The 72,089-nt window shown below is 46.3% G+C and overlaps 1 protein-coding gene across 1 annotated transcript; it reads left to right on the top strand.

Moving 5' to 3' along the window:
• Positions 1–37,408: 37,408 nt before the first annotated feature.
• Positions 37,409–54,234, top strand: LOC148480514 (forkhead box protein I1c-like). Its single transcript, XM_088454301.1, has 5 exons — positions 37,409–38,000; positions 38,522–39,044; positions 41,299–41,442; positions 44,851–44,934; positions 53,952–54,234. Exons 1-5 carry the CDS (start codon positions 37,409–37,411, stop codon positions 54,232–54,234), a joined length of 1,626 nt encoding a protein of 541 aa, XP_088310427.1.
• Positions 54,235–72,089: the final 17,855 nt, after the last annotated feature.

Genomic DNA, 72,089 nt, shown 5'->3' with positions numbered 1-72,089 from the left:
TGAGGCACTGTGGCTGATGTGGCAGGACCAGCAGATCAAAAAACATTGGAGATTTACGTAACTATATAGAATTTATGTAAATCTCTGGACTAGGCCCTTAGTCGCAAAGGTACATTCATAATTATATTATTATTGCACAAGAAATTATTGTCATATGATAAGTAGAGATGTGCGGTTTGGTTCTCCAGAAATCTGAATCCTGAATCCGGACAGATCTGAGTCGCGGTTCTAATCTCCTGAGGAGATCCCGACAGATCCGAGTCGCGGTTCTGATCTTCTCATAGTTAAGAATTTTGAATTTCAAATCCAAGTTTCGGGTTTTGGTTTGCAAAAATTACATGATTTTAGCTGTTTTTAAAAACTGAATAAAAAAAACAAACAAACAATCCAAAACTAAAACACAAAAATGAATCCAGATCCAAAACCAAAACACGGGGGTGAGCGCACATCTCTAATGATAGGCAGCCTAACAGGGGCGTAACTAGAACTGTTTGGGCCCCATAGCAATATTTTGAAGGGGCCCCCCTAACTTAGGTCTTAAACAATGCCCATAGCAGTTCCCCAAAACATTAAATGCCCCTTATGCAATGCCCACTGTAATGGTGCCCCTTACGCAGTGCCCCCAGTAGTAATAATACCCCCTATAGTAATGCCCCTGGTAACAATGCCCCCTGGTAATAATGCCCCTAAAAGTAATGCCCCCTGTAGTAGTGCCCCCAGTAGTAATGCTCCCTGTAATGCCCCTTGAAGTGCCCCCAGTTGTAATGCTCCCAATAGTGCCCCAAGTAGTAAGGCCCCTGTAGTGCCCCATATGACACCCCAGTAGTAAGGCCCCTGTAGTGCCCCCATATGATGCCCCCAGTAGTAAGGCCCCTGTAATGCCCCCATATGATGCCCCCAGTAGTAAGCCCCCTGTAATGCCCCCTGTAGTGCCCCCAGTAGTAAGGCCCCTGTTATGCCCCCATATTATGCCCCAAGTAGTAAGGCAGGCCCGTGTAATGCCCCATGTAGTGCCCTCATATTATGCCCCCAGTAGTAAGGCATGCCCTTGTAATGCCCCCTGTAGTGCACCCATATTATGCCCCGAGTAGTAAGGCAGGCCCCTGTAATGCCCCCTGTAGTGCCCTCATATTATGCCCCCAGTAGTAAGGCAGGCCCCTGTAATGCCCCCAGTAGTAAGGCAGGCCCCTGTAATGCCCCCTGTAGTGCCCCCATATAATGCCCCAAGTAGTAAGACAGGCCCCTGAAATGCCCCCTGTAGTGCCCTCATATTATGCCCCCAGTAGTAAGGCAGGCCCCTGTAATGCCCCCAATAGTAAGGCAGGCCCCTGTAGTGCCCCCTGTAGTGCCCCCATATTATGCCCCAAGTAGTAAGGCAGGCCCCTGTAATGCCCCCTGTAGTGCCCCCATATTATGCCCCCAGTAGTAAGGCAGGCCCCTGTAATGCCCCCTATAGTGCCCTAATATTATGCCCCAGTAGTAAGGCAGGCCCCTGTAATGCCCCCTGTAGTAAGGCAGACCCCTGTAATGCCCCCTATAGTGCCCCCATATTCTGCCCCCAGTAGTAAAGCAGGCCACTGTAATGCCCCCTGTAGTGCCCTCATATTATGCCCCCAGTAGTAAGGCAGGCCCCTGTAATGCCATCATATTATGCCCCCTGTAGTAAGGCAGGCCCCTATAATGCCCCCTGTAGTGCCCCCATATTATGCCCCCAGTAGTAAGGCAGGACCCTGTAATGCCCTCATATTATGCCCCCAGTAGTAAGGCAGGCCCCTGTAGTACCCCCATATTATGCCCCCAGTAGTAAGGCAGGCCCCTGTAATGCCCCCTGTAGTAAGGCAGGCCCCTGTAATGCCCCCTGTAGTGCCCCCATATTATGCCCCCAGTAGTAAGGCAGGCCCCTGTAATACCCTCATATTTTTACCCCAGTAGTAAGGCAGGTCCCTGTAGTATCCCCATATTATGCCCCCAGTAGTATGGCAGGCCCCTGTAGTACCCCCATATTATGCCCCCAGTAGTAAGGCAGGCCCCTGTAGTACCCCCATATTATGCCCCCAGTAGTAAGGCAGGCCCCTGTAGTATCCCCATATTATGCCCCCAGTAGTAAGGCAGGCCCCTGTAATACCCTCATATTATGCCCCCAGTAGGAAGGCAGGCCCCTGTAGTACCCCCATATTATGCCCCCAGTAGTAAGGCAGGTCCATGTAGTATCCCCATATTATGCCCCAGTAGTAAGGCAGGCCCCTGTAATACCCTCATATTATGCCCCCAGTAGTAAGGCAGGCCCATGCAGTACCCCCATATTATGCCCCCAGTAGTAAGGCAGGTCCATGTAGTACCACCATATTATGCCGCACTCCGACATACACACACACGAAAAAAAAAATACATTCCTTAAACCCCGCTCCAGTGCCTGCTGCTGTCCGTCCCCGGCGCCCACTCCTTGGAACTATGGGAGTGACGTCATGACGTCACTCCCATAGTGCATTGCTGGACCCGGAAGCCGGAGCTCTCAGGAGTGAGCTCCGTCCTCCGGCTGCCGCTGGTGCCGGGGGGGGGGGAGAGAAGAAGCCGGGCGCCCGCTGGTAACACAATCTCAGCGGGCGCCCGGCAAAAATGGAGGGTGCAGGGGGTGCGTTCGCTGGACCAGCGGGCCCCTTAAGCCGCTGGGTCCCATAGCAACCGCACCCCCTGCACCCTCCATAGTTATGCCACTGCAGCCTAAATAAAAAAACTCTAAAACATATACAGTACGTATAAAAAGACTATATAAGTGGAAAAATCGAGCAATCATCGGACTTCCTCTAAGTATAACAGGCCTGTAATAAGGAACTACAGTTTTATTTTAGAGATGTAGTGCGTAAATAGTGCGTAAGCAGATCAGTTCCTGCGCCATCGACGCAGTGCGGCTTCAGACATTAGGTGAGTGACAATCTGCAGCTGTTTGAGGAGCGTTGAAGGAGCGGCTACGAAGAATGTTCTACAAAACCGTGGTGTGGCCCATTTTGTAGGTGTCCCGAGGCCAGGCTCTGCGTCTTCTAAATACGGCATATGTACCCCTTGTGGTTAGGAACAATGCAAGAAGAGAAATGTTTAGAAATCATAGGACAAGCTACATTCAGGGTGGTCAATTATATCTCATTTTAATCAGGGAATGGGGGTCTGAAGCAGCGGTGGACGCAGTGTCCATGCTATCATATGCTATGGTCGACAGGGTCAAAAGGTCAACATGAAAATGGTCAACACAAAAATGGTAGACACATGATTTTTTTTTTGTTTGTTAAGGTTAGGCACTTACTGGAGGGTTAGGCACTTACACCAACGGTTAGGGTTAGGCACCAGGAGGGAGGGTTAGGCACTTACCTGAGGGTTAGGTACTAGAAGGGTCGGTTAGGGTTAGGCACCAGGAGGGAGGGTTAGGGTTAGGCACCAAGGGGAGGGTAAGGGGGAAGATTGGGGCTAAAAAAATAAATAAAAAAAATCACGTGTCGACCATCAATGAGTCAACCATTTTCATGTTGACCTTTTGACCATGTCGACCATTTGTACTTGTCGGCCTTCTTATGTGTCGACCATTTGTTCTAGTCGACTTATTGACTGTCTAACATCTGGTGTCTATCTAGACACTGTTGACCTTTTTACTGTCTATCTGTTAATCCACACCTGTACAGGACTGGTCTGAGAACCAATCACCGGACTATTTCCTGAATGGAATCAAGAGGTTGAAGCATTGATGGGAGAAGTGTATTGAAGTAAATGGAGACTATGGCCCTCATTCAGAGCCGTACGCTCTGAGCAGAGCGCACGCTCTGAATGAGGGCCGGGCTCCATTTTCTTGGAGCGTCCTCCTGGACGCTCGTATAGCTGTGGGTCACCACCCACAGGCTATACGAGCGTGCATTTTGATGGCCGCGATGGTCGTGACCATCGCGACCATCGAAATTGCGAGCCGGAGCCTGCGGTTGAGGTTTTCAACCGCAAGCTCCGGAGTGATTTTGGCTCTATCAGAGCCAAAATCACTCCCACTGACATCACGAGTGATGTCAGTGGGCCGGCTTCTGACGGGAGGCGTTCCCGTGGGAACGCCCCCGTCAGGGAGGCACGCCCCCGGCACACCCACCAAAGGGGGCGTGCTGTCAATCAACATTGACAGCACGCCCCCTTTGATCGGACACAACGAGCGAAGGAAAGTCCTTCGCTCGTCGTGTCTGGCGCATGCGCACGACGGAGCTCCCTCCGTCGTGCGCATGCTCAGTGCAGACCATCGACCCACTTGCGAGCGGACAGCCGCTCGCGAGTGGGTCTGAATCAGGCCCTATGTTGAAAAATAAATGCCATTTTAACTTAAATAGCTGTTATTCATGGTCAAGACACCGACTTTTGGAGCCACCCTCGTACATATCTGCATTAATCAAGTGTTGCCCTGCATCCTGTTATCTGCTGATAATAAACCAATATGCCTGGTCAAGTATTCTGGCACTGACACTTATTAACGGGATGTAGTTATGAGACCGGCGGCTGCGACAAGGGACTTAAGATAGGCATAGAAATACCAACGTCTATCTTAATCCCGACGTCGGAATACCAGCCTGAACGAGGTAAGTCCAGGACCCCCTTAGCGTCTGCCGCAGGGGGGGAGGGGTTAGGTTTAGGGAGCGTAGCGGGGTTAGGGTTTGGAGGGGTTAGGGTTAGACTCCCTTAGGGGGAAGGGTTAGCGTTAGGCCCCCCCAGGGAGGGTTAGGTTTAGGGTGCTGTAAGGGGGGGTTGGGTTAGGCATCCCCGTGGGGGAGGTCAAGATTAGGCACTAGGGGGGAGGTTAGGGTTAGGCATCACTAAGGGAGGGTTAGGGGGGAGAGGGGTAGGAATAGGGTACTTACCTGTCCTGTCAGGATCTTCTCCCTTCGGGCTGCCGGCGTCGTGATATGAATTAGCGGCTATTCAGCCACTTGGACTTCACACCCCTTCCCTTATTAACACCATAGGTTCTGCTAATAAGCCCAATGTCCTTACGTGAAGAAAGCCCCACCTAGACGTGTAACTCTTCCTAGTGCTAGGTGTGCAGTGTCCATCATGATGGTACTTATCGATGCTGTGCTAAGGAGCTGTCATGCCTTCAGCATAGGGTTTGTTATGTTACACTATTTCATATTAGCAGCCCCACCTAGTGGTCAGGACAGTAGCATCTTAAATCTGATCTATTTTGTCCTTCTTAACATTCCATAGCAGTCTAGCAATGCATTCTGGGCTAAAGGAGCTGTAAGCAGCCATTTCTTTTCTCACATGGTCACAGACAGTCATCATTACATATGCTCAACCTGGTACAGCATCCGATGGTGAGTTCTAAGCTTCAACCTTGCCATCATATTGTAGATCTGCTTAGCCAGTTATGTACTGCATGTTAGCTGTGCTATGTGACACTGTAGTCTATACTTTGCATACTGTATGTTTCATGTTGTTTGCATATTCCATGTTATGTATATGTTTGCCTTGCATTCCCATGTACATATAGTAATCGCTTTTTATTGTTTGTTTTCAGTTTTACCATCACATCTCATCACATCACACACGTGCACACTTGTTTATACGCATCGATCTGTGTACATCCACGCACGTTCCTCTATCGAATAATAAACTCAGTTCTTCAGATCACATCTGACTGGATAATTGGAAGATAGAGTATTGGTTATGCTGGCTGCTCCAAATTTGTCAGACACTTAGGGGCATATTCAATTAGCCGCAGGGTTTACCCGGCGGCTAATTGTCGCGCATGACGGGATTCAATTAGTGGGGATTCCACCCGCGGGTGTCCCTGAGATTCCGTGCGCGAGTCCCCGCTGTTTGACTTTACCTCGCACCTCATGTAGGTGCGAGGTAAAATCAGCGTGAGGCCGCCCTATACGGCCTTGCGCGAGAGGTTATTACACACTTATTCCGCAGGGCCTGATTCAGAGCCGCTCGTTCGCTCCGAGCGATGTTCGCACAACTGCGCATGCGTATGGGTCGTAATGCGCATGCGCCAACCAGTCAGTGCGGTCGGAAATCGTGTGTTCGCAAAATAGCGATTGCCTGCTAATTTGAGTGACAGGATGAGGCGTTTGTGGGTGGTAACAGGGGAAGGTGCTTGAAAACGGGGAGTGGAGATCCGAACGCAGGCGTGCCAAACGGTCAAAACGGGCGTTTTAAGGGAGTGCATAATTAACAAAGCAGCATCATCGACCACGTCACTTGGTTATCTCTTAGCCTGAACTGCTCGCATGATTGCGGTAGGAAAATCCAACCACAAGCACTGCGAGCAGTTCATATGCCTTTCGATGTACTCAATTAATCTAATAAATAGTGGAGATGACGTAGGATGCGAGCGGCCAGGGGGCGTCTTTACAAAATAGCGAGCGCATGTTTCGTTCGCTCGCTCAGACATAGAGGAGTCAACAGACCACAAAGAGCGAGCGCTCAATTTAAATAGCCAGCCCCTTTTTCTGAACGAGCGAGCGCAAATAGCGTCCGGCTCTGAATCAGGCCCTCAGTGTGTTCTCGCGCGAGAGTCCCGCAGGAAATTAGCCTGTCAATTAGCCGCGGGTGAAATCCTGCAGCTAATTGAATATGCCCTATAGTGCAGGGCAGTACAGTAAAACATCGGATGCTCCCAGTGTGTGATGCATATATCTGACTTCGTCAGCAACATTGTCTGTCAGCAAGTGGGACACATACAGACTCACAGATCTGTTACATTGCCAGCCAGAGCTATCTGCATATGACAGCTCAAGAGTTTCTATACAGTCTAGCCGTGGCAGCTCAGCAATAGGAGTACCGCCATTGACTACACAGGAATTTTATACTATTTCAAAATGCCGCAATTTCCGGGCAATCGAGAGGTGGCGGAGCCAAATGTCAACATTATAATGGCATTGAGTCAATTGGCTCTGCCTCCACCTGATTGACCCACGGACTGCGGCATTTTGCTGCAAGGTGGACGGGGCTTAAGACCATGGTGCCTGCCCTCCAATCTATCGGGGGGGGGGGGGTTCTGGGTACTCAGAAACCCCCCCTGCGTGCGCTACAGCAGATGTCCCTGCGGGTTTCCAATGAAAGATTCTGGCATAGCTAAAAGTAGGTGAGTAGGTGATGATGTACTATGATTGCATAATTCAATCCTTAGTACATCTTGCCAGGAGTGCGATGCTTTACCTGGAGACTACATTTCAAGGTGACATAATGATCCCACACTGAGGACAGCAGGGCAACATTTAATGAATTTCCACCCTACGCCATCCAATCCATTCTGGTAAAAGTAGATTTATATTATATGAAAAATACCATATTGGAGTCAAGACATAGGGGTCTGATTCAGAGACGATGATCTTTTCGCAAATTGGCGATGTTTTTTTCCCTGCTGCGTATGCGCCAGAGTCACACTGCGCATCTGCCACTACGGTCTTGCGATGGCAGAAACATTTATTTGCAAAGTGATTGACAGTCAAGGACCATTTGTGGGCAGTAACAGGGGGGGGTGGCAACTCAAACAAAGACGTGTCGTGACCCTTTTCGGGGGTATGTGGTCACAGCCTGCGTCTGCGATCTCGTATGCAGTTGTTAAGGCTCCGGGCGTCTTACTTCTGTCGGCCATTCTGCATGACCATAGAGTAACTCAGAAGTCCGATGATCGGACGATGTGTGTCCAATGGCTGCATTCTTGTAAAATGACAAAAAAAAAATCTGACATTTACTGGAGTAATTAAGCAAGAAATAGTATCCCCATGGGCTCTATGAATGCGGATTGTAGTGTGATATTACTGAGTGAATTCGCATTGCGAATTCAGGCAATATCACAGGGATTTACTATAAATCCCTTGCAGGGACAGAGCTTGGGACGGAAAAAATTCCGCGACTAAGAGCCCGCGCATGCGCCGACCCACCATCGCTGCTACCCCCCCACCGATGCTAAGCCCCGCCCCCCGAGATCGCGGACCCCCGGGACCCCCCTTCCCCCCCGTGACCCCCCCTCCCTTCATTACACTTACCTGCATCCTCCTGGCCTCCGGTGATCTTCTCCAGGCTTCCCGATCAGGTGATCTCCCATACTGCACTGGGACCCGATCACCTGATGACCGGGCCGTAGTGCACTATGGGAGACCAGCTGACCGCAGAGGAGCCATCACCGGAGGCCCGATCACCGGTCCCTGGATTCAGGTAAGTAAAAAAAAAATGTTTCAATTTTTTTTTTTTTTGCAGCAATCAGCTTGCGGTCTGTTTAGATCACATAGCTGATTACTGGTACCGACTCCCGGATCTGCTCTACCCGTTAGAGCAGAGTAGGAGGACAGTAACTGGGGGAGACCCTGGATAACGCCACCTCCAGGTAGAGTTATTATCACAGGGCTTCCCCCGGTAGTTTTTTACAATTTATTTTTAGTAACTTTGGTTGGATCATAGGGCCTGATTCAGACCCACTCACGAGCGGCTGTCCGCTCGCAAGTGGGTCGATGGTCTGCACTGAGCATGCGCACGACGGAGGGAGCTCCGTCGTGCGCATGCGCCAGACGCAACGAGCGAAGGACTTTCCTTCGCTCGTTGTGTCTGATCAAAGGGGGCGTGCTGTCGATGTTGATTGACAGCACGCCCCCTTTGGTGGGCGTGCCGGGGGCGTGCCTCCCTGACGGGGGTGTTCCCAAGGGAACGCCTACCGTCAGAAGCCGGCCCACTGACATCACTAGTGATGTCAGTGGGAGTGATTTTGGCTCTGATAGAGCCAAAATCACTCCTGGCCTTGCGGTTGAAAACCTCAACCGCAGGCTCCGGCTCGCAGTTTCGATGGTCGCGATGGTCAAGACCATCGCGGCCATCAAACTGCATGCTCGTATAGGCTGTGGGTGGTGACCCACAGCTATACGAGCGTCCAGGAGGATGCTCCATTTTTATGGAGGGCGGCCCTCATTCAGAGCGTACGCTCTGCTCAGAGCGTACGGCTCTGAATGAGGGCCATAATTCCCATTACAATTATAGGAAATGCGATCTGCTTACTAAAAATAAGTGATAATTAGGGGTTGGAGTTAGGGGTGAGCGGGTTCGGATTTCTGAAATCCGAACCCCCCCGAGCCCCCCCGATCCGAGTCCGATCCGAGTCAGGCTCGACTTTTCCCGCCTGACTCGGATCTGACATCGAGGCAAAACGTCATCATCCCGCCTTCCGAGTCTCGCGGGTTTTGGATCCTATATAAGGTACCCGCGTCGGCGCCATTTTCTCACTCGGCTGTGGACAGTGAAGAGGGAGGGTGGGAGTTAGTGCTGTGTAGTGTAGTGTAGTGTAGTGCTGCTGTTGTCCACTACTTCAAAGTCCATAGGGGCTGGCTGTGTTGTGCTGTGCTGCTGTTGTTAATAGGGGCTGTGTCCACTACTTCAAAGTCCATAGGGGCTGGCTGGACTGTGTTGTGCAGTCAGTTCCAAAGTCCTGTGCAGTGTCCCAGTCCTAAAGGGGTGCTGTAGTGTTGTCCAGGGGGTGCTCTGTCCATCAGGGGTGCTCCCCCCAAGTGCTAAAAAAATAATATATTTTCTGTGTTTGTGAATTGTGTGCGCAGTAGCCGCACGTGCATCAACAAAGTAGTGCCAAGCGTGCGCCTGTGTCATAAGTAAAGGGCCGGCTGGCTTGACCGTTAAGGGTGCTGTAACCCCCGAAAGTACACTCCAGTCCAAACCAAAAAAAAAATTATTTTCTGTGTTTGTGAATTGTGTGCGCAGTAGCCGCACGTGCATCAACAAAGTAGTGCCAAGCGTGCGCCTGTGTCATAAGTAAAGGGCCGGCTGGCTTGACCGTTAAGGGTGCTGTAACCCCCGAAAGTACACTCCAGTCCAAACCTAAAAAAAAAATATTTTCTGTGTTTGTGAATTGTGTGCGCAGTAGCCGCACGTGCATCAACAAAGTAGTGCCAAGCGTGCGCCTGTGTCATAAGTAAAGGGCCGGCTGGCTTGACCGTTAAAGGGTGCTGTAACCCCCGAAAGTACACTCCAGTCCAAACCAAAAAAAAATTATTTTCTGTGTTTGTGAATTGTGTGCGCAGTAGCCGCACGTGCATCAACAAAGTAGTGCCAAGCGTGCGCCTGTGTCATAAGTAAAGGGCCGGCTGGCTTGACCGTTAAAGGGTGCTGTAACCCCCGAAAGTACACTCCAGTCCAAACCAAAAAAAAATTATTTTCTGTGTTTGTGAATTGTGTGCGCAGTAGCCGCACGTGCATCAACAAAGTAGTGCCAAGCGTGCGCCTGTGTCATAAGTAAAGGGCCGGCTGGCTTGACCGTTAAGGGTGCTGTAACCCCCGAAAGTACACTCCAGTCCAAACCTAAAAAAAAATTATTTTCTGTGTTTGTGAATTGTGTGCGCAGTAGCCGCACGTGCATCAACAAAGTAGTGCCAAGAGTGCGCCTGTGTCATAAGTAAAGGGCCGGCTGGCTTGACCGTTAAAGGGTGCTGTAACCCCCGAAAGTACACTCCAGTCCAAACCAAAAAAAAATTATTTTCTGTGTTTGTGAATTGTGTGCGCAGTAGCCGCACGTGCATCAACAAAGTAGTGCCAAGCGTGCGCCTGTGTCATAAGTAAAGGGCCGGCTGGCTTGACCGTTAAAGGGTGCTGTAACCCCTGAAAGTACACTCCAGTCCAAACCAAAAAAAAATTATTTTCTGTGTTTGTGAATTGTGTGCGCAGTAGCCGCACGTGCATCAACAAAGTAGTGCCAAGCGTGCGCCTGTGTCATAAGTAAAGGGCCGGCTGGCTTGACCGTTAAGGGTGCTGTAACTCCCGAAAGTACACTCCAGTCCAAACCAAAAAAAAAATTATTTTCTGTGTTTGTGAATTGTGTGCGCAGTAGCCGCACGTGCATCAACAAAGTAGTGCCAAGCGTGCGCCTGTGTCATAAGTAAAGGGCCGGCTGGCTTGACCGTTAAGGGTGCTGTAACCCCCGAAAGTACACTCCAGTCCAAACCAAAAAAAAAATTATTTTCTGTGTTTGTGAATTGTGTGCGCAGTAGCCGCACGTGCATCAACAAAGTAGTGCCAAGCGTGCGCCTGTGTCATAAGTAAAGGGCCGGCTGGCTTGACCGTTAAGGGTGCTGTAACCCCCGAAAGTACACTCCAGTCCAAACCTAAAAAAAAATTATTTTCTGTGTTTGTGAATTGTGTGCGCAGTAGCCGCACGTGCATCAACAAAGTAGTGCCAAGCGTGCGCCTGTGTCATAAGTAAAGGGCCGGCTGGCTTGACCGTTAAAGGGTGCTGTAACCCCCGAAAGTACACTCCAGTCCAAACCAAAAAAAAATTATTTTCTGTGTTTGTGAATTGTGTGCGCAGTAGCCGCACGTGCATCAACAAAGTAGTGCCAAGCGTGCGCCTGTGTCATAAGTAAAGGGCCGGCTGGCTTGACCGTTAAAGGGTGCTGTAACCCCCAAAGTACACTCCAGTCCAAACCAAAAAAAAATTATTTTCTGTGTTTGTGAATTGTGTGCGCAGTAGCCGCACGTGCATCAACAAAGTAGTGCCAAGCGTGCGCCTGTGTCATAAGTAAAGGGCCGGCTGGCTTGACCGTTAAGGGTGCTGTAACCCCCGAAAGTACACTCCAGTCCAAACCTAAAAAAAAATTATTTTCTGTGTTTGTGAATTGTGTGCGCAGTAGCCGCACGTGCATCAACAAAGTAGTGCCAAGAGTGCGCCTGTGTCATAAGTAAAGGGCCGGCTGGCTTGACCGTTAAAGGGTGCTGTAACCCCCGAAAGTACACTCCAGTCCAAACCAAAAAAAAATTATTTTCTGTGTTTGTGAATTGTGTGCGCAGTAGCCGCACGTGCATCAACAAAGTAGTGCCAAGCGTGCGCCTGTGTCATAAGTAAAGGGCCGGCTGGCTTGACCGTTAAAGGGTGCTGTAACCCCTGAAAGTACACTCCAGTCCAAACCAAAAAAAAATTATTTTCTGTGTTTGTGAATTGTGTGCGCAGTAGCCGCACGTGCATCAACAAAGTAGTGCCAAGCGTGCGCCTGTGTCATAAGTAAAGGGCCAGCTGGCTTGACCGTTAAGGGTGCTGTAACTCCCGAAAGTACACTCCAGTCCAAACCAAAAAAAAAATTATTTTCTGTGTTTGTGAATTGTGTGCGCAGTAGCCGCACGTGCATCAACAAAGTAGTGCCAAGCGTGCGCCTGTGTCATAAGTAAAGGGCCGGCTGGCTTGACCGTTAAGGGTGCTGTAACCCCCGAAAGTACACTCCAGTCCAAACCAAAAAAAAAATTATTTTCTGTGTTTGTGAATTGTGTGCGCAGTAGCCGCACGTGCATCAACAAAGTAGTGCCAAGCGTGCGCCTGTGTCATAAGTAAAGGGCCGGCTGGCTTGACCGTTAAGGGTGCTGTAACCCCCGAAAGTACACTCCAGTCCAAACCTAAAAAAAAATTATTTTCTGTGTTTGTGAATTGTGTGCGCAGTAGCCGCACGTGCATCAACAAAGTAGTGCCAAGCGTGCGCCTGTGTCATAAGTAAAGGGCCGGCTGGCTTGACCGTTAAAGGGTGCTGTAACCCCCGAAAGTACACTCCAGTCCAAACCAAAAAAAAATTATTTTCTGTGTTTGTGAATTGTGTGCGCAGTAGCCGCACGTGCATCAACAAAGTAGTGCCAAGCGTGCGCCTGTGTCATAAGTAAAGGGCCGGCTGGCTTGACCGTTAAAGGGTGCTGTAACCCCCAAAGTACACTCCAGTCCAAACCAAAAAAAAATTATTTTCTGTGTTTGTGAATTGTGTGCGCAGTAGCCGCACGTGCATCAACAAAGTAGTGCCAAGAGTGCGCCTGTGTCATAAGTAAAGGGCCGGCTGGCTTGACCGTTAAAGGGTGCTGTAACCCACAAAGTACACTCCAGTCCGAACCAAAAAAAAATTTATTTTCTGTGTTTAGCCGCACGTATATATCAAATCGATATAACATAAATGGAGGACCAAACTTTCTCCGATAAAAATAAAATAGAGAAAGATCAAGAACCACTTCCTCCTAGTGCTGAAGCTGCTGCCACTAGTCATGACATAGACGATAACATGCCATCAACGTCGTCTGCCAAGGCCGATGCCCAATGTCATAGTAGAGGGCACATACAATCCCAAATGGCAAAGTTCAGGAAAATGACCTTGAAAAAGACATTTAAATCAGCTGAAGAGAAACGTAAACTTGCCAATATGCCATTTACGACACGGAGTGGCAAGGAACGGCTAAGGTCGATCCCTAGTATGTTCATGACTAGTGGTTCAGCTTCACATGACGATGGAAGCACTCCTCCCACTAAAAAAATCAAAAGAGTTAAGCTGGCAAAAGCACAGCGAAGAACTGTGCTTTCTAAGAAGATATCACAAATCCCCAAAGAGAGTCCAAGTGTGGTGGTGGTTGCGATGCCTGACCTTCCCAGCACTGGACGGGAAGAGGTGGCTCTTTCCACCATTTGCACGCACCCTGCAAGTGCTGAAAGGAGCAGCCACAGTCCACTTGCTGATATGCAAATTGAAGATGTCACTGTTGAAGTACAACAGGATGAGGATACTGGTGTAGCTGGCGCTGAGGAGGAAGTTGGCGAGGAGGATTCTGATGGTGATGTGGTTTGTTTAAATCAGGCTCCGGGGGAGACAGTTGTTGTCCGTGGGATGAAAAAGCCCATCACGGTCATGCCTGGGCAGAAGACCAAACATTCCACCTCTTTGGTCTGGCAATATTTCTATCCAAATCCGGACAACAACTGTCTTGCCATATGTACCATATGTAAAGGTGAAATAAGTAGGGGTAGGGACGTCAACCACCTAGGAACATCCTCCCTTATACGGCACCTGCAGCGCGTTCATAAAAAGTTACTGTCAAGTTCAGAAACTTTGGCTAAGACCGTAAGCAGTCCAGGGACACCTAAATCCCGTTGTCCTGTTGTATCCAAGCGCCTGCAAACCACACCGTCAACTCCCTCCTCGTCAATTTCCTCCTTAGTTAGGATCGGAAGTAGTCCTGCAGGCCATGTCACTGGCATGACTGACTCTCCTATCCGGGATTCCTCCGGAGGATCCTGCATTGCTACGCCTACTGCTGCCGCTGCTGCTGTTGCTGCTGCTGGGAGTCGTTCATCATCCCAGAGAGGAAGTAGGAACACCACTACTTTTACTAAACAATTGACCCTCCAACAGTCCTTAGCGAGGAGGATGAAGTACGACAGCAGTCATCCTGAAGCAAAACGTATAACTGAGGCCTTGACTGCTATGTTGGTGTTAGACGTGCGTCCGGTATCCGCCATTAGTGCAGTGGGATTTAGACAATTGATGGAGGTAGTGTGTCCCCGGTTCCAAATCCCGTCTAGATTCCACTTCACTAGGCAGGCGATACCGAGACTGTACAGAAACGTCAGAAAAAGTGTCCTCAGTGTCCTGAAAAATGCCGTTGTACACAATGTCCACTTAACCACGGACATGTGGACAAGTGGAACAGGGCAGACTAAGGACTATATGACTGTGACAGCCCACTGGGTAGATGTATCACCTTACGCAGCAACAGCAGCAGCGTCACCAGTAGCAGCATCTCAGAAATGCCAGCTCGTTACAAGGCAGGCTACGCTGTGTATCACCGGTTTCAGTAAGAGGCACACCGCCGACAACCTCTTAGAGAAACTGAGGGAAATCATCGCCCAGTGGCTTACCCCACTTAGACTCTCCTGGGGATTTGTGATATCTGACAACGCCACCAATATTGTGCGGGCATTACATCTGGGCAAATTCCAGCACGTCCCATGTTTTGCTCACACAATAAACTTGGTGGTGCAGAATTTTCTGAAAAGCGACAGGGGCGTGCAGGAGACGCTTTGGGTGGCCCGAAAAATTTCTGGCCACTTTCGCCATTCAGCGACTGCGTGCCGAAGACTGGAGCGCCAGCAAACACTCTTGAACCTGCCCCGCCATCACCTGAAGCAAGAGGTTGTGACGCGGTGGAACTCAACCCTCTATATGCTTCAGAGGATGGAGGAGCAGCAAAAGGCCATACAAGCCTATACATCCACCTATGACATAGGCAAAGGAGGGGGTATGCACCTGACTCAAGCGCAGTGGAGAATGATTTCCGTGTTGTGCAAGGTTCTCCAGCCCTTCGAACTTGCCACACGTGAAGTCAGTTCAGACACTGCCAGCTTGAGTCAGGTCATTCCCCTCATCAGGCTTTTGCAGAAGCAGCTGGAGAAAGTGAAGGAGGAGCTAAGACGGAGCGATTCCGCTCGGCATGTGGGACTTGTGGATGAAGCCCTTCATTCGCTTTGCCAGGATTCCAGGGTGGTCAATCTGTTGAAATCAGACCACTACGTTTTGGCCACCGTGCTCGATCCTAGGTTTAAAGCCTATGTGGTGTCTCTCTTTCCGGCCGACACAAGCCTGCAGAGGTGCAAAGACCTGCTGGTGAACACACTGTCAGCTGAAGCGGAACGTGACACGTCAACGGCTCCTTCTTCATTTTCTCCTGCAACTGGGGCTGCCAGGAAAAAACTTAGGTATCCTAAGCAACCCGCTGGCGGTGATGCAGGGCAGGCAGGACCAAGTTTGGACATCTGGTCCGGACTGAAGGACCTGGCAACAATTTCTGACATGTCTACTGTCACTGCATATGATACTGTCACCATTGACAGAATGGTGGAGGATTACATCGGTGACAGCATCCAAGTAGGCATGGCAGACAGTCCATACCTGTACTGGCAGGAAAAAGAGGCAATTTGGAGGCCCCTGTACAAACTGGCTCTATTTTACCTGAGTTGCCCCCCCTCCAGTGTGTACTCCGAAAGAGTGTTTAGTGCAGCCGGGAACCTTGTCAGCGAAAGGCGTAGGAGGTTGCTTCCACAGAATGTGGAGAAGATGATGTTCATCAAAATGAATTATCAGCTCTTCCAGGGAGACCAGCCTCCAGAAGGTACAGAGGGACCTGTGGTGGTGGATTCAAGTGGGGACGAGTTAATACTTTGTGAGGATGAGGATGTACACACTGAAGAGGGTGAGGAATCGGTGGATGAGGAGGATGAGGATGACATCTTGCCTCCATAGAGCCAGTTTGTGCAGGGACACATTAATTGCCAGCTTGTTTTGTGGGGGCCCAAACGAACCAATCATTTCAGCCACAGTTGTGTGGCAGACCCTGGCGCTAAAATGATTGGTTTGTTAAAGTGTGCATGTCCTGTTTATACAACATAAGGGTGGGTGGGAGGGCCCAAGGACAATTCCATCTTGCACCTCTTTTTTTTCTTTGCATTATGTACAGTTTGGGGCCTAGTTTTTCAAACTGCCATCCTGTCTGCCACTGCAGTTTCACGCCTAGATGGGTCACGTGTTTGTGCCGCCCACTCGTGTCGCTTAGCATAGTCATCCAGCTACCTCGGTGCAATGTTTTGGACATAAAAACACTATTGTGAGGTGTGAGGTGTTCAGAATAGACTGGAAATGAGTGGAAATTAAGGTTATTGAGGTTAATAATAGCATAGGAGCAGAAAAACCTACAAATTCTGTGATTTTAGCTGTTTTTATGCTTTTTTAAAAAAAAATACAGATCCAAAACACAAAACCCAGAACCCAAAACACGGAAGGGTGGTTTTGGCAAAACCAATCCAGATCCAAAACACGAAGAAAGATCCAGATCCAAAACCAAAACACAAAACACGAAAAGTGGCCGGTGCACACCCCTAGTTGGAGTAGAATTTTACTAATTCTACTCCAATTGCCCTGTAATAACTATAGGTGATACTAAAATAATGTGAAAAGGGTGTGAAAACACCCTTTTTCACTTTATTTTAGTAAAAATAATGTTAATAAATAGAGCCCCAGGTCCCTTAAAGCTAAACATCCCTACTGGCACTTACCTGCCCCAGGGCGTGAGTCCAAGATGTTCACTAACAGGTGTGATAGGGATCCAAAGAAAAGAAGGACAATGGTAACAAGACAACACACAAGATGACAACAAGGTACTGAATCACAATTCCGTAGAGAGGTCAAGTCAAAGCCAGAAGCAGGTCAACGTTATATACAATCCACAGTGTAATGATTCAAGGCCAAAGAACATGGCTGGTGGAATATAAGCAGTCAAGATCCAGCAAGGCCAATGTACTGTGGGCCTGATTCAGACCCGGACGCTAAGCCACGATCACTCGCAATGGGCGATTTTTGCCCATCTGTGCATGCATCGCAGTGCACGAGCCACTCATTGCGATGGTGAATTTTGCGCTTGTAGCACACAGACTGAGCACTACTTTGAGTGACAGATAGCGCCGTTTGTGGGTGGTGACAGGGGAAGGTGCTTGTGAACGGGGGAGTGGTGGTGCGAATGCAGGCGTGTCTGGGCGTCAAAACAGCGTTTAAAGGGCGGGCATAATTAACATGGAAGCGTCATTGTACACGCCACTTGGTTGTATTGCAGCCTGCAGTGATCGCAGTGCTTGCGGTAGGGTAGGGTCTACCTTAAGGGCAGCTCCGATGGCTCTCGATGTTACCGATTAATGATGCACTTCATGGGGATGACGTGTGTTAAGAAAGCAAAGTGGGCGTCTTTATACACCAGCGTACGCTCACTGCCGTCGCTCTCTAAGACATAGAGGGCGTCCTTACGCCACACAGTGCGATCGCGGAATTTGCATACCCGGCCCCTTTTGGCAGCAAGCGATTGCGGCTTAGCGTCTAGGTCTGAATCAGGCCCAGTGTCAGAAGTCACAGTATATTGATAGTATACCACAGAAGTGGGCTCCACACATAGGGTGCACATATAAATGCATTGCAGTGTATCTAGATGTTCTGACAGTCACCACGTAATCATCGGCAGATGCAGTTGTGTTGTGAGTCTTATGTGGGCTATACATCTACAGCACCGATTCCCCGTTCTGCCGCCGCCTATCCGATCCATTGATCGGCGATCAAATACGGCAATCCGTGGATAACGATGACCGGTGATCCATCAGGGAATCAGGGAAATTCAACATGTTAGAAATCCCAGACTCGCACATTCCGACCATACTTGGGTCAGAATTAGAGAATCGAGATTACCCAACATGTTGGATTTCTCTGAATCCCCAAACTCGGCATCGGCAGAATGGGGAATTATACCAGCTAGATCCCCATGAGGGTCCCCCAGGTTTGATAGCATTTACTGGTCGGCTCTGCATAGGAGCAGGGAACTGAATTAAGGGCTGGTTCAGAGTAGCACACAAGACAGTCACAAAGGCACCAACACTGAACTAATGGGGAAATGTATCAAATCTTGTAGAGAGATAAAGTGGAGAGAGATAAAGGGGTCTATGGCCCTCATTCAGAAGCGGTCACAAGAAGCGATCGCTCTCTCTGAATGAGGGTGGCCGCTTCCTTTTTTTTTACTGCGGCCTCCTGGTCGCTTGCTAAGCTGTGGGTTACCACCCACAGCTTAGCGACCGACCAGGCTGATGGTCACGATGGTGAACACCATTGCGACCATCGGGGCTTGCGACGAGACCCTAAGGTTGGGTCTCAGCAACCGCAAGCCCCAGGGAGCTTCCTGCTCTGATCGAGCAGGAAGCTCCCCACTGACATCACTGATGATGTCAGTGCGGCCACCCACAAAACGGCAGGCGTTCCTTAAGGAACGCCTCAGTTTGTGAAACCATCCCCCTGCCCCACCTACAAAACGGGGCGAGCTGTCGATCAACATCGACAGCCGCCCCTTTTGTAGAGAGCTCCGGAGCGAGAGAGTTTCTCTCTCCATCCGGGGCTTGCGCACGCGCAGTGCGGCCGCTGTGCATGCGCAGGGCAAACCATCGAGCCGGTTGTGAGCGCATCGGCGCTTGAGACCGGGTCTGAATGACACCCTATGTGCTAAGCTTTGGAGAGAGAGAAAGCGAATGGAGATAAAGGACCAACAAATCAGCTCCTAACTGTTATTTTTCAAATGTAGCCTGTAAAGTGACAGGAACTGATTGGTTGGTACTTTATCTTCATCCACTTTATCTCTCTCCAAGGCTTAGTACATAGAACCTGATTCAGGTTGGTTCGCAAGGCTGCGTTCGCACGCAGCCAGCTGATGTTTGCATTCTGCACATACATATAAGACGCAGTGCGCGAACCGGCCACAGCGATTGGGAAGCGATTGCAGTGAGCACGCAGAGTCTACACACAGTGATTGACAGGAAGTGTCCGTTTGAGGGTGGTGACGGGGGGTGGTCAGAGAAACACAGGCGTGTTTAAGTAAGCCCCTGCGATAGCATAAGCTGGCAGAAGTTTAGATGGCGACAGGAAGTTTAGCAGTTTCTGCGGTAGAGTCAGGTCACCCACAACGGTACGGATGGTTCCGATGTTACTCGATGTTACCGATGTTTTTGCTGACTTGCGGATGCATGTCATGGGAAGTGGGCGGATTTATACAGCGATGGGCATCTTGGTATAGTGCTGCGGTTTCCGTGCGATTGCATTCATTAGCATATTTTTGCAGCGAGGGGGTGCGTGAGAACGCAGTCTTGCGAACCAACCTGAATCAGGCCCATAGACCCCAAAGTACCAACCAATTGGCTCCTAAGTGTCATGTTACCGGCTGCATTTGAAAAATGTCTCCTTGATACATTTCCCCCTAAAGCTGCATATCGTCCTGGGTGCAGGGTTGCAACCACATTTATATGACTGCACTGCCCCCAAGAATCGGCTTGTTCAAATAGCCGCCATCATTATCAGCACACACGGGCACCAGCCCCTAAGAGTGGTGCACGAGATCCGTCTGAAAGCAGAAGGATCTCTGAGTACCCCCAATTCTGTATAGTCACATTTCTGCCTACACACCCATGATATGCCATCCCTCAACTTAGCCTATGCTATGAATGCCCCATTAAAAACCAGTTACGCCGCAAGTGGATTTGCTGCTGGGATGCGCACTGTGACCCTGACTGGCCCACACTTGCGTGTCCTCGGCTAGGGAGAATGCGCAGTGCTTAAAGAATTAAGATCTGTCAGCAAAACAGATTTCAGCGCTATTCTGTTTTGGCCCCTTAAGGCCCCCATGCATGGTGCGATATGCACCTTGCGATGGTCGATCCGATGGCCGACATATCGGATAGTCCCCACTCCCCACACACGAAGCAATCGGGTGGCCGACTGCCCGATATGCCGGCACCCCCCTCCCCCACCCGCATAGCGCTGCATGGGATTGCTCATCGCATCCCCAAATCAAATGAACATGCAGAAAGATCTGGAGGTGTGATGTACGATCCCATGGGAGCACGCACTAGCCGATATCATACCCACACATGGAACGATATAGCAGCGATGTCATTCCAATCCGTCGGATCAGCTGCTATATCGCACCGTGTATGGGGGCCTTAAGTGTGTGACTTAAGTCAATCAACTTACATGGCCTCATGGAACCATTGGCCCTGAAAGCCACACCATACTCTGTATGCTATATACAGTCAGGTCCATAAATATTGGGACATTGACAGAATTATCATATTTTGGCCTCTATTCACCACCACAATGGTTTTGAAATGAAACAAACAAGATGTGCTTTAACTGCAGACTTTCAGATTTAGAAAAAATTACATCCAAATCAGGTGAACGGTGTAGGAATTACAACAGTTTCAATATGTGCCTCCCACTTTTTAAGGGGCCAAAAGTAATGGGACTATCAACTCAAAAGCTATTTCATGGACAGGTGTGGGCTATTCCCTCATTATTTCATTATCAATTATGCAGGTCTGGAGTTGATTCTAGGTGTGACATTTGCATTTGGAATCAGTTGCTGTCAACTCTCAATATGAGATCCAAAGAGCTGTCACTATCAGTGAAGCAAGCCATCATTAGGCTGAAGAATCAAACAAACCCATCAGAGAGATAGCAAAAACATTAGGTGTGGCCAAATCAACTGTTCAGCAACACCAAAAGACCCAGAAGACCACGGAAAACAACTGTGGTGGATGACAAAAGAAATATTTCCCTGGTGAAGAAAAACCCCTTCACAACAGTTGGCCAAATCAAGAGCACTCTCCAGGAGGTAGATGTATATGTGTCAAAGTCAACAACCAAGAGAAGACTTCACAAGAGTGAATATAGAGGGTTCACCACAAGATGCAAAACATTGGTGAGCCACAAAAACAGGAAGACCAGATTAGAGTTTGCCAAACAACATCTAAAAAAGCCATTACAGTTCTGGAACAACATCCTATTGACAGATGAGACAAAGATCAACTTGTACCAGAGTGATGCGAAGAGAAGAGAAGGAAAGGAACTGCTCATGATCCAAAACATACCACCTCATCAGTGAAGCATGGTGGTGGTAGTGTCATAGCGTGGGCATGTATGGCTGCCAATGGAACTGGTTCCCTTGTATTTATTGATGATGTGACTGCTGACAAAAGCAGCAGAATGAATTCTGAAGTGTTTCAGGCAATATTATATGCTCATATTCAGTCAAATGCTTCAGAACTCATTGGACAGTGCTTCATAGTGCAGATGGACAATGACCCGAAGCATACTGCAAAAGCAACCAAAGAGTTTTTTAAGGAATGTTATGCAATGGCCAAGTCAATCCCCTGACCTGAATCCGATTGAGCATGCATTTCACTTGATGAAGACAAAACTGAAGGGAAAATGCCCCAAGAACAAGCAGGAACTGAAGACATTTGCAGTAGAGGCCTGGCAGAGCATCACCAGGGATGAAACCCAGCGTCTGGTGATGTCTATGCGTTCCAGACTTCAGGCTGTAATTGCCTGCAAAGGATTTGCAACAAAGTATTAAAAAGTGAAAGTTAGATTTAGGATTGTTTAGTTTGTCCCATTACTTTTGGTCCCTTAAAAAGTGGGAGGCACATATAGAAACCGTTGTAATTCCTACACCATTCACCTGATTTGGATGTAATTACCCTCAAATTAAATCTGAAAGTCTGCAGTTAATCACATCTTGTTTGTTTCATTTCAAAGCCATTGTGGTGATGAATAGAGGACAAAATATGAAAATTCTGTCAATGTCCCAATATTTATGGACCTGACTGTATTTCAACTGTAAAAACAATATGGCCCAGAGGAGGTCGTTTCTGATTGGCTAAGCAATGAGGAAAGGTCCTTGAGTTTTCTGAATGATTCCGGTTGTGAACACGCATTCAGTGTTGCATATCCAAATGGACCGAAGTTTATATTTATTTTTTTATCCCTTTTGGATAATTCAAGAAGATATAATTTTTAGTTACATTCTATTAAGATGGAGAGTTATGGATTTTTTTTAACTCCTGCATATTTTGGAGTCGCAGCTGACAGCCTGAGCACAACAAGCAGGACCAGTAAATATATTAGTGTCACGGCCACACTGCAGCCAGTGGCCGTATTACCCAGGGGTCTCCCCAGAGATTTCCATGGCCTGGCCTATTTGGGAGTCTCCTATGGACAGAGGGCCCGATTCAGACCCGCTCACTAGGCTGCGTTCGCACTCAGCCTGTCTATATTTGCAATCTGCGCATGCATATAAGATGCAATGCGCGTGCGCGAGCAAGTCACTGCGACTTGCACAGACTCCTCGTTAGAATGAGTGACAGAACGAGCCGTTTATGGGAGGTGACGGGGTGGTTGATGGAAATGGGGGTGTTTTGGTGCGAACCAGGCGTGTCTGTGCATCTGAACGCCATTTCAGGGGTGTACATAATTAAGACGCACATCACATAGCAGAATTAAACACAGCAGCACTCGCAGTGCTTGCGGTAGGGTATGGTCAGCCACAAGTGCTGAGTATGGGTCCGATGTTACCGATTCTTTCATACACTTCCTGGAGATGATGTGTGTTACTAAGGGAAAGTGGGCATCTTGTGACAGGCTGGTGGGTGTCTAAATACATACCGTGATCGCACGCCAAGACATAGTGGGCGTGCTAATGTCTTGCTGTGCGATCACGTTGGCTGCGTGCAAACACATCTAGCAAGCGGGTCTGAATCGTGCACTGAGCTCCCATCAGTCAAATTGCGAGCACATAGAATACTACCTATATTTAGCTTCTTACTCCCGTATCAAGTCAGACACATATTAGGTACAGATTGCTAACAAAACTACGAGAGAAGTGAGTGTGGAACCTAATATGTATCTGACACGATTCGGGAGATAGCAACTAAATATAAACAGTATGTGCTCGCTATTTGACTAATGTATGTATTCACAATTTTGACAGGGAATTCTTTCCCTAGATTTGAAACTGGCTGGCTACAGGTTACTCTGGGATTGTAACAGACCTTTGATTTCAATTAGTATACTTGTAACAGTATTGACTAGTTATTCCCACACTCTGGGCCTGATTCAGACCCGCTCGCGAGCGCTCGCAAGCAGGTTGATGTTGGCCCAGTGCTCATGCGCAGGACGGAGCCGGCTCCATCGTGCGCATGCGCGAGACCCGGATAGCGACAGGCAAGCCGTCGCTCCGGGTCTCGCACCAAAGGGGGCGTGCTGCCAATGGTGAGTGACAGCACGCCCCCTTTGGTGGGCATGCCAGGGGCGTGGCTGCCCAGATGGAGGCATTCCCATGTGAACGCCTGCCATCTGGGGCTGGCCCCACTGACATCACAAGTGATGTCAGCGGGAGTGCTCTCGGCTCTGATAGAGCCGAAAGCACTCCAGGGCTTGCGGCAACGAGACCCTACCACAAGGGTCTCGTCACAAGCCCGATGGTTGCGATGGTCAGGAACTGTATGAAAACATTGGTACATCAAGGACCATTGGATGTGAATGCAGTGCTTGAGGTTGCCTTATCCTACTGCAAGCTCTGCGAGCATTTCAGTGTAAAAAAAAGCATAGTGACGTGTACTATGATGCTGCCTGTTAATTATGCACGCCTCTGAAACGGCATAGAAACACTCAGGCACGCCTGCGTTCTGGACTGCCCCTGTTACCACCCACAAACGGCCTCTCCTGTCACTCATTACACTGGGCTGTCTTTGCAGGGCAAGCGAGCGGTATGCGATCGCAGTGAGTAGTTCGCGCATGCGCAGAACAAAGCATGCGTATGCACGTACGCAGAACATCGGGCCGCTTGCGAGCGCACGCATCTAGCAAACGGGTCTGAATCAGGCCCTTATTCTGTATATACACTGATCAGCTATAACATTAAAACCTCTGACAGGTGAAGTGAGTAACATTGATTATCCCATTACCGTGACACCTGACAAGGGGTGGGATACATTAGGCAGCAAGTGAACACCCAGTTCTTGAAGTTGATGTGTTGGAAGCCAGAAATATAGGCAAGGGTAAGGATCTGAGTGACTTTGACTAGAGCCATATTGTGATGGTGAGACGACTGGGTCAGAGTATCTTTAAAATGGCAGGGTGTTCCCTGTATGCAGTGAATAGTACCTATAAAAATGGTCCAAGGAAGGGCATACGATGAACTGGCAACAGGGTTATGGGCGACCAAGGCTCATGAGCGTGGAGAGAGAATGCTAGGTCACCTGGTCCAATCCCAAAGAAGAGCTACTGTCACATAAACTGCTGAAAAAGCTAATGCTGGCTATGATAGAAAGGTAAAAATACTTGAACCCTACATAATAATAGAAATTCAGAGGTATTAGTTGCATACATTTGCAAATATATGATTAAGCACCGGGCCAGTGTCAAGGCTCCTCTATACCGGCATCCCTAACATTCAGGGGTTCACGTCTGAGACGCAGGGCACCCCAAAGGAATCCAGCCAAGGACCATCCCCAGGGCATCACAAGAAAAAGGGTAAAAAGGTGATAGTGAAGTGTAAAGTATAAATGTGTAAAGATAATCAATAAGTGTTAATATAGTAAGAAAGAATTAAAGTTACATGATTAATAAACAAACAAATAAAAAGGTAATTTGAAAGTGTATCTATGTTAGTTAAGTGGTGATGCCTTTAAAAAGCCCAGCCAGATCAACCCCGGGGGCCCCACGCCCAAACGCTCACCCCGAAATAATTAATGCTACCTAATAGTAGCACCCACTCTGGGTCATATAATTACATATTAATGTACTGCATAATAACAGCACATATATAAATATATATAAGCCGAGAGCTGACTCACCTGGGAGGCACCCCAGAAACCTCCAAATGGCACTATACGGACCAGCACATCCTCCCAATGCTGGCTCCCTTCGTGCCACTTAGAACTGCAATAAAAAATATAGTGGTCGCTCACATCAGCTTAATGGTATTGCACAGGTGCTTGTAAAGGGCGGGATTTACTCTGAACCACAGAAAAAAAGGTATTCCCTCCAGCACACTGCAACAATATCAGCAAAAATACTTGAACCCTACATAATAATAGAAATTCAGAGGTATTAGTTGCATACATTTGCAAATATATAATTAAGCACCGGGCCAGTGTCAAGGCTCCTCTAAAACCGCCGTCCTTAACATTTAGGGGTTCACGTCTGAGGTGCAGGGCACCCCAAAAGAATCCAGCCAAGGACCATCCCCAGGGCATCACACGAAAAAGGGAAAGAAGGTGATAGTGAAGTGTAAAGTATAGAAGTGTAAAGATGATCAATAAGTGTTAATATAATAAAAAAGAATTAAAATACATAAATAATAAACAAACAAATAGAAAGGTGATGAAAATGTGAATTAAGTGGTGATGCCCATTGCTGTCGCTTAGCTTAGTCAGCCAGCTAGCTGGATGCAACCTTTTGGCCCTAAACTAGATGAAAAAAATCAATATTGTGAGGTGGTCAAAACTGACTGGAAATGACTGGCAATAAATATTATTGAGGTTAATAATACTGTAGGAACAAAAACAGGACCAAATTATGTGATTTTAGCTGTTTATATGATTTTTTAGAAAAAAATCCAGATCCAAAACCAAAACACGCAAGGGCGGTTTTGCCAAAACCAAATCCAGATCCAAAACACGAAGGAGATACAGATCCAAAACCACTGGCACTGTCACACTGACTCACCCCTGCACAGGAGGACAATAAGCGGAGACTGGTCCAGGCGGAGGACAGGGGGAAATGACCGAAACTACACCCCCAGGGATTCGGTAGCAGTGTGCTGTACCGATGAGACACAGCAGCAAGGGATAGCAGAAGCGGGCAATAAGGCATCGGCAAGAAGAGGCTGCACATCTTACAGCTTCTTTCCTTTACACCGAATTTCCTGCTGCCTCTATGTGTGATGCTGATTTCCTGCAGTATTGACACTGCGCTGAGCCGCCTGTGTCTAACCACGGGGAGCATTTTCCTGGCCGGCTGTGTGCAGCGAGCGCTCCCTCCCTGGTGCACATTTCTGTTGCCATCTACCAGATATTTCACACAGCTGGACCCCCTTGTGTACCGTACACCAGCCTGGACCCCCTTGTGTACCGTACACCAGCCAGGGGTCCCTACTGTACTTCCTGGAGACCATGCAGCCCAGTACAGAGCAGCCTGTGGAACCGGGAGGGGAAACATGGCATTCTATGTAGATAATAGTTTCCGACAGGCTGTGAGATGAAGCCCCCTGCTGACTGAACCCTCAGGTATGAAACACAGTTTGGCTGTGTGTGCTGTGTGCCAGCTGTGACTGACAGCTCTCTTTGGGAAGTAAATGTAAACTACGGTCATGGCAACAGGAAGATGGCAGCGTCTGAGGACACACCGGGTCAGAAAGATGAGGGGACCGGTCCGGATCGCGTCTCCGGGTAGAGGTCAGGGGGCAATGCCCGGATATCCTGGCAGCAGCGAGATCGCCCAAGTCCAGGCAGAAACTGATCTCTGTTAGACAGACCAAAACCGAAACTACGGTCAAGGCGGGTCCGAGAAGATGGCGGCATCCGACAGCCTCATGTGTCTCCCTCACCTTCCACTATGTCATATATGTATAATATACCATGTACATGTCCTAACACTTCACATATGTATGTCATATATACACCTACTAATATATACATGTCCTGTCATCCACACATTCTAATATATCCAATACATGTCCTGTCACCTCATATATGTCATATACTGTACACCTGCTAATATATCCTATACATGTCCTGTCACCTCATATATATGTCATATACACCTGCTAATATATCCTATACATGTCCTGTCACCTCATATATATGTCATATACACCTCCTAATATATCCTATATATGCCCTGTCACCTCATATATATGTCACACACACCTCCTAATATATCCTATACATGTCCTGTCACCTCATATATATGTCATATACACCTAATATACCCTATACATGTCCTGTCACCTCATATATATGTCATATACACCTCCTAATATATCCTATACATGTCCTGTCACCTCATATATATGTCATATATACACCTACTAAAAGTACTAATATATCCTATACATGTCCTGTCTCCTCATATATATGTCATCTACACCTGCTAATATATCCTATACATGTCCTGTCACCTCATATATATGTCATATACACCTCCTAATATATCCTATACATGTCCTGTCACCTCATATATATGTCATATACACCTCCTAATATATCCTATACATGTCCTGTCACCTCATATATATGTCATATACACCTAATATATCCTATACATGTCCTGTCACCTCATATATATGTCATATACACCTCCTAATATATCCTATACATGTCCTGTCACCTCATATATATGTCATCTACACCTGCTAATATATCCTATATATGCCCTGTCACCTCATATATATGTCATATACACCTCCTAATATATCCTATACATGTCCTGTCACCTCATATATATGTCATATACACCTCCTAATATATCCTATACATGTCCTGTCACCTCATATATATGTCACACACACCTCCTAATATATCCTATACATGTCCTGTCACCTCATATATATGTCATATACACCTAATATACCCTATACATGTCCTGTCCCCTCATATATATGTCATATACACCTCCTAGTATATCCTATACATGTGCTGTCACCTCATATATATGTCATATACACCTAATATATCCTATACATGTCCTGTCCCCTCATATATATGTCATATACACCTCCTAATATATCCTATACATGTCCTGTCACCTCATATATATGTCATATACACCTCCTAATATATCCTATACATGTCCTGTCACCTCATATATATGTCATATACACCTAATATATCCTATACATGTCCTGTCACCTCATATATATGTCATATACACCTCCTAATATATCCTATACATGTCCTGTCACCTCATATATATGTCATCTACACCTGCTAATATATCCTATATATGCCCTGTCACCTCATATATATGTCACACACACCTCCTAATATATCCTATACATGTCCTGTCACCTCATATATATGTCATCTAAACCTCCTAATATATCCTATACATGTCCTGTCACCTCATATATGTCTTATACACCTGCTAATATATCCTATACATGTCCTGTCACCTCATATATATGTCATATACACCTCCTAATATATCCTATACATGTCCTGTCACCTCATATATATGTCATCTACACCTCCTAATATATCCTATACATGTCCTGTCACCTCATATATGTCTTATACACCTGCTAATATATCCTATACATGTCCTGTCACCTCATATATATGTCATCTACACCTCCTAATATATCCTATACATGTCCTGTCACCTCATATATATATGTCATATACACCTCCTAATATATCCTATACATGTCCTGTCTCCTCATATATATGTCATCTCATATGGTACATAAGAGACACCAGCACTGGGCACTGCCATGTGTGCCCCCCCTGCTCTATGCCAGCTCTGCCCCCTCCGTTATGTGTAATGTAACTACACAGCAACGCCATCCTCATTTTACACACAGCGCTGCGTATGGAAGCAGCAGCAGGTCACCCGCGTTACTGGCGGCGCCTCAGTCACTGTCACCCTGTAGCTGGTGGTGGTGTCCGGGGACATTCTCCTCCAGCAGCGCAGTGACCGAGGACGGGATGGAGGCGCTGAGCTGGTTGTCACTGTCAGTGTCTCGGGTACGATGGGTTCCGTGAAGGACGTGTTACTCAGTTGAAGCCATTTCTAAGCAGTATACAAGGAACTACAACTCCCAGAGGACCTAGCGTGCAGCGCACTCAACTGTCTTGAATTTGTGCAGCTTTATTTATTTATTGTGTCGGTGTCATGCTCGGGCACTCAGGTGACAAGAGAAGGATGGAGAAACGCATGTATATATTATATTCTCAGTGTGTATTGTGCGGCTGTATACATTGCTGGTGTGTTGCTGGTTGTGTAGACGTTGCTGCTAATATACGGCCCACGGCCTCTTTGTGAGACATTAATGTGCATGCCTTCCTACCCACATTCACCGCCCGGCATAGTGGGTGCACGCCTAGCAATCCCATCCTACCCACATTTATCGCCCGGCATAGTGTGTGCACGCCTAGCAATCCCATCCTACCCACATTCACCGCTCGGCATAGTGTGTGCACGCCTAGCAATCCCATCCTACCCACATTCACCGCCCGGCATAGTGGGTGCACGCCTAGCAATCCCATCCTACCCACATTTATCGCCCGGCATAGTGTGTACACGCCTAGCAATCCCATCCTACCCACATTCACCGCCCGGCATAGTGTGTGCACGCCTAGCAATCCCATCCTACCCACATTCACCGCCCGGCATAGTGTGTACACGCCTAGCAATCCCATCCTACCCACATTCACTGCCCGGCATAGTGTGTGCACGCCTAGCAATCCCATCCTACCCACATTCACCGCCCGGCATAGTGTGTGCACGCCTAGCAATCCCATCCTACCCACATTCACCGCCCGGCATAGTGTGTACATGCCTAGCAATCCCATCCTACCCACATTCACCGCCCGGCATAGTGTGTGCACGCCTAGCAATCCCATCCTACCCACATTTATCGCCCGGCATAGTCTGTGCACGCCTAGCAATCCCATCCTAGCCACATTCACCGCCCGGCATAGTGTGTACACGCCTAGCAATCCCATCCTACCCACATTCACCGCCCGGCATAGTGTGTACACGCCTAGCAATCCCATCCTACTCATATTCACCGCCCGGCATAGTGTGTACATGCCTAGCAATCCCATCCTACCCACATTCACCGCCCGGCATAGTGTGTACATGCCTAGCAATCCCATCCTACCCACATTCACCGCCCGGCATAGTGTGTACACGCCTAGCAATCCCATCCTACCCACATTCACCGCCCGGCATAGTGTGTACACGCCTAGCAATCCCATCCTACCCACATTCACCGCCCGGCATAGTGTGTGCACACATTGTATCAAATATACATCATGACTGCTTATACAGGAATTATAATGGGGGTACATGAGTGAGCTGGTGGTTTATACTAGAGTAAATTAGGATTATAATAGAGGCACACATGATTGATATAGTTAATAAATTCTGCAAAAGCAATGAAATTCCATAGACAAAAAACCTTACAGTTTCACATGTCCCATTGAGGCTTCATTAGACATGATCTGAAATTTCACAAAACCTACTGAATTTCTGCCACTCAAAAAAGCAATGAAATTCCGATCATTAAGGCTGATGCCTTAATGGACGTGTTCCTTGCACAATACAGATATGGTATGCCGTCACACCCTGTGGCTAACTGCAGATTTAGCACTCTCATAGGTGCAAGTGTACTAGAAGAATTAAAGAATTGATGCTGTTGTGAAGGCAAAGGGTGGTCACACCAAATATTGATTTGATTTTGTTTTCTCCTTTGTTCATTCACTTTGCTTTTTGTTATTTGCTAAAAATAAACTATTAACACTTCTATTTTTTTTAAAGCATTCTTACATTCTAGCATTTTATCCACACCTGCCTAAAACTTTGTATATCTTACAACCTGCTATAATAAATTGACCAAATGCAGTTAAACAAATGAAAGAAAATAAATATATTTAGAAATTTTCACTGTTAATGTTCGTCACTAAGTTCAAAGGATTTTCATTTGCATTTTATTTGAGATGATCAGTGCCTTTATTTTTTTCAATTGTTAAAAAGTGTCTAAATGATCTGCAGTGAATCAATCAAGCTGGGTGGAGCCAAAATTGCAATTAGTCTCCTATTTGATATGGTCAGCACCTATTTTGTCTTCCTTTGTGAATGTCTTTTAGAAATAACTTTGAAAGAATAGAAAAGTAGGACAAACTCCTCCCCCCCCAATCCAGCTGAAAAATGTCCAAAACTTTGCAAAAAAATCCTATTTTTAAAAACTGAGCTAGAAATGTGTCTGCATTTTAACTTTTTAATCTTACAACATTTTTATTAGGATTTATCTGTCTTTGTATTCAAGTATATTGTTGTAGCAAGATTTACAAGATATTATATATTTTTTTTCTATTATTAGCATTCTTCTTTTAGTTTGTTTAAACAACAATCATATGCTATTACATAATGTATAATTACTGTAGAGAATGAAAAGTGTAAAAACATATTTAAAAATATTATTTTAATATTTATTTTTTATTTGTTATCTAAAATGTAAACAAAAATTAACTGAAATTAAAAATATATACTTCATAGAGATATTTGGGTATATTTAGTAAATGTTTATATAAATCGATTTAAATCAATCAAAATCGTTTCAAATTGACCTGTAGTAAATATACCCCCTGTCTTACATACCCTTATTTTTTTAAAATTAATATTTCAAATGTATATGAGAATTGATATTGCTATTGCATATTAATGTTGTAATGTGTGTTTTGAATATAGTTGATGTAGTTTTTCTTTTCTTTTGCTGCTGCATCAACGATAATCATTACACACCCCTCCCTTCTCAATTATTACAGGTGGGAGTTGACAGTAAAAAAAAAAGGGTGGGTCCTAAAGTTAGTGTTCTTTTATTGTTTAATGTATTGTTTATACAGAAATAAGTAATTTAATTGGGGCTCTCTGCTACTTTGCACTTCAATGAAGTGAGTGTGAATAAGTGCTGCCACTGGAAAAGCCTGAATCCCTTTCTATGTCTGCACCAATGATACATTCAGCAAAACTCAAGGGTCAAACAGCTGGTAGTAGGATTGTCACCCTCTCACATAACTGCCTGGTCCAGATAATGATCAATTTCTTATCAGAATTAGTCCATAAAGTTGTCTTTTTTAAGACAAAGCAACATTTTTCTAGTCCAGACTCCAATTTTAATAGCTAAATCATATATTTTTGCTATATATTATTGTTATTAATATTATTACTTTATATATAATATAGATTTACTAAATTATGCAGCATTGTATAGAGAGCATTTAGTCATTTATATTTTATAGCAGATCAAATGTGTTAAAAAAATATTTAAGCACTCATGGGTGCATTTATTGTTTAAAAAGAAAAAATCTGTCATCCACAAAATACCAAAAGATGATAATAATAATAATAATAATAATAATAATAATAATAATAATAATAATCTCAGCTGTTTGGTTATTTTCATCATACACAGAGACAGGATGACCAAGTATTTTCTAGGACCATTATAAGGAGCACTGCTAACAGTTTAACCCCTTAAGACTTCAAACTTGTAAAGAAAATGCATTATCATGTTCAAATAGTAGAATCTTGTTTGTTATAGTTTTTGAGAGGTGGATTAATGCTGAAGTAAGAGTAATTAAGTATCTTTTGGTGGTGGCTAGAAAAACTGTGCACTTTTTTATTTAGCTTTTTTGCTATTTCAATATAAAGGCCATGTTGAGTACATTGCTTTTGCCGTGTAAGGTCATATAAGAAAACTAATGTTATTTTCTGGAAATTCAATCTTCTGAGAAAAACAAGCTATAATTTGTGTGGGTACAGCATATTGCCCACCACTCCCATCTCCAAGATTTTGCCTGTGCTGCTCCCCACCTTTGGAATTCTCTCCCCCTCTCTATATCAGACTCTCTACCTCTATAGTAATCTTCAAACGGGCTCTCAAGACCCACTACTTCATCCTAGCCTTCCAGCTCTCATCCTGACCCTCTGCTCCATGCTCCTTCCTCACTATCTACCCCATCTGTGTTACCTATGTCTGGCTGCCCCTTCCCTTTAGAATATATTGTAAGCCAGGCTTGCCGACATTTAGCTCCCTCCTTCTGGGAGGGAGCTGTGGGGCTTACACGGTGGGGGGCGTGACGCTGTCAAATGGGGCGGGGCACAGCAGCTCATGCATCATTGGGGGCGTGGGACGTGACAGCGCGATCGCGTCATTGTGGCTCTGCCCTCTCTTCACAATGCCGATATTTTTGTATCACCGTCCCCGCCACTGCCGAAGTTTATACTTTTAACCACGGATGGGTGGCGGACACATTGCCGGGGGTCTGTAGTGGCACTCGATTTTCTGAAGGCTCCTGGTTGAATTGGGAGGGTAAGCAAGTATGCTGTAAGCTCTCAAGAGCAGGGCCCTCTTCCCTTATGTGCTTCTTGTTTCCTTACTTATACTATCATTAACTCCTAACTCCCCACAATGGCACATAACATTTGGTTGCTGATGCACTGCTGCTTATTTAAGTGCTATGATCGCTAATGTTGCAATGTTTATAAACTATGTCCTTGTCCTGCAATGTTTTGTACTGTTAATACCTGTTTTTCTTGTGTGCTAATTTGTTTATGCACCTTGTAAGGTGCTGCGGAACCTTTGCGTTTCCATATAAGTAGAGGATAATAATAATAATAGTACAGCATATATAATTACAGAAAATTATATTTTATTGCGACCAGTCCAAATAGTGCCAAAATAGGCTCAGCACTGAAGGAGTTAATTGGGCGAGGAACACCAGGAGCAGTGAGGGGAAAAATATGAGTAATTTTTCAGCATGTTTTAGTAAACGATCATCCAAATTATATATATATTTACAGACAACCAAAAGGTCCCGAAAATGCTGGTCAAGAATATTATACATGTTTATATTAATAATTATATTGGAATCACCACCACTCAAAAAATCTGTAAATATAAAACATACAAACAAAAAGGTAAATAAGCAAAAATTGGTTGGTTCTGTAACTTTAAATGAATACTATATATATATATATATATATATATATATATATATATGTGCGTTTGTGTGTATATGTGTGAAAAACAGTAGCCAGAAAGTCAAAGTCATGTTATTGTTTGGAGGACAGGTGCATCAATCAATGGAGACACTTCTTATTTACATAACGAGGCACTGCAATTAGTTCCAGGTGCCACCGTGATCAGTAACACCTCATAAAGTCATTTTCCAGCCCCTTTGGGCATTTAATTGATCAATGGTGAGTTCAGCACTTCCATCAGACACACTCGCTCATGATATTAATTGCTCCAATCTCGTGTGTGTGATGAGTGACAATTAAGGCATCAGGTCTTAACAACTTGCCTATAGCTGTAAGCAGGAAGGGACCTGGTGGTAGGTGCTGCAGATAACGCTGCCATCCATCACAGTATAACATAACTGCTGAGGTGATTCTGAGACTGTTGACAACAGTTCCTCATCAATGAGACAAGATACTTGCTATCTATGGGAATGATCATTTCTTTATTTAACCAACAACTAATAAGGCAACATCTGACACTCCTGGCTTGTTTACACTATCAAATGTAAGGAGTCAATATATGAAAGGCCAGCAGATGTTTTTTTTTTAGCAGGGCTTTAATCTAATGAACACTAATACCCCTTTTACAACGGAAATAAAACCCGGGTTATTGCAGGGTTAAACCAGGCAGCTCCCTGGTGTAAAAGGGGAGAGACTTGGATCGCCGGGCCGAGTGACCCGGCAATCCAACCCAGGTAACTAGCAGGGTTTAACATGGGCGTAGCTCGTGAAACCCTGCTGTGAGAGCAGCGCACTCCGGGTCACGATGACCTGGAGTGCGCTGCAAGCCGGCAGATTGGTCCGGCTTCAGCGGCGCTTGGAGATGACGTCATCTCCAAGTGTCCACTTTCACGCCGGGAAAGCCGGGTCTATGCAGACCCGACTCCGGTGTGAGCGGCGTCGACTCGGGAATATCCTGAGTCGCGCCAGCTAAATTCCGGGTCTGATCCGGATAGGAACTCTGGGGGTCATTCAGACCCGCTCGCGAGCGGCAGGAAGCTCGCAAGCGGGTCGATGTTCCCCACTGCGCATGCGCACGACGGAGGGAGCTCCGTCGTGCGCATGCGCGAGACCCGGCGAGCGACGGGCTCACCATCGCTCCAGGTCTCACACCAAAGGGGGCGTGCTGTCGATGTTGATTGACAGCACGCCCCCTTTGGTGGGCATGCCGGGGGCGTGCCTGCCAGACGGAGGCGTTCCCATGGGAACGCCTACCGTCTCAAGCCGGCCCCACTGACATCACTAGTGATGTCAGTGGGAGTGATTTTGGCTCTGATAGAGCCAAAATCACTCCAGGGCTTGCGGCATCCAGGGCTTGACCATCGCGACCATCATCATGGACGCTCGCTATAGCTGTGGGTGGTAACCCACAGCTATGTGAGCGTCCATGAGGACGCTCCAAAAAAAGGTAGGAGGGCCCTGATTCAGAGCGAGCGCTCTGGTCAGAGCGTTCAGCTCTGAATCAGGCCCTCTGTTCCAACTCCGGGTTAGACCCGGAATTTTGGTGGAAAAGGGGTATTAGAGGTCTATTTATCAATATGTAAAAATGTATATCGTCGCTATTTACCAATAACAATATGCCAGGGAATCTGAGCTTTGCTCAGCTCCCTGATAATACTGACTGGCAGCAATATGAGGGCTCTCACCACTTCACCAGCCAGTCTTGGTGCCATCTGTGCATTTACGAATCAGCAGAGTGAGTGGAACTGCCAGCCCTGACTTTCCTGGCAACATATTTACATCTTTCAGCAAATTGTAAAGGTACCAAAATGGTTCACCAAAGAGAGCCTTCACTCCAAGTACTATCCATGCTTTTACATGGCAAAATGATCTTCAGATTGACTGTATGCAGAGCCATAACTAAACTTTGGTGCCCCCCCCTCCGTTTTTTAAAATAGGGACATAAGATAGTGCACCTGAAAAAGGGCCATGGCCTCATGGGGAAGGGCCAGGGAAGAGATAGGGGAGCCCAGAAAATGCTGGGGATAAAAAAAGAGGAAGCTACAAGCGAGATTGATAATAAACAGGAAAATTGACAGGCCCAAACAGCACCCCCTGTCCTGCAGTGCCCTGTGCCATGGCACTGGTCGCACTACCCTAGTTACGGCTCTGACTGTACCTGCTGTGTGTGTGATTGGTGTCGAAATTCACACTTTGAATGATGGGGTGTTATTTTACCACCAATTTGGCACTAAATGTGTCACTAAAGAAGGATAGTACTTTCCAGTCATTGAAGGGATTGTGGATTAAGACAGGAGGAGGACCGTAGGCAGTCTCCGGGCGGCCTCCCACCCTCTCTGTCCGGGCATATGGCACCCACGTAATTTTTTCCGGTGATCGTCTGTGCCATTTTGCCAGTAATTTCTGCGGCGCAGTTGGACAGGTGAAAATTGTCTCTGGAACACTCATCCATTATAGATGCGTCCATGTGAAAAATGGCAATCAAAACTGAAACAAAATTTTAACCCAGGCTACAATAATAGTGAAAATAACAGGTATATATTAAAAAAAAATGTGTATAATCAATATATATATAGATATATATATATTGATCACTGTACATTTTATTTCTATGCATTTTCTTACATCACATGAGGCACTTTACATCTTTTCACTGTGAAAATGTTACTTTCTGTTTTTTGTTTTTAATTATACAAATAAAACCACAAAGCTTGTTTTGTAAAAATCATGAAAACACTTCAATATTTACAGTAATGATATTTTTATGCAATACATTACTAATTTCAGTGCTGTATTATAAAAATTATATAGAAAAGCTTTTTGACATGTTTTTTTTTAACTATTTTTGTACTAAATAATTCTAATATATCATTATTATTTAGTGTGCAATATGTACAAACGTTTAGTGGATATAAAAATTAACAATTCAGTTGAATAATTTGTGATTAAAAAAGTAAATCAAACATCTCTATATTTTTTACAGATAATATTTAAAGTATGTACAAAAAATAAGTCCTCTTACAATTTTCTGAAAATATATTAAAAAACTCTTATTATTTTTTATTTATGTTTAATTATAATTTATCCTGAAATAAAACAAAATAGTAGACTATTACTGTATATTAAAAATATGTGAAAAGTTCATGTTTAACTGCTGCCTGGAGCAAAATAATTAGCATTAGATAGGGGGAAATAATGTCCCTGGAGTTGGAGACAGGTGAGGAGAACAATGAATGAAAAGAGTTATTTGTTTTCTCTGGTGCCTCTCTGATGGTGAGACCTTGTCTGTCTGTATCCACCCAATGGTTCTCTATTGAGCTATTCAACTGGTTGTTCAGAAAAAGACACACCTATTATTGGCCTCAGGCAGGTAGGCCTTGGGAGGTTTAAATAGAGAACTCCTTCATAATTTAAACTGGTCACCAGAAGCAACTAGATATTTGAAGGTGCTGCCAAAAACTATGACCTCCTTCCAACTTCCAACACATCAGAGACCTCAAGCCTCAAACCCACAGCAACATCATCCAAAAAGTGCTCAGGAAGCTCCAGAAGTGGCAGTGTACTGTGATAACTTCAGCATGTATCACCAGCAGAACCTACACACATCTCAGAGAGCATCCAACTATGGACTAGGGGATTATGCTCCTCCAAGTAACCCCTACTTATGGCTAGGTGGTCCTGGATTCAACAATTCACCCAGCTACCTTCATGGAAACAATCCCTCTCCCTACATTCCTCCATCTTATGGATCTCAGCGTCAGTTCCTACCAAATTCATCATGCTTCAGTGGGTCAGACATTGGCTGGTTGTCTGTTGCTTCCCAGGAAGAACTCCTGAAGCTAGTGAGGCCTCCATACTCATACTCAGCTCTTATCGCGATGGCCATTCAAAGTTCTCCAGAAAAGAAATTGACCTTGAGCAACATCTACCAGTATGTATCAGACAACTTCCCTTTCTACAAGAAGACTAAAGCTGGGTGGCAAAATTCTATCCGGCACAACTTGTCCTTGAACAACTGCTTCAAGAAAGTCCAGAGAGATGAAAATGACCCAGGTAAGAAAATGTTCAAAACACTCATCATTGTCTTCAACAGTGTGGTTATAATTGTGACCAATAATGGTATATTAATCATAATCAGTTTATAATTTCTGCAGTCAATGGTATTTTATTTGTGATTGTGTGGTACATTTCTGTTTACTGTATGCTTGTACTCTGTTTGGCTCTCCAGCTACAAAAATTGTGATACTAATTTCTAGTTTTTACTTTTTATTCAGTTTATTGATTAGTGGAAAAAAGCCTTTGAATACATTTTTTGTTTTATTTATTTTTTTGTTTAGCTTGTTTGTTCTTATAGGTGTAATTCTCATATGTATATTTAGAGACAATGTTGACAATTGCTGCTTAAGTTTAATAATTTTTTTTTAGTCCATAAAATATGGGGAACATTTTTTTTATAGCTAAGTGACGTTTTCTTGTTACTTTCATGTTCCATCTGGTGATGGCTAATAGTTTTGTAGTTTATATGTTGAATAGCTTTCGTCTTCCACTTATCTCTAATATTACCTTCTTTTCAGGTAAAGGAAACTATTGGACTCTGGACTCAAACTGTGAGAAGATGTTTGACAACGGAAATTTCCGCAGAAAAAGAAAGAGCAAATCAGAATCCAACTCGGCCAAGATTCCAAAAAGTGCGGAAGATAATTTGATCTCAAGCACAAAAGGGAAAGAGAGCCCAGTGACGACCACAGCATCGTCGCCTGCAGTGGAGACCTCATCTCCTGATCTAAAAACCGAATCACCACCAGCTGTTCCTTACACACCTTGTCTAAACAACTTTCTCAACAGTTTTGCATCCATGGAATCAAACTCTGTAAGCAAACAAATGCCCTTGGGGCTGACGAATGAGTTATCCCAGAGAAACCTCCCGGGCCTGAACAGCTTCAATCCAATCCCTGCTGCAGATCCAGCAGGAGACAATCAGGACAATAATCTGTTCTACAGCCGGGCTTCTTATTACAACTCCTATTCTACAAACAACCAGATGCCACCTCAGTTCCTCCAACAGCTGCAATCCCAACAACCTCACATATACGGGAGGTACTGACCGATGGGACCACTGCAGCATTTTGTTTAGGAAAACAGTAGACATTGGGTGACAGCTTTATCAGATTCTGGACTTGAGGGATTGTACTGTAACTTTACCATATTAACACCATAAACTTATAAATTGTACATAGTTACATGCTCTTTGACTTTCTTGCGTCTTTTTAACGCTGCAATGCTGGCTAGCAATATTGTTCATGTATAATCTTAGCTCTGTTATATTTTGTAATGTAAATTATGCTTTTATTTTTATTATTGTTTATTATTGTGTTATTTATGAGTAATAAAAAACTTGCACATTGTTAAAAAAAAAAAAGTACTGTAGTCCTTATCTGTTACCCCAATAGATTTTCTTCTGTACCTTCCCAATTTCTCATCCATTTACCAGGGGAGGGCAATAAGCGTCCATCCAGCTGTTGCTGAACTACACATCCCAGCATGCCTTGCAACAGTTTTAGCATGGCCAATTAGCAAAACTATGGCAATGCATGCGGCAGAGCCGTAACTAGACTTTTTGGTGCCCTGTGCCAGAGAGAGCATTGGTGCTCCCCCCCCCCCCTTCATTTTTTTAAATAGGGACATAAGTTAGTGCACCTGAAAAAGGGCCATGGCCTAATGGGGAATGGCCAGGGAAGAGATAGGGGAGGCCAGGAGATGCTGGGGATAAAAGAAGAGGAAGCTACAAGTGAGAATGATAATAAACTGGAAAATTGACAGGCCCAAACAGCACCCCCTGCCCTGCAGTGCCCTGTGCCACCCTAGTTACCCTGGCATGCTGTGATGTGTAGTTCTTCATCAGCTGGGGGGCCGCTAATTGCCCACCCCTAATTTAGATCAAAAGGTGTTTTATGAGATGAGGGAGCCCATGTGCAGTGAGCTTTACCATGCAATGGGCACACTCCTACCCATAACTGCGCTGGCAGGGACTGGGGATGGCTTTGTCTGTGCATCTGCCCCCTGCCTTATTCTAGCTCTCTGTGGAGAGGCCATCTTTCCCGCTACGTTTCAGGAAGATGGCGTATGTACGGAACAGAGCAAAGACTCTTGCACAGTGCCATCATTCTGAATACCTAGCCAGAGAGACAGCTGGCCCACCTAGAGCTATTATAGGTTAGGGGTCAGCCAGATAGACATAGGAGAATCCCTGGGTGCAGGGTGTGCAGTGTGCCCCCCCCCCTGGATACATGGGACACTGTGCACCCATTATAGCTTAGACCCTAAGCGGGTCGATGGTGGCCCAGTACGCACGCGCGTGCAAGAGCCCCGGAGTGAGCGAGACCTTCACTCGCTCCGGAGCTTGCACCAAAACGGGGCAGCTGTCGATGTTGATCGACAGCTCGCCCCGTTTTGTAAGCGGATAGGGGGGGTGGCTGAACAAACGGAGGCGTCCCCGAAGGAACGCCTGCCGTTTGTGGGCGGCACTACTGACATCACGAGTGATGTCAGTAGTGGACTTCCTGCTCTATTAGAGCTGGAAGTCCACTTGGCATTGCGAGTGCTGAGACCCTACCACAAGGATCTCCTAGCAATGCCGATGGTCGCGATAATTGCGACCATCGCCAGACCGCACCCACAGCTGTGTGAGCGGCCTGGAGGCCGGAATTTAAAAAAATAGGGACGTCCTGATCCATAGCGAGCGCACGCAAATAGCGTGTGCCTCTGAATTAGGACCTAAGCCTTGAATTGAGATAAAGTGGACAGAGATATAAGTCCCAACCGATCAGCTCCTAACTGCCATGTCACAGGCTGTGTTTGAAAAATAGCAGTTAGGAGCTGACTGGTTGGGACTTTATCTCCATCCAAGGCTTAACAAATAGACCCCTAAAAACCGTGTGACATATGCTGGCAATACAGACAGCAATGAAATTCTTGGCTGTAAGTAACCATGAGAAAATGGTACAAGCATCCATATCATTGGTTTCTGTGACTGATAGTCCATTATTATGTAATAAACAATGGGGAAATGATATAACAGCCGCTGCACAGAAAACTGCAAGATGTACAATATTTTTTGTACACTTTAAAAAGAGAGACTGACGGGTCACTACGGGGTTACAGAGACTATACATCAGGTTGTAACTTTTTCTCTGCTGCAACTGGAGCTCCGGCTTTGTATCTGTCAACAGAAGACTCACTTGTGACTTAGGAAAACTTGGATCTGGTGTAAGCTACACATGAAGCTACACCAACTTCTCTACCTAATCCTGTGTCAACCACGTTTCAGTGACTTTTAATCCTTTCCACTCAGTATTGGTACATGGGATATTTCCTGTATTCAGCCCAGGAAGCTGCATTTTGATGAGAAAGTTACTCTTAAACATATGTTCAGCTTCAGCCTCCATCCACATCATGGGGTCCTGTATAAATCCCTATACCCTGAAAGTGCACAGAGGTATAATTATAGGAAAACTGCAAATACAGTACTATAACCAATAGAAACCAAGCACTTTCTGTATTTTTTTTTCTAGCACAGTATAAAAAGAAATGAAAGAAAACGGAGCACATATAAAATGGGATCTCCTCATACCTGACGACTCTCAGGCAGGTCGTCAGACGCATAACAGCAGGGGGCGTGACAATGATATAGGCGTGGATGAGCGACCGTGTCATTGTGACCCCGCTCCCTGCTATACAGTGGCAAATTTACAGGCATTGTAAAGGGGGGAGCGGGAGTACGATGACACAATCCATCGCGAATCACATCATCGCCCCTCCCCCCACACTTAGTACCCAGTTTAGTTAGGAACAAGTCCCTTGCCTTATATTAGTGTTGTATTCTGTTGGGTGCCTGAACCTAACCTACCCCCCTAGTGCCTAAACCTAACCTCCCCCTCTCCCACCCCGCACCCTAAACCTAACCCTTCCCTGCTTAGTGCCTGACTATAACCCCTTACTTTAACCCTAACCCCGCTACTTACCTTCGAGATTCCAGCAGTCAGGATATTGTGCATCCCATTGTTCTCCAGAGTTATACCCCTTTCAGACATACGATCCGGGAAATTTCCTGCTCAGACCCAGGAATTTCCCCTGTGTAAAATCCCGGGTATTTGGTGGAGACCCCCCTTTCACACTACATAGTCTACCCGGGAAATTCCCGGGTAGACCCCTTTCAGACACAAGCCGGGTATTTCTGTTTTATACACACTGGACGTATTCCCCACCTCTCACTTCATTCTCTGACACGTCAGCGCCACAACCTAATCCGGACATGTCCCCCGAGATGTGCTCGGGGAGAGCGGGGGACTAGCCAGGCTGGAGCCAGTACTGCCATTCTGTAATGGGTCCCTGGGCTGCAGTGACAGGGGAGGCCCACTCTTGGAGCCAGGTTGATGGCGCTGCGCTAGAGCCGAGCTTGGGTGACCCCGTGAAACCCCCGCCCCAGTGACCCGGAGCCGCCTCTTCTAGCATGCTGCCCCTCGCATTGCCCCTCGCAATAGGGGCAGTAGTTGTGGTCCAGCGGGAGTGTGGACGGGTGGTGAGCGGCAGCGCTCATCGTCCTATAGGACGCTCTGCGCTGCCAACTCAGAGCAGCAGCGCTGAGCGTCCTATAGGACGCTCTGCGCTGTCGGCTCAAAGCAGCAGCGCTGAGCGTCCTATAGGACGCTTTGCGCTGTCAGCTACATGTCAAAGCTGCTTGGTGCTGCCCGGGAGTAGTAAACTCCCGGGTAGCACCATTCAGACAGAGGCAGGGTAATTTCCCGGGACTTAAGTCCCGGGAAAAACCCTGGTCGATTGCAGGGGCGGCTACCCGGAAACGTAGGTACCTTTCAGACAGACTTGGCTTCCCGGGAATTTGGCTGAGGCAGGCCAAATTCCCGGGAATCTCGAGATGTCTGAAAGGGGTATAAGTGAAATACAGATTATGTGATAAATGTGATGCCCATTTTGGTTATATGTGCATATTTCCATGTCAGACATGATCACTTTGCTAAATAATAATGCATACTTATCAATGACAGCAAAGCATATCTATGTGTAAAGACCACCTCAGGCTCTGTGCTGCTTACTGCATGTATATTAATGCTGAGGGCATGTCAGAGAAATTATAACCCTGGAGCAAAAATTCACCGCACACATTTGGGTGTGGTCAATGGTTATCTCACACTCCAAAAACAAAAGATATTTAAATATACTCAGTGTAATACACAACACATGAACACGCTGTAATGCATAATACTGTGGTAGGGAGGGAACCTGTAACACCTCAGCAGGGGATCAGAGAGGACCACAGCACCTTCCCACACCACTGACAACATGGCTGACCTCACCTGACAAAAATAAGACAAAATTAATTTAACAACATGATCTGTACCATCAGCTGAATAAATGTTCCCTTATTAATAATATTAAAGAAAGACCATCGCCCAGAAATGTTTTTTTTTTTTTACAATACTTTGTAATGTCACAATAATTATGAATGATTTACCTCATGTGGACATCTGTAGTTATTTGTCACTTTGTTAGACCGCTCCATACAATATATTGCTTTGGTATCATTATAGCTGTTGCTGCCTACAAAGACAATTAGTCAATGGCAACAGATTTGTACAAATCAATGAATAGCTCCATTTCCATGCTTTTATGTCTATCCCAGCTGAGGCTTTTATTCAGGTGCTCTTCCTGGCAAGTCATTGAGAGGTCTGTTCATAAACATTTCATATTGTGAGGTGTAACCTCCTCAGATGGCTTGTCTACTATAATTGGGAAATTCTGTCCATATTTCATTTCACCCACCCCTCCAGAGAGACGACGTGAAAACGAGCATCCTCAGCGATATGCATATCCCAGTGAAAGACGGAATAGCGAAAGAATGTGATCAGTTTATGTCCTCACTCATGTGCACTTGTAAGCTGGTTCCAGCAATGAGCTGACATCAGTCTTACTCAGAGGATGGGTGTGGTATAATCGATCTACATGAAAAAAAGGTTGACAATGTCTAGATAGACACCAGATGTTAGACAGACAATAGGTCGACAGGGACAAAAGGTTGACACACTAAAGGTCGACATGGAAGAAGGTCGACATGTACAAATGGTCGACAGTGTCAAATGGTCAACATGAAAATAGTTGACAGAAATGGTCGACATTGTTTTGTTTCTAACCCTGATCATCACCCTAACCCAAACCCTCCCTCCTGGTGCCTAACCCAAACCATAGGGGTAGGTGCCTGACTCTAACCGTCCCTTCTAATGCCTAATCCTAACCCTCCGGTAAGTGCCTAACCCTAACCCTACCTCCTGGTTCCTAACCCTAAGCGTCTGGGTAAATGCCTAACCCTAAAAAAGGAAAAAAGTGTCGACCATTTGCGTGTCGACCATTTTCATGTCAACCTTTTGACCCTGTTGACCATTTGTATCTGTCAACCTTCCATGTCGACCTTTAGTATGTCAACCTTTTGTCTCTGTCGACCTATTGTCTGTCTAAAGGTGCCCATACACGGTGCGATATAGCAGCCGATCCGAGGGATTGGTATGATTTAGCTGCTATATCGTACTGTGTGTGGGCATGATATCAGCCAGTGTGCCCACCCGTGGGGTCGTACATCGCATCTCAAGGTCTTACTGCAGGTTTACAGTAGTTGATCTGGGGGCACGATGTGCGATCCCATGCAGTGCAATGCGGGTGGAGTAGGGGGGTGCTGGCAATTAGGCCGGTCGGCCACCCGATCGCTCCGTGTGTGGGGACTGCACGATATGTCGGCCGTCGGATCCCCCATCGCGTTGTAAGGTGCATATCGCACCGTGTATAGGCGGCTTAAAATATGGTGTCTATCTAGACATTGACAACCTTTTTCATGTAGATCAATAGTCACGGATCCTCAGAGGACGTATCAGATACAGCAATTCCCAACTAGTTTATGTCTGAAAACTGCAAGTACGACAGGGTAACTATGGGGAGAAAGCAGAATAGTACACTTTATGGCTTTTTTCCCCCGGGGGATTATTCATGATCACTAATGGGCCTGTTACACCTGCAGGAACACTAGTTTTCACATGTTTTTTTAAGTAAAGGGCCCAGTATTGGCAAATTCCAAAAACTTAAAGTTTTCAAAGTTTGCCTGCAGGAACCTATGCTTGGAAGGTGCTCAGGGTTGTGAAGAGGGATCTTCTCCCCCTCTGGCCCTGCATCCCCTCCAGCACTGCGCATGCGGTAACTCACGTATACCCTAGGCTTGCCTACCCTCCCGATTTGGCAGGGGCCTCCCAAACATCAGGTGCCGCTCCCGGCCCCCGGAAAGGCAGGCAAGCCTCCCGGCGGTCTCCGTCCCTCCCGACCCCCCCCCCAGAGTAAAACGAGAAACCACCGCAGCGGGGGGGCTGGTGACGCAATTCGCGCTGAATCGCGTCACCCCCCCCTGCTGTAAGCTTGCATTCAGCTCCCTCCCGGAAGGAGGGAGCTGAATGTCGGCAAGTATGTTATACCCCTTTTACACCAGAGCTAAAACCCGGGTTATTGCAGGGTTAACTTGGGTTGCTCCTAGGTGTAAAAGAGGACAGGGTTAGATTCCCGGTGGAGTGACCCGGCAATCCAACCCAGGTAACTTGCAGGGTTTTACACGGGAACAACCCGTGAAACCCTGCAGTGTAAATGGGAACCCTGGGTCATTGGACAGCAAGTGGCTCATTAGCATATTTTCACAATTGCGAATCTGTGAGAGAACCAGGCCCTGTGTACGAATCAACACCCCACTGCGTCTACTTGGTAAACAAACCTGTTCCGTCATTAATGGTATGGATCCTATATCGGGCAATATTCTTTACCATCTGTGGTACCAGTGCATATGGTAATTGAGATATACCATGAGAAGATATACATGTGCATGAGCTTATTTATACGGCCTGATTCAGATCCGCACGCAAATGCTGATGTTTCCGCAGATTGAGTGATTTTTTGCCATTACGCGTGAGCGAAAACCGCACTGCATAGTGATTGAGTCGCCATTACGCTCGCACAGAGGATTCACTCGCAAAGTGAGTGACAGGTAGTCAACGTTTGGGGGAGGCTAGGTAAACGCAGGCACGTCTGACCGTTTAAACGCCGTTACATGGGCGTGCATTAATTAACCATTGCCATCTCCTTTGCTGCATGAGAGCTCTCAGTGTGTCAGGAGAGCAGCAGGCAGGGGCATATCTATAATGGGTGCAGGGTATGCGGGGCACACAGGCCCCTAGGTCCAGGGGGTCCCCGCACCGCACACACTGCACCCATAGTATTACTTACCTCTCCGGAGTCCCACGTCGGCGCGGGGATCCGGCACTGTAAAAACTACTGAAAAATGCCCGCCGCCACCATTTTCCCGTCATTTGCGCATGCGCAGTACAGGGAAAATGGCTGCCACGGTCATTTGCCCGATGACCTGCGCATACTCTATAGACTCTGGACGGACTCTAGTGCCCAGAGTCTATAACTCTGGTGCTGGCCACGCACAGCTCGGTATGCTGCCGGCCGACCGGACAGAGAGGAGGGGGCCCGTGTCGGAGACTGCACAAGGGCGTGATTGCGTGGCTCCGCCCTCGCCCCGTCCGCAAACACTCGTTGTCTGCCCAGGCCCCGCCCCGTTTGCTGGCCACGCCCCCTAGTCATGGCAATCTGGCTGCTCCCTCCCAGAAGGGACAGCCAGATAGTCAGCATGTATGTCATGGGGTCTATTATCGCACCCTGATCGCATTGCAAATGCGATCAATAATAAATGGACCCCTAAGGACTCACCAATTTCCAAAGTGACTTATGTGATTTATAACCAATGCAAAGAAAGGGTCTGAGGACAAGAGGCAGTAATGTGAAATATTATGCGACACCTATGGAATAGCGCCCCCTGAGGGCAAATAACCCTGAAAACATTACAGAACACTTACCTAACACTTCCTTTGATGAGTCATTAAATTGTTTCTGGATTGCTCATTTCACTGTACAGTGGTCGGTGCTGATGTTTTCTAGGAGAACTGGAATGACAGTAATCCCTGTTTAGTAGGAAGCAGCCTTAAACAAGCTTAAAACTTCTTCTTACGCTTCACATTGACTCACAATTGAAAACATTTTCTCTCTCCACCTCTAAACTAAAAACAAAGACAGGGGGTCTGATTGCACAAAACAAACATAGTAGACTGCTGTACACCTCTATGCACAGGTTAAAGCACTGCATGGAAGTGACTGTACTACATAAAGGCCTAAATTAATAAAATAAAATGAAATGTTTTTTGTTTCACCGAGTGATCCTGTCCCACTGTCAAATATATACTCATCAAAGTAAGGCTGGGTACACACTAGAATGACGTAACGGTCCGCTGACCGAACCGCCATCCTGGCGACCGATTGGTAAGCTATACACACTTATCAATCGGCTGCTCGATGTGTCTGAGCTGGCATCACAACTGGGCGGAAAAATTAAATGCCCACCTAGTTAAGATGCTAATGTCGTGCAGCAAGTGTACCGGTGGTCGGTGGGTCACCCTTACACATAGCCAGATATATCAGCATCGGCTGTGTTGCAGGGCTGACCTGATATGTCTGTGAATGAAGCTGTACACACCCAGTGATGCACTTGTGATATATAGGAAATGGACCTCAGACTGCAGACCTTGAACATATATATACATAATACTTGTGATATATCACTTGTCAATGGAACTAGCAATATATTGCCAAGTGTGTACCCAGCATTAGTGACAGCAGTCTAGACTGAAGTGTCCAGCAGATCTATACACATTGGGCCTGATTCAGAGCCGGACGCTATTTGCGCTCGCTCGTTCATTAAAAAGGGGTGGCTATTCAAATGAACCGTTCGCACTTTGCAGTCTGTTCACGCCTCTATGTCTGAACGAGCGGACAAAACTTGCGGTCGTCATTTTGAAAAAGACGCCCTCTGGCCGCTCGCACCATACGTCATGTCCGCTATTTAATAGATTAATCGAGTACATCGAACAGCGTATGAACTGCTCGCTATTCTTGTGGTTGGTTTTCCCCACCACAATCTTGCGAGCAGTTCTGACTATAAATCAACCAAGTGACGTGGTCAATGAAGCTCCTATATTAATTATGCACACCCATAAAACCTTTAAGCACGCCTGCGTTCTGATTTCCACTCTCAGTTTTCAAGCACCTTCCCCTGTTACCACCCACATACGCCTCCTCCTGTCACTCAAAATAGCAGACATTCGCTATTTAGCGAACAAGCGATTTTCGGCCGCACTGACTGGTTCACGCATGCGTATTAAAATCCGTACGCATGCGCAGAAGTGCGAACATGTCTTGGAACGAGCGTACTGCCGCTTACGAGCGGCTCTGAATCAGGCCCATTGTGTGAATGATTTACTAAACAGTGCAAGATTTTAATGGCTTGTAACATAGAGTTTTTCCCAGTTTGAAATGGGGTAGTGATACCAAGCAGCAGGAAATCATGGTTATTATAATGTGTTTTTCGTGTAGTTTAGTAAATTTAGTAAATTATTATTGTTTTTTTCTTTCGTACTTTCACTTTTTGTTATATTTTGAGGTGCCATTTGTACAGGGGAGGTGATATAGTGCCTTTCATAGTATTACGTACTTAATAAAATTGTGGTTTTAAACAGGATACCTATCATTTTAGAGGATCCAACCTTAAGGGGTCTAGTTACTAAGCAGTGTTAGGAGACAGAGTGAAAAGTGATAAGGTGCCAGCCAATCAGCTCCTAACTGCCATCTCACAGGCTGTGTTTGAAAAATGACAGTTAGGAGCTGATTGGCTGGCACCTTATCACTTTTCACTCTGTCTCCTAACACTGCTTAGTAAATAGACCCCTAAGTGCCGAAGCATTTGGAATACCTTTCTGAACATGTACCAAGCCTAAACCCTAGGACCTCCATCACTTACTGTATACAGCCTAACAGTGTCGCAATGTCGCACTCCTGCGTAAAGATCGGTACCATTGACGCACAGCAGGCTGTCACGCAGCATGTACGGCAGGTCTGACCAGCTGCAAACACCACAGCTCTCCCCACACGCAGAGAGCTCTCATGATGCGAATGCAATCGCTATGGCTAATTTATGAAATGGTCAGACAAGCCTGCGTTTACTTAACCACTCCCCGTTACCTCCCCCAAACGTTGACTACATGATGCTCATTTTGCGAATGGGTCCTTTGTGCATACGTAGTTGCAATGCAATCATGAAGCGTGCGCAGTGCGACTTACATGCATGCGCGATGCCAAATAATTGCTCAAATTGCGTAAACATCGGTGTCCGCGGCTGAATCAGGCCCTTAGTTCGGTTTCGGTTTTGGATAAAAATCAATAAAAAAAATAAATGTATAAATGAAGTGTTAAGTAATGGTGTTCCCTAATGAACAATACATACATTTGTTGCCAGTGTAATATATTTTTCATTTATCTAATTTTTGGTTTTATTGTGTACTATGTTATTAGATAATGTATATGCTCTCTTATATTTGCACATTTGGAATATCTTGTTTTGCTGGATACAAATCTATCTGTACCCAGTGATGTGAACTATGCTTTTCTTGTATGTCAATCTGTCAATAAAATTTAAAAAAAAACAAAAAAAATTGATAAATCATGTAATTTGGACCTGTTTACATGAAATCCAAAACCCGAGTTAGGTTATCCATGGTCCCAACTGAAAGCAGAACCGAACCGGCACTCGGTACGACTCGGAATTCCAAAGTGATTCCTAACTAGGACTCGATTAGACTCGGGACCATTAATTTCGGGTGTATTTGAATTTCAGGAAAATCAAACCGAATATCTCTATAATTTTCCCAGTTTGAAATGGGGTAGTGATACCAAGCAGCAGGAAATCATGGTTATTATAATGTGTTTTTCGTGTAGTTTAGTAAATTTAGTAAATTATTATTGTTTTTTTCTTTCGTACTTTCACTTTTTGTTATATTTTGAGGTGCCATTTGTACAGGGGAGGTGATATAGTGCCTTTCATAGTATTACGTACTTAATAAAATTGTGGTTTTAAACAGGATACCTATCATTTTAGAGGATCCAACCTTAAGGGGTCTAGTTACTAAGCAGTGTTAGGAGACAGAGTGAAAAGTGATAAGGTGCCAGCCAATCAGCTCCTAACTGCCATCTCACAGGCTGTGTTTGAAAAATGACAGTTAGGAGCTGATTGGCTGGCACCTTATCACTTTTCACTCTGTCTCCTAACACTGCTTAGTAAATAGACCCCTAAGTGCCGAAGCATTTGGAATACCTTTCTGAACATGTACCAAGCCTAAACCCTAGGACCTCCATCACTTACTGTATACAGCCTAACAGTGTCGCAATGTCGCACTCCTGCGTAAAGATCGGTACCATTGACGCACAGCAGGCTGTCACGCAGCATGTACGGCAGGTCTGACCAGCTGCAAACACCACAGCTCTCCCCACACGCAGAGAGCTCTCATGATGCGAATGCAATCACTATGGCTAATTTATGAAATGGTCAGACAAGCCTGCGTTTACTTAACCACTCCCCGTTACCTCCCCCAAACGTTGACTACATGATGCTCATTTTGCGAATGGGTCCTTTGTGCATACGTAGTTGCAATGCAATCATGAAGCGTGCGCAGTGCGACTTACATGCATGCGCGATGCCAAATAATTGCTCAAATTGCGTAAACATCGGTGTCCGCGGCTGAATCAGGCCCTTAGTTCGGTTTCGGTTTTGGATAACAATCAATAAAAAAAATAAATGTATAAATGAAGTGTTAAGTAATGGTGTTCCCTAATGAACAATACATACATTTGTTGCCAGTGTAATATATTTTTCATTTATCTAATTTTTGGTTTTATTGTGTACTATGTTATTGGATAATGTATATGCTCTCTTATATTTGCACATTTGGAATATCTTGTTTTGCTGGATACAAATCTATCTGTACCCAGGGATGTGAACTATGCTTTTCTTGTATGTCAATCTGTCAATAAAATAATAAAAAAAACAAAAAAAATTGATAAATCATGTAATTTGGACCTGTTTACATGAAATCCAAAACCCGAGTTAGGTTATCCATGGTCCCAACTGAAAGCAGAACCGAACCGGCACTCGGTACGACTCGGAATTCCAAAGTGATTCCTAACTAGGACTCGATTAGACTCGGGACCATTAATTTCGGGTGTATTTGAATTTCAGGAAAATCAAACCGAATATCTCTATAATAATATAATTGCCAATGCTGTCATTCTCTGCTACGGACTCCAGAGCAGAAGGGGTTATATTATACTTCATCTCTCATTAGTTACATCTACATTTAAGTTACTGTTTCCCGTACAAAGTGAATATACAGCAGACCCTGTGCCTCCTCTGTTTATACACAATATTTACTGTCATTTACGGCAGCATGCCATCATCATGATAATAAACCCCAAATTGGTCGTAAAATACAAATATTAAGGAATGCACGCAATGTGCTCATTCCCATACTGCTGCCTTGTATTTATTTTCCCTTTGTTATATATACAGCATTAGATCCCACTCATTAAACAGCACTGGCTAACAGCCAACATCAAGGCAGGTCATTAAAGGACCAAAGAATCATTAGCACAACTTTAACGAAATTACCCAGAGGTAAATAGGAAAAAAGAAAGCTACAGACATTTGGAATTCCTGCCACACCTGACTGCTGGGTTCTGGCAGTGTTCTGTCCTCCCATTATCCCAGTGCAGGTCACGAATATGTATAGAGGAGACTGAGCGTGGAGCCATCAGAGGCATTTGCATTAGAGGTATTATATGATGAATATATTTGGGGTCTTTCACTCAATGTGAAGAGATATATTCATAGTACAAATATACTCTATAACACAAATGATCAAATACGAAAGAAAAAACAATTATGATGAAAATAAGGGATGCCTACGTGGTGCACTGGCGCTCAAAGCATATGTTCACAAATTTGCAGGTGCTGGCTTCTACAGTATAATATGGGACTCTGCAGGTGCTGGCTTCTACAGTATAATATGGGACTCTGCAGGTGCTGGCTTCTACAGTATAATATGGGACTTTGCAGGTGCTGGCTTCTACAGTATAATATGGGACTTTGCAGGTGCTGGCTTCTACAGTATAATATGGGACTCTGCAGGTGCTGGCTTCTACAGTATAATATGGGACTCTGCAGGTGCTGGCTTCTACAGTATAATATGGGACTCTGCAGGTGCTGGCTTCTACAGTATAATATGGGACTTTGCAGGTGCTGGCTTCTACAGTATAATATGGGACTTTGCAGGTGTTGGCTTCTACAGTATAATATGGGACTCTGCAGGTGCTGGCTTCTACAGTATAATATGGGACTCTGCAGGTGCTGGCTTCTACAGTATAATATGGGACTCTGCAGGTGCTGGCTTCTACAGTATAATATGGGACTCTGCAGGTGCTGGCTTCGACAGTATAATATGGGACTTTGCAGGTTCTGGCTTCTACAGTATAATATTGGACTCTGCAGGTGCTGGCTTCTACAGTATAATATGGGACTTTGCAGGTGCTGGCTTCTACAGTATAATATGGGACTCTGCAGGTGCTGGCTTCTACAGTATAATATGGGACTTTGCAGGTGCTGGCTTCTACAGTATAATATGGGACTCTGCAGGTGCTGGCTTCTACAGTATAATATGGGACTCTGCAGGTGCTGGCTTCTACAGTATAATATGGGACTCTGCAGGTGCTGGCTTCTACAGTATAATATGGGACTCTGCAGGTGCTGGCTTCTACAGTATAATATGGGACTCTGCAGTTGCTGGCTTCTACAGTATAATATGGGACTCTGTAGGTGCTGGCTTCTACAGTATAATATGGGACTTTGCAGGTGCTGGCTTCTACAGTGTAATATGGGACTTTGCAGGTGCTGGCTTCTACAGTATAATATGGGACTCTGCAGGTGCTGGCTTCTACAGTGTAATATGGGACTTTGCAGGTGCTGGCTTCTACAGTATAATATGGGACTCTGCAGGTGCTGGCTTCTACAGTATAATATGGGACTTTGCAGGTGCTGGCTTCTACAGTATAATATGGGACTTTGCAGGTGCTGGCTTCTACAGTATAATATGGGACTCTGCAGGTGCTGGCTTCTACAGTATAATATGGGACTTTGCAGGTGCTGGCTTCTACAGTATAATATGGGACTTTGCAGGTGCTGGCTTCTACAGTATAATATGGGACTTTGCAGGTGCTGGCTTCTACAGTATAATATGGGACTTTGCACGTGCTGGCTCCTACAGTATAATATGGGACTTTGCAGGTGCTGGCTTCTACAGTATAATATGGGACTTTGCAGGTGCTGGCTTCTACAGTATAATATGGGACTTTGCAGGTGCTGGCTTCTACAGTATAATATGGGACTTTGCAGGTGCTGGCTTCTACAGTATAATATGGGACTGGTTTTAATATATGAATATTTTCAATTTTATCCGTATTCAACATAGAGCTCTGTGGAGCAATACACAATGGAGAGAACATTGTAATGATCACCATACAAAGCCAACTGTATGACTTGTTGGTGCCCTGTGCCAGAAAGAGCATTGGCGCCCCCCTCATTTTTCAAAGGGACATAATGCACCCAAAAAAGGGCCATGGCTTCTGGGGATGAAATAAGAGGAAGCTACAAACAAGAATGATAGTAAACAGAAATTTGACAGGCCCAAACAGCGCCCCCTGACCTGTGGTGCCCTGTGCGATGGCACTGGCCGCACTACTCTAGCTACGGCCCTGCTGGAGACTACAATACAATGCAGACCCCCAAATCTGTAATGCCTATACTGTACAGACTTTATATTGTACCATGTAGACATTGATAGACATTATACAATCTCTCCAGAAAAATTGATGTAAGTCCTGTTTGCTGATACAAAATTTTAGGTTTTCCCTTTTATTACCGTTCCTATTTCATTTATGTGAAATACGGTTCTTTAATTTCAAAAGAGTCCAATTCCCGGGAGGAGTCTGCTATGACATGACAATAAAGGAAGCACAGGGACAGACACTTAGCGTGGCTGGAGATGAGCTAATTGGAGACTGTTTTTCTGATGGACAACTTTACGTGGCCCTTTTGCGTGTCACGTCAAAATCTTTTCGTGTGGATGTCAGGCGGATGATCGACTTACAAGGCAATCTTTTAAGACTAAGGTTAAAAAAGACTATAGCTGTAAATTCAAAATTGCTGCTGTGCGAAGTCGAGGCTTTTCTAGTTTTAAAGCAGAAGTGATCTCTGGTGACATTGCAGACCCCTGCGGTTCACTCCTCACTACTACAGTTCTGCACTTACTCTGTGCCGGCCGCTTCGTCTGTAATGGAAAGCCAACACTGATTGGTGGGTAGAATTAGCAGTTCACCAATCAGATTGCCGGGAGCTCCCAGCTTAGTTATTTATGAAAAGTGAATATTTATGGAAGATGAACATTTAGGGGTTAAATCATTTAGGAGCGGTGCAAAATTACTCGTTCTGGCGCCATGTACGGGCGATGTGCAGTGAGCACAAATCCCATGCTTAACTCACACATTTTAATGCTCATTAGAGATGTGCGGGTCCGGTTCCCAGAGAACCAACAACAAGCAAATTCAAGGGTTCCGAGTCGAACCGAGTCCGAGTTAGGAATCACTTTAGGGTTCCGAGTCGAACCGAATCCCGGTTTCGGTTCTGCAGTCTGTTCGGAACTCAGATTTAAGAACCGAAGTCAATTTTTGGATTGCATGTAAACATGTCCAAATTACATTATTTTAGCTGTTTTTTTATAAAAAATAAAAACCAAAACATGAAAATAAATATGGATCCAAAACCAAAAAACACGGGGGTCCGCACACATCTCTAATACACGCACATATGAACTAAAGTGCACTATGCAGAGACGATGCACAAGCCATCTAGGGGTGATGTAGGGGGTTCATGCTGCAGTTAAAATGCTGCCACAAAAGTGCATCGCTGGCATCACTTGTGCATCTCTCCAAATTGTATTGACTCTATTAAATAAAAAAAAAAAATATATATATATATATATATATATATATTAGGTAAGTTTAATAAACATGCTATGATTAGATTTATCTCTTAAGCTGCATACACACAACAACGATTTAGTAAACGATTTTCATTTATTTTTTCAAAAGAAAAATTAACAAAAATCGTTTACTAAAATAATTTATTTACAAAATGTTTTGAACGATTGTTTTAAACTACAAACGATTTTTGTAACTTCCCTTAATGAAAATCGTTGAGTTGGTCAGTCTGACTGAACTACAAACTACAAACTACAAACGTGAACGCGCATGAACAATAATCGTTCATCGTTTTAACTCAGAAAGTGAACGATTTTATCAACGATTGAATGCTAAACGATATCGTTAACGATAATCGTTCAAAAAATCGTTGTGTGTGTATGCACCTTTAGTTTCCACTTGTCTGGAAATTATTTTAAAAGGTTGGTCAACTCTAAAAGGGTATAACAAATGGTAATCACTATACGGGCAACTTTTAATGTCTCATTTTATTTTAAAAAAAGACAATTACAGACAATTGTAGCCGTAGCCAGTAATCTGTAATTGGCAAAAGAATAGGAAACGATATTTAAACATATACTCCACATTCATTTTGGTTAAAAATATATAATTGGTTTACTTTTTCCCTGCATTAAAGCAAAATGACAACAGCAATAAGAAGAAAGCAGTCACTTTGTAAGACAACAGGTAATGTGCTGTATGTGACAGTGTACACGCTGTAAAAACATCTGGTATATGTAAATGTATTTACAGTACAAACGCAGAAACCCGGTGACTCACAATGCTGTCTCCGGCTGAGGCCTCCAGAGCGGTGGGGGACAATCAGGTGGGGCTTCTCACAAGTGACTTGTTAAATACAATTTACTGTTCACATTACAATATGAAAAGGCTGGCAGACAGCGTGCCCCCTCTGTTTATACACAATATTTACATTCATTAACCGGAGAATGGCAACATCAAGATAACAATGCACCAAATTAGGCTGTCAGTGCTTCATGAATTGCCCGTTTTCATTTTGCTGACACATAGAAATAATATATTATATACACACAAACACGCATATAACATAAATAGGAAAGGACGCATGCAAAGCGCTATTTCTTTATGAAATACTGGCTGCTGTACCCGCTGTTTCCCCCAAGTTTAAGTCTTCAATCTATTAAGTTTTATTATGTGATGTCGCCCAAATCCATCCAGTGGAAGGGCCAGAGCAGGCTGCCAGGGTCAACGTTCTGCTCAGTGTACACCAACGGGAGGTCTGACCGGGACCCTAAAACCTGGCCAGGATCCAACTGGACCACCTCACGTTGGTTTCATCCTAATCGGTGCAGGGGTGTCTGAATGCATAACCGGACAGACAAATAGACCAATGAATTTTATATAGAAGATTTGTCGCTCTGTCGCATTGCTGTGTTGTTGCTGTGTGGTTTAATAGCTTACATTTTGTGATACTAAATAACTCAGGCTTGCCTACCCTCCCGATTTGGCCGGGAGCCTCCCGATTTTCGGGTGCCACTCCCGGCCCCCCGGAAAGGCAGGCAAGCCTCCCGGAAGTCTCACACCCTCCCCACCTCCCCCCTGAAAAAAACAGAAATCCCCGCAGCGGGTGGCCCGGTGACGCGATTCGCGCAGAATCGCGTCATCGTGGCCCCGCCCCCTGCTTCACAATGCCGAAAATCACGGCATTGTGAAGAGGGGGCGGAGTCACGATGACGCGATCGTGCGGCTCCGCCCCCAGTGTGACCCAAAATGGCCGCCCCGCCTCCGGCTCCGCCCCCAATGGCCAGCCCCGCCCCCCGCTATTAGCCGACAATCAGCTCCCTCCCGGAAGGCTGGAGCTGATTGTCGGCAAGTATGAAATAACTATGTAAGATTTGGCAGCTTTACCTTGAGAGCTGTGGAAGATATTCACAAACACATATAGGGGTCTATTTACTAAGCAGTGTTAGGAGACAGAGTGAAAAGTGATAAGGTGCCAGCCAATCAGCTCCCAACTGTCATTTTTCAAACACAGCCTGTGAGATGACAGTTGGGAGCTGATTGGCTGGCACCTTATCACTTTCTTATCACTTTTCACTCTGTCTCCTAACACTGCTTAGTAACTAGACCCCATAGTTTTCTAATTAAATACAGAATAATACACAGACAAGAAAATAGTGTCTTAACCTTTACTTATAAATAGAATATATATAAATATACTGTATGCACTCACTTTTTTTGGAAAAAAAAGCAACAAAGATCCAGTACTCACGTTTAGTAGATTTATTGTGAAGGTCACATATAAAAAATACAGCGTCCAATAGTCAGCAGCAGCAGCCCGCCACCCGCCACCCACCCTTACCCAGGCTTGTCTACCCTCCCGATTTGCCCGGGAGCCTCCCGAACATCGGGTGCCGCTCCCGCCCCCCTGGAAAGGCAGGCAAGCCTCCCGGCAGCCGCCATCCCTCCCTACCCCCCGCAGAGTTAAAATCAAAACCCTCGCAGTGGGGGGCCCGGTGAAGCAACTCGCGCTGAATCGTGTCTTCGTGGCCCTGACCCCCGCTTTACAACGCCGTTTATAACGGCATTGTGAAGAGGGGGCAGGGCAGCAATGACGCGATCTCGCGGCCACGCCTCCGGTCCTCCCTGACCACACCCCCGCTACAGCATTATTGTTCAGCCACGTCCCCTGCTGTAAACTGACATTCAGCTCCTTGCGGAAGGAGGAAGCTGAATTTCGGCAAGTATGTAAAATATCTAAAATATCTATAAAGTATGTAAAGTATCTAAAAAGTGACAGTGTGCGCAGTAGACGCGTCAAAAAAGGGGTGTGACCTCAAAAGAAAAGGGCATGGTCACAAAACAATTGGGTGTGGTCACACAATAGTATTCCCAATTCAAATTACACCACACAGTAGCACAATCTTGATTCACCCGATTCACATTACACCAAATAGTAGTGTCCCTTATTCATGTATGACACACAGCAGTGCCCTTTTTACACAATGCCCACATTTGTGCCCCTTATACACAATGCCCACAGTAATAGTGCCCCACAGTAATAGTGCCATAGGGGACACTACTGCTGTCCACAGCAGTAGTGTCCCTTATGCAAATGCAATTCCCATTGTAGTGGCACCCCTTATGCAGTGCCCCCAGTAGTGGTAGTGCCCCTTTTGCAGAGGCCACAGTAGTGGTAGGCCCCTTATGCAATGCCCCAGTAGTGGTAGTGCCCCTTATGCAGTGCCCACAGTGATAGTGCCCCCAATAGTGGTGCCCCTTATGCAGTGCCCCCAGTAGTGGTAGTGCCCCTTTTGCAGTGCCCCCAATAGTGGTGCCCCTTATGCAGTGCCCCCAGTAGTAGTTCCCCTTATGCAGTGCCCCTAGTAGTTGTGCCCCTTATGCCGTACCCCTTATTCAGTGCCTCCAGTAATGGTGCCCTTTATGCAGAGCCCAAAATAGTAGTAGTGCCCCTTATTCAGTGCCCCCAGGAGTGGTGCCCCTTGTAGTAATGCCCCCAATAGTAATATCCCATGTAGTAATGCCCCCAGTAATAGTAGTGCCCACTGTGTAATGCCCTCAGTATTAATGCCCCCTGTAGTAATGCCTCCCAGTAGTAGTGCCCCTTGTAGTAGTGCCACCTGTGTAATGCCCCCAGTAGTAATGCCCCCTGTATAATGCCCCCAGTAGTAATGCCCACTGTGTAATGCCCCCTGTGTAATGCCCCCAGTAATAATGCCTCTGTGTAATTCCCCCAGTAGTAGTGCCCCCTCCACTTACACAAAAAAAAAAAAAATACTTACCTTAAGCTCCGCTTCTGCGTGGCTCCAGTCCGCCTGGCTGCTCCGAGTCCTCTGAAGTTACTATGGGAGAGACGTCATGACGTCTCTCCCATAGTGACCGTGGGGGGAGCGGAGCCAGAAGCCGGAGCTCAGGAGTGAGCTCCAGCCTCCGGCTGCCGCTAATGCTGCAGGGAGGGAGCCGGACACCCGCTGGTGACAAAATCTCAGTGGGCGCCCAGCAAATGGAGCCTTCTGGAGGCACCGTTCTGAGGTGGGTCGGAGGAGGCGGAACTGGTTCCGTCTCCAAATAGAAGTGACGGAATGCAGTTCCACCCCATTCTGGCCCACTTTAACCCCTGACAGTAGGCAGCTGCCACTGATCAGCAGTCTCCCCTGCCTGTGTGGGGAAGGTGGAGGAGAGATCACACTGATCGCCCCCCCTGGATTTGCTGATTTGTCTTCCCTGAGGCGGATGGGATCTTCCAGCAAGGCAATGTGACATGTCACATGGCTAGAAATGTCCGCCAGTGGTTGGACAAGCATGGCCCAGACTTCCAGGTACCTCCCTGGCCCCCTAATTCCCCGGACTTGAACCCAATTGAGCATCTGTGGGACCACCCTGATCATTGTGTTCACTCTATGGATACCACCATGCACCCTACAGCAGCTGCAGGATGCACTGCAGTCTGCGTGGCTCCAGATACCTGTGCCAACCTACCAGCACCTTATTGAGTCACTCCCAGTCCGTCTAGATGCTGCCCGTGCTGCACGTGGCGGTTACTCTGACTATTAGCTGGTGGTCATAATAATGTGACTGTATATATATATATATATATATATATATATATATATATTTAGCTAAGTTTGGTATTGATTGTTTTGCATAAACTGAGTATAGTGCGCAGATACAAGTATTTATCCGCAGCACATTTTGGCATGTCAGCATGCCAGTACTATACTATTTATTCAGCTGAACATCAGTCACACATCATACAGTCTTCATCATAGGACATACAAATAGGACAGCGCCCCCCAGTGGCCAGATTACCTTGCAATATGTATTGTGCTTGCTGACAGACTCCGTCTGAGAGACCACCTGGGAGATATCCAGGGGTGCACTATAAAGAGCACACGTGAAGACACTCTGCTCATGCCTGGGTTGTATGCTGCAACAAATTGGATAAAAGAGGCCTGGTAGATGGAGCCAGCTTCCCGGGGACAGCCAGAAGGAACAAAGGCCAGAATACGTTTCCCTGAATAGGATATAGCCCAAGGCAAAGGACTAGCATCAGATCCAGGATTTATCTAGGCCCCCTGGGCGATGAATTCTCACTTTAAGTGGCTAGAATTACAAAACTCTTAAAGACAATTTGCACTGACTGCTGTGACCTGTTGCCCTATTTAATACTTTAATTGTAAACCTTCTAAAGTCAGGGACATCAGTAGAATAAAGCATTGTGTTCCAGCAAGGTCCTAAGAACTTCCATAACTGGGAATAACTTTTACCAGTTTATCTGTCTCTATATGGATTTCTGTAAGTGTGGGGATAATTAATTGTAACATTCTTATACTGTACATAGAATGTATGAATACATAAGCTCTGTGTCTACTCAGTTCCATCTATTGTTTCTCCGTCATCCTAGGAGATCATCTGTGCCACTGTATACATTTTTTAAATTGCACATTACCCAGAATTTTTTTTTGTAACACGAAATATTTTGCATTGTTTTACATTATCGTCACAAACGTTATTTAGATAAGTATATCAGTAAAGTAATACCCCTTTCACACCACCGTTTTGACCCGGGTTATTGCCGTCTGCTGTGGTGAGCTTTGTCACTAATAGCCATTAAAGGGGACCAATTTATAGACCCCTGGAGTATAAACATATTTTCTTTGTGCCTTAATGGTTTTTTTAATGCAATTTTATTGTGATTTTTTTTATAGGAATATACACTGGTATAATAGCAACCGGTTGAAACTTTTTAACTGTTACATTGTGCAATAAATAACTTTATATAAGTATGGGGGAGATGTACTGAGCATCACTACCGCGATGCGGTACATCCCCCCTGACTACACATACATACTGCGGTTCATTACTGCGGTATGTACCAAGAATTTCGCAAAGGACAGCTCTCCCGATAAGAGCTGTCCTTTGCGATGCTGCCGGGCAGAGGGACTTCCGGGTTAAACACTTCTGCATGCGCAGAAGGCCGCGGGCCGCGGGGGCTCATGGGAGGGATCCAATCGGATCCCTCCCAGCCAGGAGTGTCGCGTTAAGAAGCCCATAAGCTTCTATTGGGTAATGCCACCTGAAGGTGGCGTTACCTAGCATAGCGCTAGCAAGCGGGTCTGAATCAGGCCCATAGATGGTAAGCTCCACTGGGGCAGGGAGCTTGTGAATGGCCAAATATTCTCTGTAAAGCACTGCGGAATATGTGTGCGCTATATAAATAACTGGTAATAAATAAAAAAAATAAATCTATCAATATTAAAATGTATTTATATGGCGTCACAAGTGATCCGCAGCACCTTACAAAGTACATAAACAAATAGGTTGACCAGTGACTTACAGTACAATACAATACAGGATGAGGACAAGGATGATATACATTGCTACATTAGCAACCATAACACCCAGATAAGCAACATGGCATAAGCAACCAAGTGTTAGGTGCCCTAGTGGGGAGTAAGAACTAAGAAGTAGATGAAAGCAAAGTAAGGAGAAGCACAAGAGGGTTGAGGGCCCTGCTCGCAAGAGCTTACATTCTAAAGGGAAAGGGCAGACAAATAGGTGTGACACAGAAGGAGGTACATGGGGAGGAAGGAGCATATAGCAGCAAGTTAAGATGAGAGCTGGAAGGCTTTGATGAAGTAGTGGGTCTTGAGAGCCCGTTTGAAGGATTGTAGAGAGGTGGAGAGTCTGATGGGAAGAGGGAGAGAGTTCCAAAGGTGGGGAGCAGTGCAGGCAAAATCTTGGAGGTGGGAGTGGGAGGAAGTAACCAGTTGGCATGAAAGGTGGCGTGCATTAGTTGAACGAAGAGGGCACACAGGAGAGTGAAGGGAGATGAGGTCAGAGATGTAAATGGGAGAAGAATGGGTGAGGGCTTTTTAGGTGAGTGTGAGAACCTTAAATTGGGTTCTGAAAGGGAAGGGGAGCCAGTGGAGGGCTTGTAGGAGAGGGGAGGCAGATGCAGAGCATTTGGAGAGGAAGATGAGCCGAGCAGCATCATTGAGGACAGACTGGAGGGGAGAGAGAAAGGAGTTGGGGAGGCCAGATAGGAGGAGGTTACAGTAGTTCAATCTAGAGATGACCAGTGAGTATATGAGGGTTTTAGTAGCATCCTGGGTGAGAAAAGGGTCTAATCTTGGAAATATTTTTAAGATGGAAATGACAGGACTGTGAGAGATTCTGGATATGTGGTTTGAAGGAGAGGGAGGAGTCCAGGATAACGCCCAGACAGCACAGTTTGGGCCTAGAGGAGATAGTTCTGCCATCAATTGATAAAGAAATGGTGGGAAGTGCAGTTATGTTGGATAGTGGGAAAATGATCAGCTCAGTCTTAGACATATTAAGTTTAAGAAAGTGCTTGGACATCCAGGAAGAGATAGCAGAGAGATAGTTGGAGATACGAGTGAGGAGAGAGGGGGAGAGGTCAGGGGAGGAAACATAGGCCCTCATTCAGAGCCGTACGCTCTGAGCAGAGCGCACCCTCTGCATGAGGGCCGGGCTCCTTTTTCATGGAGCGTCCTCCTGGACGCTCGTATAGCTGTGGGTCACCACCCACAGGCTATACGAGCGTGCATTTTGATGGCCGCGATGGTCGTGACCATCGCGACCATCGAAATTGCGAGCCGGAGCCTGCGGTTGAGGTTTTCAACCGCAAGCTCCGGAGTGATTTTGGCTCTATCAGAGCCAAAATCACTCCCACTGACATCACTAGTGATGTCAGTGGGCCGGCTTCTGACGGGAGGCGTTCCCGTGGGAACGCCCCCGTCAGGGAGGCACGCCCCCGGCACGCCCACCAAAGGGGGCGTGCTGTCAATCAACATTGACAGCACGCCCCCTTTGATCGGACACAACGAGCGAAGGAAAGTCCTTCGCTCGTCGTGTCTGGCGCATGCGCACGACGGAGCTCCCTCCATCGTGCGCATGCTCAGTGCAGACCATCGACCCACTTGCGAGCGTACAGCCGCTCGCGAGTGGGTCTGAATCAGGCCCATAGATCTGAGTATCACCAGCATAGAGATGATAATGGAGGTCAAAAGAACTGTTGAGTTCACCTAGTGAGCACGTACAGAGTGAGAATAGGAGAGGACTAAGAACAGAACCTTGGGGAACACCTACTGTAAGAGGCTATGGAGGGGAAGATGAGTCATGAGAGGAGACATAGAAGGATCAGTCAGTGAAGTAGAAGGATAGCCAGGAGAGGGCAGTGTCATGTAGACCAAGGGAGCGAAAAATTTGCAGCAGGAGAGGGTGGTCCACAGTTTTCAAAAGCAGCAGAGAGGTCAAGGAGAATGAGTAGAGACTAGTGGCCCTTGGATTTAGCAGCAAGGACATCATTGCTGACTTTTGTGAGAGCAGTTTCAGTGGAGTGGAGAGAACAGAAGCCAGTTTGAAAAGGGTCAAAGAGGGAGTGGGTAGGAGCAAAGAATGGTGGTAAGGCGGTTGTAAACAACACGCTCAAGGAGCTTGGAGGCAAAAATGGAGGGGAGAGGTGGGATGGTAGTTCGAGAGAGTGTTAGGATCAAAGCAAGGTTTTTTCAAAATGGGGGAGACAAGAGCATGTTTGAATGCAGAAGGGAAAGTGCCTGATGAGAGGGAATGATTAAGGAGGTGGGCAAGATGGGAGCAGGCAGAAGGAGAGAGGTAGCGGAGGAGTTTGAAGGGATGGGTCAAGGGGGGCGGTTAAAAGGGGAGTGGACTGGATGAGGGACATGACCTCTTCTCCAGATACAGGGGAGAAGGATGTCAGAGTCGGTAAAATGGATGGGGAGGGGTGATCCGGGAAAGGAGGAGGTGGAGAGCTGGGGGACTGGTGGGATATGATGTCCTGACATATGAAATCAATTTTAGATATAAAGTAGATAGCAAGTCAAGGGCAGAGAGCGAGGAGGGGAGGCGAGGAGGGGTGGGTGAAGGAGGGGGTTGAAGGTAGTGAATAGATGCTGGGGATTTGAAGACAGGGAGATGAGTTTCTTGAAATAGAACTTTAGCGAGGGAAAGGGCAGCACTGTAGGATGAGAGCATAAATTTGAAATGGAGAAAATCTGCCTTAGAGCATTGCTCGGTGGTTCATAAACACTTTTTCAGGTATCTGGTGCATTTGGAATGCCAGGTTTGAGGTGTAGATCTGCAAAGGTGATTAGCGATCGAGGGAGCAACAGAGTCCAGAGCAGAAGTAAGGGAAGGATTGTATAGGGAAGCAGCTTGTTCAGGGCAGGAGAGCGAGGATAGGGGAGAGAAGCGAGTCAAGCAGGGAAGAAAAATAAACTGTGTCAACAACCTCAATTTTACGCTTAGTGATGGTGGCCTTAGGAGGTAGAGGAGGGGAATATCTATAAATCTATCTATGTATCCCATATCTATCTATCAATCTATCTATCTATCTATCTATCTATCTATCTATCTATCTATCTATCTATCTATCATCTCTCTCATATCTCTTCATCATATCTATCTATCTATCTATCTATCTATCTATCTATCTATCTATCTAATATCTATCTATCTCAAATCTAGCTCTCATATCTATCTATCTATCATCTCTCTCATATCTCTTCTCTATATCATATCTATCTATCTATCTATCTATCTATCTATCTATCTAATATCTATCTATCTCAAATCTAGCTCTCATATCTATCTATCTATCTATCTATCTATCTATCTATCTAATGGAATCGGTATGAATTACCGCTGGACGCAAGTCCGGCGATTCAAATCCTGACAGCGGCTGCCCGACATGGGTGAAAATCCCGATAGTCCCCAGGAAAGTATTTACTAACCTAACCTACCCCCAGTGCCTAACCCTAATCCCCCCTCTAAGTGCCTAAACCTAACCCCCCCTTCCCCGCCGCCTAAACATAGTTCCCCGGGCGGGTGCCTAACCCTAACCCTCCATTCCCCTAGCCTAACCCTAACCCAGGGCCGCCATCAGGGAGGGACCGCCGGGCATCAAGTCCCGGGCCCGGAGGAAAGAGATAGAGAGGGGGGCCCGGGTTGCAGCGGTGCTACACCACACTGGCAGACAGGGGATGCAGGACGAGTTCATATAACTTACATACATTCAACGCCTGCGGCCAGAAACCAGCCTGAGATCGCGGAACGGCAGCCAATCAGGAGCGGCTGCTCCTGATTGGCTGCTGGTCCGGGAGCTGTGATTGGCTCGCGGCCGGCTCTTGAAATGCCATCAGAGCTATTTAGAAGTTCTCCTGGACTTATGTTCCTGGCTGCCGTTGCAGCACCGCTGCCACCCGGGCCCCTATCTCTGAAGAGCAGTCAGCGCTAAATGTACCTGGCTGGCTGCACCAGCGCAGCCGGCTGAAAAGTCCATGAAAAACAGGTACTCCCTGACCTTGCCATGTGCTCTCCCCCCTGTTCCAGCCAGCCTTCCCTGTCCACCCGCTGTTTCAGCCAGCCTTCTCTGCCTTGCCCCCTCCTCTGTTACAGCCTTCGCTGCCCTGTGCTTTCTCCCTAGACAGCCAGCCTTCCCTATACCTCCCTAGTCAGCAAGTCTTCTCTGCCTGTGCCTACCCACTAGTTAAGCCAGCCTTCCCTGTCCCCCCAGTCAAACAGCCTTCCCTGTCTCCCCCATTATCAGCCAGACTTCCCTGCCCTGTGCCTCCCCCCCTAGTTCAGCCAGCCTTCCATGCCCCCCTAGTCAGCCAGCCTTCTCTGCCCAGTCCAGTCAGCCTTCTCTGCCCTGTGCCCCCCACCCTAGTCTAGTCAGCCTTCCCTGTGCCCCCTAGTCAGCCAGCCTTCCATACACTGTGCCTTCCTCCCTTGTCCAGACAGCCTTCCCTGCCCTGTGTTTTACCCTTCTTCTAGCTCTTCCTGTGGATTCAGCCTTTTCAGTGCAATATATATATATTGTATATAAGCATGTCAATCTAACACCAACCACAGCGCAAATTTTGTGAAATCTTAAAGGCACCAATTGATCCCCCCAGTGTAGCTCCGCCGACCTCTGGCCCCCTCCACCCCCGGGGGGCCCTGCCTATCTTGTCAGTACCGGGCCCCGCAATTTCTGATGGCAGCCCTACCCTAACCTCCTGGGGGGTGCCTAACCCTAAGTCCCTCCCGGGAGCCCTAAACCTAACCCTCCCAACCCCGCGGCTGTCCGTGCTCAGCGCCCGGCATCTCTTTGATAGGGATGCTGGGCACCGGTCTCCCGACGACGGTAAAATGACAGGTGTCTAGCCATTTAACCCTCGCCGGGATAAAGCAGTCGGGAAGCCGGCCGTCGAGATTACGTCTGCCGGCTTCCCGACTGCATACCCTATCTAACATCTATCTATCTATCTATCTATCTATCTGGGGCTACCATCTGGATACATGTATGGAGCTGGGGTCTGATAGATTACACCATCCTTATGTGGCATTAGCCATTGTGGCTTGTAGGCTACAATGTCACACAGTGGCTCTATAGTGGCCGCGCATGTACATTACATCTGGTGGGTCATAAAACTGGAAGTGTTTACATTGCCGGGACAGCCTGTTATAGCGGAGCTGGCCTGGTAACTTTCGGTTGAAGGATTACGACAGAACATAAATCAGGCTTGTATGCAATGATGAACGCTTTATAAATGTCATCATTATTACATTGCTTCCCTAATACTTGTAGTCCCACCAAATAAACTGGCAGAGGTTACTTATTCTGTAAGTGCAAACCACGTGCATTTGGTGAAAGGTTTGTGAGGACAGGTGCACGAGTGAGCGAGCAGGTGGAAGGTGTTACCAGCTTTACTCATAAACATAAATAATCATTCGCAAATCAGCTGAGAAGAGCTGACACTTCTTCAGATGGACTTAACGTCTCCATCTGTCATCACGTTAAGATAGAAGCTACACGGCTCATCATTCTTTCCGCTAAACGCTTCAGCGAGCTCCCTACTGATATCTGTAAATGGAGACGGCCAGGAATGGCTTTTCTACCTGACCCCTTCACCTGAAATAAAAATAAAGTTCAGAGAATATAATCCTGATGCAAAGCTCTTCATGGAACCTCTCCTTCCCTTTGCTGCTGACAGGTGGCTGCAAAGTCTCAGAGCTGCCTTTGATTTAGCTGTAAAACCAACTGCGTACTCAGGGGATCAGGTTGTTATCCCCCTGAAGCCTTAACCAGGGCTTAGGATAAACCGAAGGGTCCTCCTCACCTCACAGTGACACAGTCCACATGTTGATAATATTTGCTGGAGCAATAAGCAGAGAGAACACAGTGTAATCTGTGATTAGCTGAGGAAATAAAGTAATAGGGGTGACATGATATCCAGAGATATCTTCATTTGAGATAAAATATCAATATGTATGACCTTTGTGGTATAAAGGTGAGAGGTAACTAGTATACAAATTGTTTAAACAGGTGCATTGACCGAGACCTCTGCTTAAAGAAAGCAGCCAAGTACTCCTCGGGGGTGATTCAGAGCTGGACGCCGGGAAACCATTGGAGCGCAAGGAACGCATCTGGGCCGCAATGTGCATTGCGTTGTGATGGTTACCGCTCAGAGGCGCAGATTAAAATTGCATCGAGAGCAATGTAATTGTGATGGACATTTCTGGGTGGTTACCTTTGGGGGGGTGGCTTCTAGTCACGGGGATGTCGCGAGCGTGTTGGTATCTGGAGATGCACTAGCATTTACCCCAAAATGCGCAGCAGCTACGTCAGGTCTTGACGACAGTATCCGCTGACTGTCCAGTTAGGCCAAAGCTTGGAAAATGCTCTAGCACCATATATATTTTTTTGTATAGCTGCCATCCTATTCCATGAGATCTTACATCTATCTCTATGTACGCCTGTGACAGATGAAAGACCTCACTCAAAAGATCCTTCACAAATGTAATCCTCCAATGTTGGAAATCCTGAGTAGCCGGTACAAAAATAAAACACTTTAACACAATATGATATAGTATCGAAGTTTCACTGTGTAGCATTTTGGTGACTGGTTTTCTCCATGAACATTAGTACATTTCAGCAACAGCGATGCTGCCCTATTGGTGAATATTCTCCCTGGAAATAGGAGACAATGCAAATGCACAGACATGGGGGGCAAATCCATGGCCTAAGTTGTTTACTTGGATTTAAAAACAACATCAATTAGTAGCTACACAGTGCTTAGGGATACACTGTATAATGCCTCTCTCTCTGAAGGAAGTGGAGAAACACTCCACGTTCAGCCTTGCATCCCAAACTCTGCTCAAATGACCATCCTGATCCACGAATCAGCCGCGTCCCAGGCATAGATCAAAGAGCAGAGACGGCTTTTGAAACTGCTTCAAATGGGTATCCCGGCCGTTTAGATGCTCACCTTGCCCCTCTCATGTGATCTCACTTTACTATTTCTGTCACCAAAGACATTGATGTTGCTTAAATCGTTACCATGATTCAGAGCAGATGGGGTTAGGTTACATAAGTGATGAGACTCTCTCCCGACCGCCCACAATTTCTAACTAAGCTAAACTCCGTCTGAAACGTTATACTGCCCCATTTTATTGCCACCCTGACTTTTGAGGTATCTTGGCTACAATGGCTCTTGTGGTTGTGATTAAGGAGAATATTTACTAATTACTCAACAGCCATTTTGCATCTGACTTGCTATACATCAATTTCCGTGTAATTTTGTGCATACTGTAGAATCCAAATATACCATAAGCAATGTGATATCGCCTAAGGTTTTTGAGATGTTTTGAAAGATGTAAATTTGAAAATTAAAGTATTTAATCACATTAAGGGCTTAGCAAGACTTCCTTTTGCCTATACAGTGGATATGAAAGAAACTTATGAGGATATGGCTGTGTTACTGGAGGGCATCAGGCATAAGGATCATGGATGGAATCTTTGCTGTGACTTAAAGGTAGTTGCACTGCTGTTAGGATTGCAAAGTGGATTCACAAAGTTCTGCTGTTTTCTGTGTTTATGGGACAGCAGCTGGGGCTTAGCTACCTTGGGCACCTCTGGGGCCTGCCTACCCCTGCAGCCAGCTCACCGCTGTGGCATTACACAGTGCAGGGGCGGATTGGCCATAGAGACCTCACAGAGAGTTTTCTTGGTGGGACGGACCATGTTGGAACTGCTGAAATAATGTTTTTTCTGTTTTATTTTTTTTTAAAATATGTGCCCCAGCCAGCGCTGATCAGGAGCCGTCCCACAGCACATGCCCATTGTCCGCTAGAGACTGAGAGCTGGAAAGACCTCCTCCAGTCCTCACAACTCAAGGCCTCTCACTGATGGTGGCTGCCTGAGACTGACTCTAGGGCTGGGCACAACACCAGTCTCTTCTAGTCCCCTTGCACCAGGCTACACCGTACCACAACAGTAAGGGCTCTCAAGTTCCCATCCCACCCCTACATAACTCCTGGGGCCTCCCCAGGCTTTGGCCTTAGGATGAAGCATTGATCGCTGCAGCCACCTTTTCCTGACAGCACAAGAGCATGTCTCCCAGATCCCAGCAGCAGTCAGAGCTGAGTGGTTGCTCAGTAGGCTCCCCCTTCTGCAACCCAGTATCACACACCAACTCACTGACCCCCCATTTCTCTGTCTCCTACAATGCCAGCCCAGTGTCCCCCCCTTACCTCCACAACCAGTCCATTGCCGCATCTCACTGCCCCATCTAGAACCCCCCAGCCATTTCAGTCACAGTGCTCCCCTTCATTCAGCCCAGTTTTCCACCTTCTCCACCTTAGTGCTCCCCTCTCCCACCCCATCTCACTGCCCCCCTTCCCATTCATCCCAGTGCCCCCATGTTGCAATGTTCTCCCCATCCAGATCAGTGTCCTCGTCATATATCACTCTTCTCACTGTCATGTATATCAGTGTATGTATTGCTGTGTCATATCTATGTACAAACCAGACCTATTTGATCCTCGTAGAAATAATGCTATGGGACCCCCATAGGTCGGGCTACACCCATGGACAGCAGAGACACTAAATATCACTATAACACAAAGAAGTGGTCAGAGAGATATTTGTCAAGTACACTCCATTGGTTGAGCCGCATAAAATAATTTTACCTCCACTTCACATTAAGTTGGGCCTAATGAAGAGTTTCTTGTAAGCTCTGGATAAAGAAGACCAGGCTTTCAGTTATCTGAAGGAAAAGTTTGTGAAGTAACGCAAAGCTACAGAGAAGGCCTATTTGTTGGCCCCCAAATAAGGAAATTGCTTACGGATTAAATATTTAATGCTAAACTGACGGAAATTGAGTTTGCTGCTTGGTCTTCCTTCAAGGCTGCTGTGCGTGGATTCTTAGGGAACAGAAAAGAGGCCAACTACGTGTCCATTGTGAATGAACTTTTGACCAACTAAGAGAATATGGGTTGTAGAATGTCACTTAAAATTCACTTAGTTTTAACATTCCCATCTAGGCTTTTTCCCTGCAACCTGGGTAGTGTAAGTGATAACCTGGGGGAACATTTTCACCAAGACATTCTGACAATGGAGCATTGATACCAAGGACGCTGGGACCCTGCAATGATGGGGGGACTAACGCTGGTTCCTTTTTTAGAGAGTCCAGTGAGACAGTGGCCCTGATTCAGAGCCGGATGCTCTGACAGAGCACTCGCTCTGAATCAGGGCCGTCCCTCTGAAATTAAGAGCGGCCTCCTAGCCGCTCGCATAGCTGTGGGTGACCACCCACAGCTATAGCGAGCGGCTAAAATGATGGTCGCTATGGTCAAGACCATCGCGACCATCGGGCTTGCGACGAGACCCTTGCGGTAGGGTCTCGATGCCGCAAGCTCTGGAGTGCTTTTGGCTCTATCAGAGCCGAGAGCACTCCCACTGACATCACTTGTGACATCCCATCGGAATGCCTCTGTCTGGGCAGCCATGCCCCCGGCACGCCAAAGGGGGCGTGCTGTCACTCACCATCGACAGCACACCCCCTTTGGTGCGAGACCCATAACGACGGCTTGGCCGTCGTTATTCGGGTCTTGTGCATGCGCACAATGGAGCCGCCTCCGTCGTGCGCATGCGCACTTGGCCAACATCGACTCACTTGCGAGCGCTCAGCGCTCACGAGCGGGTCTGAATTAGGCCCAGTGTACAAAGGGAAAGCGTCAACATCTTATTTCCTAAAGCAAAGTTACTTTACATTTTATCTTTTATTAACAATTATATTACGGCTAATTTGGATTGTTATAAGTTTCTGAAGTTTAGTTTCTTCAGTTCTTAATCGTTTCTGTAGTTTTATAAATGAATACAATGAGAATATTTCAATTCTATAGAGATTAATTGAAATTTTCACTTTTCACTAGATATAACTATTACCGCTGTTGTTATTTGTGTGCATCTGATAAATGTGATGTGGTAGAGAAAATCAGATTTTTCCACTGAATTCAGCATCCTTAAATTAGGCAAAAACACATATTCACATGCCAGGTGCAGAGAAGTTTTTGCATTTTGTCGAGTAGTGTTATTAGGTCTTACCCGACCCAATAATTATAATTTCTTATCATTGCTATTCGCGGCAATAAGACACATAGGCCCTCATTCAGAGCCGTACGCTCTGAGCAGAGCGCACGCTCTGAATGAGGGCCGCTCTCCATAAAAATGGAGCGTCCTCCTGGATGCTCGTATAGCTGTGGGTCACCACCCACAGCCTATACGAGCGTGCAGTTTGATGGCCGCGATGGTCGTGACCATCGCGACCATCGAAACTGCGAGCCGGAGCCTGCAGTTGAGGTTTTCAACCGCAAGCTCCGGAGTGATTTTGGCTCTATCAGAGCCAAAATCACTCCCACTGACATCACTAGTGATGTCAGTGAGCCGGCTTCTGACGGGAGGCGTTCCCGTGGGAACGCCCCCGTCAGGGAGGCATGCCCCCGGCATGCCCACCAAAGGGGGCGTGCTGTCAATCAACATCGACAGCACGCCCCCTTTGATCAGACACAACGAGCGAAGGACTTTCCTTCGCTCGTCGCGTCTGGTGCATGCGCACGACGGAGCTCCCTCCGTGGTGCGCATGCTCAGTGCAGAACATCGACCCACTTGCGAGCGGAGAGCCGCTCGCGAGTGGGTCTGAATCAGGGCCATAGAGCGGTATCCATTTAGCCACGAAAATTGTTCGGGTGCTAATTGAC

The sequence above is a fragment of the Taudactylus pleione genome, unplaced genomic scaffold (genome assembly GCF_031769625.1).
Source record: "Taudactylus pleione unplaced genomic scaffold, aTauple2 ptg000611l, whole genome shotgun sequence".
Classification (NCBI taxonomy): Eukaryota; Metazoa; Chordata; class Amphibia; order Anura; family Myobatrachidae; genus Taudactylus; species Taudactylus pleione.
The sequence above is the reverse complement of the archived record's forward strand: the minus strand, read 5'-3'. Positions and strand labels throughout refer to the sequence as shown.

What these genes read in the sequence shown, in the direction of transcription:
- LOC148480514 (XM_088454301.1), top strand. Translation starts at nt 37,409, where the DNA reads ATGACCTCCTTCCAACTTCCAACACATCAGAGACCTCAAGCCTCAAAC. An exon ending in CAACCTCACATATACGGGAG is followed by an intron (nt 39,045 to 41,298) that starts GTACTGACCGAT and finishes CTTTCCACTCAG; the next exon opens with TATTGGTACATGGGATATTT. An exon ending in AAAACTGCAAGTACGACAGG is followed by an intron (nt 44,935 to 53,951) that starts GTAACTATGGGG and finishes TAATTTCAAAAG; the next exon opens with AGTCCAATTCCCGGGAGGAG.